The sequence below is a fragment of the Engraulis encrasicolus genome, chromosome 13 (assembly GCF_034702125.1).
Source record: "Engraulis encrasicolus isolate BLACKSEA-1 chromosome 13, IST_EnEncr_1.0, whole genome shotgun sequence".
Taxonomy (NCBI): Eukaryota; Metazoa; Chordata; class Actinopteri; order Clupeiformes; family Engraulidae; genus Engraulis; species Engraulis encrasicolus.
Genome location: NC_085869.1, coordinates 37,952,996 through 38,015,505, shown reverse-complemented (window position 1 = coordinate 38,015,505; position 62,510 = coordinate 37,952,996). Strand labels below are relative to the sequence as shown.

The following is a 62,510-nucleotide window of genomic DNA, read 5'->3' as shown; positions in this document are numbered from 1 at the left end:
CAAGATGGCCGCCATATGTCCCCTCTCATTCTAGAATCTCTCTGCTACTAGCCGAGTGATGATGAGCCTTGTCGCGTGTGCATGAATGATGGGGGCGGGGTCGGTCAAGTTCACGAGTCGGTGAACGCGCAGGGAGGAGGGGTGAGTGCTGGCGGTTGATGGACGTGTCAGAAACCAATAGAAGTGATGATGAGTATTACTTCTATTGGTTGCCGTTTTCTTCTGACTACGCCCTCTAGACTGGACCAAAAGATTTCGTTTTTTTTCCAAACACTCTATTTCAATGGGTGCTATGGCGTCATGAGGAGTTTTTCAGATGATATGGTAAAATATGTGCCAGAAAAACATCTCCTATCCCACCTTTAAGTGTTAAAACCGAGAAAAAATATTGTTGTGGGGGACATATGTACTCATTTCTAATTTGATAAATCCAACACATCTCAAAAGAGTTGGGACGGGGATCAGTGAAATTTAGTAAACATCCAAATAAGATAAAACAACAAAGAAGAACATTTCAAAATGAATTGTACTGACGGACAATATAGGTGTCCAGGTATAAGATCATCACAGAGAGGCTGAGTCACTCAGAATTAAAGATGCAAAGGGAATAATTACCATAGTTATTACATACATTTTTGAATTCCCTTTGATTTACCACGATTGAGTGTATATAAGACATATTTTTGTTATTAAAATCATTGTATAGGTTCATGACATCATGAAATATGTATTGGCTGTAGTCTCACTCTAATTCCTGGAGTGCTAGAGCTATTGAAAATTTACCATATTAAGAATGCTTAATGCATGAAAATGATACAGGGGTGTAACATTCTCCTAAGCACCTGAGCTCACTTGAAATAGACCCAAAAGACATGGGAAACTGTCCTTTGCTTACAGAAGTCAGCAGAAGTTGTAGAAGTCCATTCTTTTTGACAATAATAGAACATTGCACATCCTGTGCTACAGTAAAAATGGACCATCCAACTTGTGTTAGTGCTAGCTTCAAAAGTCAGCCTCCATGATGGCATGCGGGTGCAGTAGTGCATTGGTTAAGATGTTCTCACTCATCTGTAGAGTTAAATACAGTGCTGAATGGTATGAATGGGTTTTAAACAGCATGAAAAGCCACTCATGCATTATATTTTGAAGGGAGATCTTCGATTACTGCCACATAGTAAGGTCAAATTGCATTCTCTACTATGTTTTAACAGTTTGGCTCCATCATAAGGACCAGCAGGTGATAAAATGGTGGGTTTTTGGTCAAGACCTGTCACACTGTAAGCACTACAGTACAGAAAGGAAAACATTGCAAAACATGACAAGGAATACACCCACCATTTAAGCTGGTGAAATCATGTCCAAGATAGGAATTAACACTGTTTTTTATATAAAATCATCTCATCGGTTAATGTATTTAACTGTTAAGTGTTGTCTTTTGTTTTGTTTTTAGTCTTCCTCGACATTTGCTGCCATTTATTGTCCCCGTCCCAACTCTTTTGAGACGTGTTGGATTTATCAAATTAGAAATGAGTACATATGTCCCCCAAAACAATATTTTTTCTCAGTTTTAACACTTAATATGTTGTCTTTTCACTATTCTCCATCTAATGAATAGATTGAATGTTTTGAAAATGATAGCATTTTGATTTTATTCACTGTTTACCAAACGTCCCAACTTCATCGGAGTTGGGGTTTGTAGTAACTGGTTAGCTGCTGTAGTATTCAACATTTGTCTCGTACCTGTGCTGGAAGATACAGTAGTCTCTGCAGTTGGTTTCTTCGCCTGTTTTATAGATTTGGACGTTTCTGAAAATCATTAGTAGAGATGTTTGTTTTCTGTTTGTTTTTCTTGTAATGTAAGACATAATGTCTAATTGCGTAAATGTCAACTTAATGAAAAATGGGTAATACTGTAAAATGGGTTAAAGCCAGTTACTAAAGGGCAATAAGTAATAAAACGGCTGAATGTATTTCATGTGTATTTTCTTACTGCGTTGAAGAGGACCAGCCAGCATTGTTCAAATTCTACAATTTCTGTAGCTATGTCAATGTCATGAATGAATAGCTTTGAGTCTTAGTTTTGATGAATCATATCATGCATGATTTGCATGTCATTTTACAGACTAGAGGGGTCACTTGTCCCTCACTACATTGCTTGTATACTGGTTTTTGAGGCAGTTTCAGATGACTTTGTCCCTGGACCCAGCCAAAGCTGTCTGCGGCCCTGACATATGCTGTGTCAGTCCTCAAAAGGGTGTTAATTTGGGTCTCCTACCTGTGTTGGCATGCTCAGTAGTCTCTTCATTTAGTGCCTTCTTCAACACCTCAGCTCTCTGATTAAGGCTCATCTTCTGTAAGATATTAACAACTACCTCTCCAGAATTATCTTCTGTGTGTGTTTCCACGATTAATTCTACCATTTCAAACTGCTCTGCGTTCTCAAGCTTTGACCAGGGGATTTTGCCTGTGTCTCTCATACAGATCTTGAACCGCTTGAAATCATCCTTCTCGAGGTTGTCCAGTGTTTTCCTCAGAGTGTCCTTGACTGACAGTCCTGTAGATTCCATATCTTCCCTACTGGAAAGCAGAGGATAATTCACGTTTCATAGACAGCACAGATTTAGCAGTGTGTTAGTCCAACTCTGAGGGTTGATTTAATACTGCAGCATCTGCTGACTGCTCTCCACTACACCGCACATTTACTGTGTGCTCTCCAATTATACTTATAAAATCAACCTCTGGTCAACTGCCCAAACAATGCAAAAAACAATTTGGGAATCATCCAAAACAAATCGAGCAACCTGCGTTAGTTCTGGCAGACCACGTAGTCAATGCCGACCTAACCCCTACAGCTGTCCACGAATCAGCTGCGCTTTAGTTAATCAGCTGCTGCTCGCAATTGGATGCTTTGGCCCGCTTTATTTAAACTACCAAATTTGTTCTCCTGTCATTGCTTTATGCTGCTTGTTTTGCACCCACCACCTCCCCTGCTCCACCAGACTTATCATTGCCAAACAATGTCATACTGTTGTCATTGTTGCTTGCTCTGTTCTAGGGGGTATGTTGCCTTTCCAGCTAAATGGAAGCCACCCCTCCTGAGGATGCTGCTGTTCCCTATCTTGGCTTCCATGGAGCTCATGGAGAAGCCAGGGAGCTTCCTCCTAACAGAGCCATACCGCCAAACACAAAATGTGCAATCAGAAATAAAGCTTCTGAACTGTATCTCTGTTTCTCGTCTCATTTTTGACTAAAGTGGATCTGACAGAAATAATTTAAGCTACACTAACAAACTAATTGCACTTTCAGAAGTTACAATAAATAACAATGGATTCATTTTGAAATCTGTATTGTATGGTTGAAAACACCTCTTCATTTTGATTGAAATAAAGCACTGATCGCCCAGTGAGCTCAAACTGTTACCTGCCTACCATTAACAAATGTAATCTTTTCATGGATGTTTGCTAAATACATTTACTGTGCAATACGTTGGGATTTAACTGGGATTAAAAAAATGGCAGACACGGAGAAGATCGACCTTTTACATACATTACTATATGAAAAGTGTACATTATCATAATGAATACATCTAAATTGATGGTTTTGGAAAATATTTATGAAAAATATAATATTTGTGAATGGGCAGCATACATTCTGAAAGTAAACTACTGGCAATTACATACATTATTTATAACAAATTTGATCTTGATTGTCTACTAAGTGAAAAAACTAATATTTCCTGGTCTGACCAACATACAATAAGTTTTGCTGCCAAAGATGTCTAGGACAATTAAAGTGGAAATGAAGCACTGACAACTATTTCTATCATTTTTTGGCGTCTTATTTATTTTCATAAACGAATGGATGTTCGTTGGACTGTACTTTTCAGTAGTTTTGCTGAAAAATGACATGTTATTACCGAGTTTCGCCACAAGGACGCAGCCGTGTTCACCGCCTACGTAACGCGAATGGTAGAAGTTGGTGGCTAATGTAACCTTCCATTCACTTAACGTTAGCGTGTGCTAACTACAGCGCGAACTGACTCTTATCGTTGCAGTAAAATTGAAGAAGGACGAGGGGTTCATTTTACATTGCCCCTGGGTCTTCTATGTTATAGACCTACTATCAGATGAAAGAGAAATGCCAAGTGTCATTATCACTTTGTGTCAAAAAGCCTTTGCTACGAGCATGGTGGGATAGCTGCAGCCATCCACCCATTGCATCCACCATAGGACAGGAGTCAGGACTGTGGGGCTGCTCGCTCTCATTGGTTTGTAGTGACAGACCGTCACCAATAACGTCTTTTTCCTGCATTGTTGGACGCTAATCTGAAAGCCCATGTCGTTAAGTTGGCTATGTGGTCCAATTCAGTAATAGAAAATAACTTGCAAAATTGGCGGAAGTTTGGAAAGCTTTGGGAAGGGAAGGGACGCAGCCTGTGTGTGTGTGGCTATCCCATCCCCTCTCTCGTCTCGCTCTCGGAGTCGGAGGAGCTTTGGGGATTTGAAGTTGATGCCACGGGAAATGAGTACACACATTAAACTATCATGTCCTGAACTAAGTTATGGCATGCTTATTAAAGTAGCTGCATCTATTGTAGGCCTATTAAACTATTTTGTTATAAAAGCCGCGAATGCATCCTCAAACTGGCTGGATTGGATTTGACTGGATAACACCGATAAGCGTGGGCACGTGAAGTAAAATTAATTCAGGTGCTTGGAACATGTTGGCGAAATCATCGGAAGATGAGGGTAGGGAACTGCAACATTGCACGATTTTGAAAGTGATCATGTTGGCTCATGCCAAAATTTGTTATTTGTAAGCAAAAAAGCTGCTTGTTTACCTGTGGTTCATGTGATGGGATGTCTTGTCTGCCTTCACGCCTCATATTTGTTCTGTCCCACCCAAACACCTATTCTTCCTTCATTTGGGTTAAGCAAATAAGCTCATAATCAGCCACGCAAGGCCCAAATGTTTAATTCACTACTATCATAACAGCATTGGAATAGGACACTACCATTCGCGTGACGTCACCTGCTGTTGGCTGGAAATGTTAACAGAAACGTTACGTGTTTGTGCTTTATTTTTTATTAACGGCTTAAATTTCAGACTTCAAAAAATATATATTTGCTGGCTTATCACACTGGTGTTATAGACCCCTATATTGGGTCACTGCTTCATTTCGTCTTTAATTCAAAATGGCAGAGGATCCACCTATGTCATGTATGAGAAGTGTATTTCCAGGTCATAAAGAATACTTTAAAATTGATGGAGGTGGTAAATATACATGAAAAAGTATGTTTGAACAGGCAGCATTCCATCCTGAAAACAAACTACTAAAATAATAATTACATACTCCACCTTTAACTTTAACTGGAAATAAACTACTCATTAATGTGTCTGCTCCGCACATGCCATTGTCTTCAACAATGATAATAAATCACTTGAATCTCGCAGGCATGTTTATGGGCATGTGGTTGTGTCTGTGAGAGAGAGGTTCCAGTGAACCTATCGTCACTGTCACCAGTGACACTCAAGCGTGAAGACTAGATGCAAGCTTGTGAGCTTTCTCACACAATGCACTAGTATTCTGTAATCTGATCTGGTTTGTTATCCGCCCACTTCAAATTTACTGTGAATTTCCGTGGAAGTCTGCATTCTCCAAATAACACCCCCTTACACACCCATAGGATGTTTTTTTTCATTGTGTATTGGCTGACAGTGCAACAGAGCAACCACATCTTGTTTATTCGCCCCAAACTATATCAAAAGATACAACAGGCAGTAAAGGCAAATGGGTTAAGAGTAAATTTGGCTTTCCTTGTACTGTATATGTATAGCCCATATTTTCTAGGTGCATATGTGGTTTTCACCACAGACAATATATACAAGAATCCTATACAAGAAATCACAGTAGATATTTGATGTTTCAGAACATACATTAACATGGCAACACAATACAATTCACACTGCAGATACGTAGCTCAATGTTTATCTGCTGACATGTATTAATTAAAACATTATCTAATTGCGATTGAAGATGAAGTGAAGTGGAGATTCCCTTGGCTTGTGTAACAAGTGGGCACCAGTGAAAGTAACATACATCATCATCATGACGGTAACTACCATAGAGGACACAGAGGTCATGTCCTCGGTATTCTTTTTTAGAAATGTAAAATTGATCTATGATGAAAATCAATCTGTGATCAACAATGATAAATTCAGTCTGTATACGCCACCCCCATTTATCCTCAAGACATTGATTCATGAAAACAAACTCGAGAGTTTGACTGAAGACTTTGAAGTGTTCTAAATGTACAGTATGCAGTACAGCACGCAGTATTTGACCTCGGTATTTGAAAATGCCTCGTTACGACCCTGATCATCACGACTTACTTTATCTTTTGCACTTGGCGTTGTCCTGTTGTTGTGACTCAGAGAGCCTGAAGACTGACGTGCGTGTTCCACTCAGGTGTACAGGTACTTCCTCATTCAGGTGAGGAATGCAGTGATTCCTTTATTCAGGTAAGGTGGAGGGGGAGGGATGGAGGGAGGGAGGGGCTTTACTGATTCAAAAACTCATTCCTATAAAGTAGGGATGGGTGGTATGCACGGTATGATACTTCATGCTGTATTGTGCCATACCGTTTACAATCAGTGGCTCAATTTATACCGGGGTATTATGTTTTGGCCATATCGCCCACCCCTACTTTAAAGGGGCACTAGGTAGGATGACGTCATTTGCGCGGTGCCTGTGGCATGTCTGTCTCAAAAGTTACACCGTAATGAAAAAATGTTGTTCAAACAAACTCCCTAGGTAAAGTGATTGTAACTCCACCAATGGCCACTAGTGGGTACTCAACAGGTCAAGGGTATTCAATTGAATGAATTAATAAAAGGAGGAGGCTGATGTGCAAAAATAATATCAATTTTATTAACAAACAAGAAAAAAAGAATAAACAGAAAACTAAACAACTAAACAGAAAATAACTAAGTCAGCTGTGGCAAATCACGAGGGCAAGTAGACTCTACTGTGCTCACCCGACTAATGAATAAATACACCCACCCGTTACCTACACGGCAAGCTGGGCCAACTCTGGGCCGTACACTACACACTACAAGGGTTAACACCAGGGTTACCCTGTTTACACAGCACAGCAAGCTGGGCCAACTCAGGGCTGTGCACTACACACTACAAGGGTTAACACAAGGGTTAACTTGTTTACACCGCACTCAGGGAAGGAATCCCATACACTACACTCGTGAGGGGTGTACTACTAAGCCCCCTTTTCCAGCGACCCAGCCACAGCCTGACTAAAATAAATGATTATAACAAAACATAAAGAAAAGACAGACATAAACACAAAGACTGGAGGTGGTTGAGGCGGTAGACTACTAAAATCAAGCGAGCCTGATATTCACGTTCTGATTATTGAGCTTCTTACTAATCAAGTCTCACAATAATAACATTTAAAAAAACAGTGGTTGCAAGAACAGTCTTGTTACTTTGTGGTTTGTACTCGCTTTCTGTCCGGTCAGCACAAGGAAATGGTAGGCAACCTCTGTGTAAAGTTCAGTCCACAGACATGAGTCTCCAAAGTACAATTCTGTTCCGTAGGCTACTGATTATAAGCCGTTTAAAACTTGCAGCGGTACCCACGTAGATGGAAAAGGGGTTTTCTTTCACCGCCGGCAGCTAAAGTGTACCGGGTGCTTCTCTCCTCGCGTTTGCCGCGAGAGTGTGGTTTAAAAGAACAAAGAGAAAATTGGAGCTAGGTCATGTGACCAGTGCAGGGCTGCCAACCAATCGGGACCTAACTAAAATTTAAAGGGCCAGGGCAAGTGCCCGTCACATAGTGATGTTTTCAAATGAAAAGTGTTTCCCACAATACTACTTCGGACTACGCTGTCAAAGGTTGCATGTGGGGTTTTCTGACAGCGGACCTTGGAAGTGGTTGCGAGAGCTATCGCCCGTTCACTCACTCGCACATGCATCGGCTGAACCTTTACATCAACATGCTCAGTGGCTAGGCAGACAGACAGACAGACAGACAGACAGACAGACAGACAGACAGACAGACAGACAGACAGACAGACAGACACACACACACACACACACACACACACACACACACACACACACACACACACACACACACACACACACACCTACCAAACAGAGCTCGCTTTCTCTGTCCTTTTTATATTTTTATATTTCCATCACTCCATGTACATCATCTAATAGAAGGGCCTAGAGCACTCATATCCTTCACGAAATGACACCTGGCCCATCTATTAGCCGGTTTACCACTTCCTGTAGGTTAACTTAGTATCACTTAACCATGTTCGGAACACCCAGAGAATGTGCACACATTAGTAACACAGGTTCTGTACTAGATAACTGAAAGAAAATCATGAAGGTCCACAACACTGTTATATGCTCTTTGGGAGTAGCATAGGTGTCTTTTTCTTTTTAGCTCTATTTTGTTATTATTACAGGTGAATGACAGTCAGAGTTTCTAACATTTAGATGCAGAACACCTCCCTCAGAGTTCCGAGATGACCGAGATGCCATTGCACACAGATGACCAATAAGGGAATCTGTGCGTGACGTCACTGTGTAGATTTCTCAGCTTCCGTGTGGCAAGACAGAGCTTGGTCACTTCGCCCTGTGTTGGGAATACACTACAAACACACCCAGAAGGTAACCCTCATGACATATTAAAGAACTGTGCAATGTAATCTAGTTCCACATCACACCCAGTATAATTATTATCTCCATCCCATTTTTAAAAAGTTTGAAATATCATGGGGAAAGACTCGTAGCCATCAGAAACCTACGTAGTTGGCTCTGAGTTGCATACACACTCACGGTACATCACGTCAACACTACAAGGTAAAGATCCTTATTAGGAAACGACAACTCCATCGTAGGTAGTTGCGAGGACCTCGCAAATATCAGACGACTTATGACAGCAGGGCTTACTGACTTCGGTTTTGACAGACAGCTGTCCTGTTCCTCGACTCATGCCGTTTTCGCTCCACCACCACCACTACAGTTCAGCGTCACTACAATTGCAAGTTGCATTCACCGACACATAACCTTGCTTTAACCACTACCACATTCTTTTTCACCCGACCAAAACCTACAAAACCGAAGTAATCCGCGCTAGTCCACTCATTGAAAATATTTTATCAACACTAGTTCCAGCGCGGGCATCAAACACACAGCCAATGGATGTGAAGCTGCATTATTGTGATTAACGCCCTGCCAATGGGTGTGGGCTACATCATGACTGTAGGTCTAATGTTCATGGGTAGGCCTAATGTAGGCGCCGTTTAAACGTTCATCAGACAGCAGTCAGCCACAGATCTGTGCTGGCAGCTGTTTGACGTTGGGGCGCGCGCTAGAGTCTACCGGCCAATTTGGCTAGTGGATGATTTTTTCTACTAGCCAAAATTGATTTTCACCCGCATTTGGCGTGTTGGCGTGTGTTAATTTAGAGCCCTGGTTACAGTAATCAACCTTACTAGAAATGAAGGCATGTATTAGCTTCTCCAGATCATATTTAGACATAAGCCCCCTAAATTTAGAGACGTTTTTATGTGATAAAATGCAGACTTAGTAATAGCTTTCATGTGACTGTTGAAGTTTAGGTCACTGTCAATGAGGTCCCCAAGATTTTTAACCCCTTGCTTTCAGTCCCTTCGTTTCAAGGATAGTAAAAGTAAAAGACAATGTTGCTTGGACATTACATAGATATTGACATCACATTACAGTAATACAATCTTTCCAATTCATGGGGAGTCACAAGGATATTCACAAGTACTGAAAGTATTCATCACCCAAAAAAGAAAATACATTTTCATTACTATTTATATATGTATTTGAAGAGTTCAGATGCAAAACCCCCTAACTCCATTTCTGAAGAGCTGCACTTGTTGTTGGTTTGGTTTACATTCATGTACTTGATAATACATATAAATAGTTATATTACATAAATAAAATAAAAAAAATATGCAATTTTGATAGCTTTGTATTAAATAAAAATAAATTAAGATTATTTTCTGAAATGGCACTTAGGGAGTTTTGCATCTGAACTGTTCACACACACGCACACGCACACACACACACACACACACACACACACACACACACACACACACACACACACACACACACACACACACACACACACACACACACACACACACACACACAATCTCTCATATGGAGTACATTACGAGGTATGAGGGGTCAATGTGTGTTTATGTCACATGTGTGCAAGGCCAGTCATGGTGAGGTTACGGACTGTGCTGTTCCACTCTTACTGAGGCCCTCACTGGTAGGATCCTCAGAGGAGCAACCCTAGCACCATTAAAGTATGGAAACACTCTCTCAGTGAAAGTCTGTGTGAAGGTGTGTAGATGTGTGTTAGTATCAGGGTCAGTGAATGTCAGCTCTCCTCTGTCCCAGTCCAGCTGCACTCTGACACTCTGGAGTTTCTGGTTCACTGTGAGGAGAGTGGAGGGCTGTGGTGAGGCACGTGCTCCATATTCACCATCTTTATACCGCACAATCCACCGCCCACTCATGGAGGTGCAATCTCCCTTCCTCTGGAGAGACTCTGTCATCACACCCACATTCCACCATGGGTTCTCCCCAATCTCCACATCCCAACAGTGTGTCCCTGAGTTAAAGCCCTCAGAGCCCAGCACACTGGCAAAATGATTAAATCTCTCTGGGTTATCAGGAAGCTGCTGTTGTTCTTGACAAAGTCTCACACTGGTCAGATCCTCAGACAGGATAAGACCATCAGCTGCAGTGTTGGGATCCAGAGTGACAGGAGCTGCAGAGAGGAAGAACACACACAATAGCTGAAAACTGAGTGGTGTAGGCTTATGTTAGGGATGTGAATGGCGTTTGTGAACGGACGCACAAGTGTGTGTGTGTGTGTGTGTGTGTGTGTGTGTGTGTGTGTGTGTGTGTGTGTGTGTGTGTGTGTGTGTGTGTGTGTGTGTGTGTGTGTACTCACTGTATTGAACAATCTCCTGCATCTTCTCCCAGACTCTGAACTTCAGGTTGCCCAGGTGCTTTGCCACATTGATCAGAGCTCCTGAAAGCTTCTCTAGATCCTGCAGTGTGCACTGTGCTCTGGAATAATATTCTGGAGTCAGTGCTGCTGTTGGTTTGGGTTCAGAACCACAGACAAGAGAGAGACAGGAGGCACATCACTCACCTGGCCACTGTGCTCTTGTAGTTCTGGAAGAGACAAAATAAGTGACAGTTTTTCTTTATTGTTTGCACAATTTCTGGTACTTGACACACAATTTTGAAAATATCTCACCCATTTACCAAACCCATTAACCAATGTCACATTTCAGTACTTTTCCCCAAAATACTACAAAACATTCTCTGGATTTGACACAATTTTCATGAAGAGAACCTCTGGTTTTCTCATGGAACAAACTGTCATTCAGAATGCTGAGATAAACTTCCCTACTACGTGCACTTCCTCTTCACATGGGCAAACTCCTTTTATAAGTTTTTTACAATCTGCAATCATTACTCCACCACTCCGAGGACACACGTGGTGTGGATGAACTGATGCACGAATGCAGTGACTGCACATATTGTTTGAGTTTTTGAATGCTTAAATAATGTGTAATACGATAAAACGTGTAATACGATAAAACACCTTCATGTGGTTATCCAATAATTTGCAGTAAATCATTCAATCTTTTTCATTGTCGGAAGAATATGTAAAATATGTTTGCTGCCATATATCTCTCTGCTCTGAGGCTAAAAATATTGAACTATTTTACAACAGAAAAATACCCTCTAAATGCAACACTGATCCATATACATTGTTGTCATGCTGATAGTGTCTTACCATTATGCATTAATGTTCAAATTAAAATGAGTAAGAGTTGAAATGATGGTTTGCCTTTGTCATTTGAGAACAAAATTGCCTTTTTAGAAGAGAGTATATTGTTTTGAGACAAGACGTTCATTTTGCAGGAGAATTGAGGGGTTTTGTCCGTTGTGTGTGAATTTTTGGATACGTGTGTAGACTTTCGAGAATTCAAAACATGATTCCAGAAATTGTGTATAAACAGCAGAGAAAAACTGTAATGTATTTCAGCAATACTAAATGGGGGATACTGCTTTGACCAAACCAGCCTTCAGTGATGATGTCTATATGAGCCATATAGGCCTATGTTTTTATGGCGCAGCGCACTAAGCCTAATCTGGCCTGGGTCATTTCCCATCCCTACCCTGTATCTCTCCACATTCGGTTCCTGTCATCTGTCCTATCAAGAAATAAAGGCAAAAAGCCCCCCAAAAATATCTTAACAAAATGTTTTGTTCACTCAAAAAAATATGAATACAGCCATTAATGTTTGAACATGTACCCACAAAAGTGATACACGCCAGATTGATATCTGTTAGAGAAGAGGCAGTGTTGGCCCGAATTGTCTCAAAATGAAAATGGATTTTTTTACATGGAACTTTTACATTTTGAGTCTGCACCTGGCTTTAATACATTGGTGTGAGATTTCAAGGAAATCCCATGGAGAGTATCATGATCTGCTTCAGTAGTCACAGTGCATGTTGACATGCATGTTTATTTTAGCTGTAATTCGATTTCCAGTGTTGACGGCATTCATGCATCCCCAAACCATGTCAGTCCCACTACTATGGTTGACTAACCAGATTATCCACTTTTTTGTAAAACTCACTTGTTTACCACCACACATTCTTGACAACATCTAAAGCAGATTTGTTTATCTTGGTCTAATGAGAGATGAGCAGACCAAGGATATGGATCACTGGAACCATGTCGTGTGGTCTGATGAGACCAAGATTATATTTGCTTTAGATGGTCAAGCATGTGTGGTGGTAAACAAGTGAGTTCAAAAGTGGATCATCTGGCTAGTTCCATCCCTGAGGCATGCACGCTCGCACATGCATGCACGCGCGCACGCACACACACACACAGACTTCATGAAGAAGTGAAACCATTTACAAAGTAAACAAATAATGATGTCCCCACCAGTAAAAATGTGACATCATCAGCTTTCATCTCCTTCTCTATGGCTCTGATTGTGTCTGAAAGAAATGAGATCTCCCTGCTCATCTCCTCAATCTTCTCCTTCACCATCTGACTCTTCTGCTCCTCTTCCTCCCTCAGTGCAGCTATCCTGGCTGCCTCTTCATCTCGTAGAAACTGGTGAAGCTTCTTAAACTCCCGTTTGATCTGCTTCTCTGTGTGTTGAGCTTGGCTCTAGATTTACATGAAGAAGAAGACACAGGATAGGATTCCTAAAATAACTAATAAAATAAAATAACTAATGATCTACAGGAATACTAACATATTAATCATTTTTCCATATTTTACCGTAATATGTGCTGCTGTTTGGTAACAGATACGTCGTTTCTCTTTTTCAAATGTCTTCTGTTTCATTTTCAGGGGCGTCAGATTGATCTTGAGTTCCTCCTGAAATACAAACAGATTCGATAGCTGGATGTGGATTTATTGGATTTACTTACACCACTGGACCATTGTGTCCTAGCCTTACTCGCCATCCGTACGCCCGCCAAGAGACTTGGCTCTGTACTGGTCTCGGGGTTGTTTTCTGGGGAGCGATTTCAGCAGCAGGATCTTGCCGGCCAATCTTCCCCAGAAAACAGCAAGCGAATAAGCGCCCCACGTGGGGGCAAAAGGGGGGAGGACGCTCGTGACGATGACATAAAGTTCTGCGCCAAAGTCATTGGTCTGAGTTATGTTGTTGTTGAGTAACTGTCGGTGATTGGGTGAGAGCTGTCCAATAACTTCAAACCATAACTGAGAGCAAACGTCCTGCTTACTGTATCGCGTCAGATCAAACAACCTCCAGACCATGACTACGAAATGAAATGGTAGTATTATGGGATGGCCAGGACCAGGCTAATTGTGTCCTGCATTGTGATCCATTCTTTCCTGCAGCTGTCAGCAACAAGCAGCATATTCCTGATCCATTTGTCATGGCTTCTCTCCCTGCCTATTCTCCTGGAGCTCTCTCCCTGCCTGGCTATTTTCACTTGCCACTCTGCTCATTGCTCTCTCTACTCTGTCTGATTTGCTGCACCCTCTGCTCTCATTAATGTAGCTGCTCTACATTTCCTGTTCTCATCATCCCAGTAAAGCGCTGTACTTCTCTGCTGTCCTGCCCCGGTAAATCTGACCTGCCTTCTGCCTTGCTACTACGATTCCTGCTTTGCCGTGGATTGTAGGCCTACTACTGCCTTGGATCATCTTCCCTGCGTGTGTGTTTGCACCCACTGGCCCCCAGGACTCAATTCCAGCTCCTTTGTGAGCAGTGTTGTATAGTAACTAAGTAAAAATACTTCACTACTGTATTTAAGTACTTTGTACTTTTCTCAAGTACAATTTTTTTGGATGACTTTCACATTTAGCTCACTACATTTCCAAACATAACTGCATACTCCACTAATCCACTAAATTTTCAATGTTCAGTTTAGTTACTAGCTACAAAAAAAGAGAGAGAAAAGAGAAATAAACAGTGTTTTGATCCCACCCACTGCAACAAAGTTAGGACATGATGCCTGGGCCCTGGGCGTCGTCACACGTAGGTAGTAAAGTTTATTTTCTGTCTAAATCTGGTCTAAATTCAGACTGAAATTGGTTGTGTGTACATTTTCTTGTGTTTTGATTTTTAGAAAGTTTACCAAAATACAACAAATGTCTTTCAAACTGCATTTACCTTGTTTACTTTTTACTTGTACTTTACATTACTTGATTACATTATTTTTTTTACAGTACTTGGCATACTTACAAGAATTTTCAGATACTTTAAGACTTTTACTCAAGTAACATCTCAGTCAGTGACTTTTACTTTCACCAAAGTCATATTTTGGAGGGGTAGGCCTACCCATACTTTGATTTGAGTATGAGATCTCAGTACTTTATACAACACTGTTCGTGAATCGTGAGTGAGCTTAGACCCTCCACCACCTTCACTAGACGTATCTCAGCCACTGGGGAACATGCACACAGACTCACATACCCAACTCCCTTTCCCCTGGAGTACTTCTTTGGCTGACTCGGAACAGATACCGGTAGGGCTCTCAAGTTTTGACGTTTGTATTGGGTATTTTAGAATTAATTCTAGTGAAACTGCAGCGTAACTGTATTGAGCTTCTCTAGTCCTTGTGGGTCTTTATCTGACATAGTGGTGTGTGTGTGTGTGTGTGTGTGTGTGTGTGTGTGTGTGTGTGTGTGTGTGTGTGTGTGTGTGTGTTCCTGCTAGTGTCGCCATGGCTTAGTGTACAGTATACAGTATGTCAGAGCTGTATTAAGATATTGTACGCAATGTGTTCAGTCCTGTTTCTCAAGCCGTCTTTCCTTTTCATATTTTTTGAACAGGTGTGGTTGGGCCTAGGCCAGGGGTTCCCAAACTCTACCATGACGAGGCCCCCCATATACCGGTAGATTTCAGCCAAGGCCGCCTTGATAGGAGCCATGCCACACTTTTTTTGTGCACACGGTTTCACAACAAAATTGTTGCATTCCTAAAACCAAGTAGGCCTACTACAGAAAGCATAGGCCTAATGAACATTGTAAAGAGGGAAATGATTTCACTGGGATTGCTTAGCTTATTTTTGGCTAATAAGTTATTTAATTTATTAAATTATTCAGTTTATTTCGCAATATTTTCCCTGCCAACCTGCCGCGGCCCCCCTAGCATCACCTCATGGCACCCCAGTGTTCCCCGGCCCCCACTTTGAAAACCACTGGCCTAGGCAACCACCAGCAGGCAGACCTTTTCTTGCTGTGCCGCACGACAGGTGTTTACTTTTTATTAATTTGTGTGTTTTGTTGTGTGCTACCTATCTTTTTTCATGAGCAGTGTAGCCAGAGAGAGTAGAGAGAGAGAGGTTCGATTGGCCCATTGTTTCCGGGTTCTATTATTGAAAAGGGGAGGGGGGGGGAATCCCCCTTTAGGCACACCTAAGGACTGTTCTATTCAATGCTAGGAGTATTATGACACGCCCCTTTAGGCAGACCGGAACCTGGTCATGTTAGGTGCCCATAGCAACCTATTACATTGGTATATCTCTATATAGAATCTCTGGTGCCGGTGTGTATGCTGGCACTTCCTCTTCTCTCACTCTGCTTGCCGTGATTAGCCTCAGCCCTGCCCTTTATTAATAATCACACAGGTTTTCAGTAAACAATGTAGCTAGGCCTACCTGTTTTGCATGTATGTGGGGGTTGCAGCCGCCCTGAGAAACATTTCCCTTTCTTTGTGTACTGCACTTTGAGTACTGTGTCTCTCTTTTATTAAGTCAAAGCTGATTGAAAAGAATTAATAAGCTAGTATAACTCATGCCTCGTCCTTGATGTGTGTACAGACCTGGGTGTTTATTGAGTAAAAAAGGCTTAAGTAGTTGGCCCGAGGTGAAACCTGGGCATCTATATGTCTTATTATATGGCCTGAGGTGAACCACCTTGAGGTCGTATTCGACTATTATAAATTACCTGGCCTCTGCTACATAATGTTATCATAGTGTTGTTTGATCACTCTTACTTTCATGTCTGTTGCAGCTTCATCAACAGGACTGAGATTGTGGCCTCTGTGTAGTTTTGAGGTCTGGCATACGACACACACAGGCTGTTTATCCTCCAGGCAGAAGAGCTTGAGTTTCTCACTGTGCAGACTGCAGAGCAACTCAGATACTACTGACGTCCTCTGCTGTGCTATGAAGTTGTCACACAGATTCCGTAAAGCTATATTAGACTGTAGTTTGCTATTGAAGAACCTTTTGCGACATACAGGGCACTCCTGGTGCCCTTTGGTTTCCCAGTATTTCTCTACGCAGGCTTTACACACACTGTGGCTACACTCCATGATGACAGGGTCTTTAAAAACCTCCAGGCAATATGGGCAGGAAAAAGCGGATTCACGGAATGGACGCTTGGCAGCCATTACGTATTTATGATAAAGAAAGTCCCAAATCTCCTTAAGATGAGTGGTGGATGTTTAATATCCAGAAGCAAGAAAGCAAGAACACAGCCAATTAAGCAAGTATACCTGAGTGTGTTTCTTAGGTTTCGTTACAGCAGAATTTCATGATGTAGGATTTCCCAGATGGCCACACCTCCTCTGTGCAGGTGAAGAGGCGTCAGGTTGCATTCCAGGTGTGGGTGAGACTGCACCTAAGTGAAAACAGAAGTCTGCGACACTGCTTGTCTACTGTGTATTTAATAGAGCAACGTTTCGACCTTCAGGTCTTCATTCATTCATTGCCTGATGAAGACCTGAAAGTCGAAACGTTGCTCTATTAAATACACAGTAGACAAGCAGTGTCGCAGACTTCTGTTTTCACTTGGATTTACTCTCATTGTCCTGCACCTGGCCCATCGGGTGGGATGTGCACACATCTACTCCTCTGAACTTGAGACTGCACCTGCCACACAGCATCACACTGTACACCAGTAGTACCTCTCTCCAATGACAGGGCCTGCACCAGTGAAAATAAAACAGACTTTTGTTATTTACAAAGACATCTCACAGATGTGGACAGTGAAGTCCATTGCTAAGCTGACACTACCATAACTACAAAGCATCCTTTCCCAGGTTTAATGTTTCCCCCAATTCCAATGCACAATAGTGTCTGGATTTAAGTCTTATCCAAAAAGAATGCACACACACATAAGTGACACAGGTGCTGGACTTGACAGAAGACATCTGGAAGGAAATGATTAAGGTCCACAACACTGTTCTATGCTCTTTGGGGGCATTTATTTCCTTCAAATTTCAGTCTTAAACATTATATTTAGTCACAAACTATCTAAAAAAGGACTAGCATAGGTGTCTTTTTCTATTTTTCGCTCTATTTTGTTATTAATACAGGTGAATCACAGTCAGAGTTTCTAACATTTAGATGCGGAGCACCTCCCTCAGAGTTCTAGGGGGAAGGAAAGATCAAGACCAAGACCAAGATGCCATTGCACACAGGTGACCAATAGGTAACACTGTTAACCAGCTGGGAGCAAATTCATTGATCCATGATAACTGCAAGTGCAGATATGACGTTGCATAACCATTTATTTAAAACTTTTGTAATGCAACGGTGGAGTGCTAGTATTGCCTGCACATGCAGAGATTAAAAAAATATTTTAATCACTAATTTTTGAGGTTGCTCATTTAAGAATATATAACGTCTTTAATATGTAAAAATAATTTCAGGGGCTTGTAATTACACATACCTGACCATTTGGTGGCACTGCTGACCTGTCCATCTGTCAGTAAGACAAGAGATAATGTATGCTTGCTGCAGGTGACTTAACTTATGTGCCTTACCATGAGCAAACAAGAGCACATACTTACTTTTGAAAGATCAGATCACTTCGCACAATACTGGACGTTTCATCTAGCGGGTTGAGTAATTGATTATTGTTTTTTTTTCCAACATTGTTTGACTCAACCTCAACCACAACCACAACTTCAACATGGAAGTTCGGAAGATAGCCCTTCACAGTTGTTGCAATATGGCACCATGCAAACATGACAGCATACCTTGTGTCTGGTACCTGTTGTCTGGTTTATTACAAAAGCAATACAAAATAAAATATGTATCACAAGGTGTTTGTCCACTGCACACAGTTTTGTCCAAGTGCACGTGCACACGTATCCTACTGCCTCCATACCCTGGCCCTAAGGCCGTAAGTCCATTGATAAAAGAATACTCGACTCTACTCTACTCTACTCTACTGACCCTGAGCGGACTCGGTGTCCTCATGGGTATGCAAACCCATCCATTCAGATTCCCCATCAGCATGTTGCTCCAAAGCACCCTGAACACAACAGTCCCGTATGGAACCATGTGATGCCGATATCAAACAATGTGATATTGTGATCTGAGTATGGCTGTATTCCTAACATAGAGAGAGTAGTACTAACATGGATGTCATTAGAGAACCTTTTATAGTAGGCCTACCTCATGGAACTGGTATGGCAACAATTCTTTAGCCCCTTCTCTACCGGGTTTTAATCTGGGGTGTACTCACCTTTGTGGGTACATGTTCAAACATGAAGGGCTGTATTTTTTTTTTCTGAGTGAACAAGACATTTAAGCGGTTAAATATGTTGTTAAAAGGTCACTAATCATTGTGTCAAAGTGAAATTTCTGTAATGCTTTCCTATGAAAAGATATACTCACAAATCTGCAAAAACTGTGAGGAGTGTACTCACTTTCGTGATATACTGTAAACCCAGTGCTTAATTTGAGGGGGAGTAAGGGGGAGCTAGCTCCGGAACCTCAGACGAGAGCTCCGGAACCTTGCATGGAACCTCAGGGAAAGACATCACCGACTCCCCCTCGGGGGGGAGTCACCCATCCTCTGCGCTCCGGGACCTCCCGCTTGACAAATTAAGCACTGTGTAAACCTAATCAATTCATAGATATTCACATACCCACAAGCCCTATACCAAAACATTAAAATAAAAAGCATTAATAAACAAAATAAAGAAAAAATCAGGTAAAATTCAAATATAGTCATTTATGAATATTCTTTTCCCATGAAAAAACTAAAAATAAGATTTTGTTTTACATTTTACAGTGTTAAACATGTACAGTACAAAATCAGAATTAAATGAAATCTTACCGGAAGTGCAGATTGATAGCTAACAAACAGACAAAACTCTCAAAAGCTTTTGCTAAGTGATTTGAAACTCTGTCTGTCTGTCTGTCTGTCTGTCTGTCTCTGCCTTGTTCTGTCTCTGATGAGTGTCACACAAGTTAAGAGTCAGTATGAAGGGACACAGACACAGACACACACACACATACATTCACACACAGACACACTCACACACACACACACACACACACACACACACACACACACACACACACACACACACACACACACACACACACACACACACACACACACACACACACACACACACACACACACACACTGCTGCTGGTGTACTTCATAGACCTTTCTAATATTTATTTTTCTTCAAAATGCTACTATTACTATGTCAGAACTCTATAAAGGACTTTTAGAAAAAGCACAACAAATACAACAACAAATACCTCCTCTTAATGTATGTTCTCTACAAGTCTTCTGTTGTCCAGTCTTGCACTTTAAATGTCTGTATGAGCACTGTCTATGTCCATACTGTCTTATGTCCATGTATGAGTACTGTCTATGTCTATACTGTCTATGTCCTTACCTAGATTAGTCTATGTCTGCATGGGAAAGCAAGAAATGTAATTTCAAATTCTTTGTATGACCAGTGCATGTAAAGAAATTGACAATAAAACCAACTTGACTTGACTTGAGACGTGCCCTCACCGGCCGCCTATCAGTCAGTGACTGGGCTGCGTTCTTGGGATTGAGACCGGTGAAGTTAAACGTTGATTAAACTTCCCAATGAAGTTGTTACAATGCAGCGCAGGAGGGGTTAACACGAGCGCCCGTGCTTCTGTAGGAAGGATTAAATGCGCGTGTCGGCAGCTCAGTGCAGTATATCAGCTGCGATCCAGACACTTCCCGTGTTACTCAGGGTTCACCCAGCAAACTCCCAAAAGACAACGTAGGCACCTTGCATGTGGCTTAATGATCGATAAGCCCCAAATTGCTCACGTTTTTCGCACTACCGACACAAACTTCCAACTTCACGGGCCACACAGCAAACAACCTCCTGGCTCAACTGCACCACCAACAAAAGCAATATTTGGCAAGCTCCCGCCATCATTTGAAATGACATGCCACCTGTGCCACCTAATTACGCTCGGCACGCAATTGGCTTGCGTCGCCACCCGAAGTGGCACCTCCTACACAGCACTACGCTCTGCCCGCTACATTCACCCCCCCTTAATTGCTGCCGTCCCGGCAACAAGGCAACCCACTATGTCCATGGCCTGAACACAGCGGTGATGGTACTGGCTCTGGAGTGTGCCACTAGCCCCTCATCACAACCCACCTGCGTGATGGTAGTACGTGGGAGGTTATGGGGATTAGGGTGGTGGCCTGCAGTCGTCCTAGTGGTCCTCCTCAACACTGGCATATCGCCCGGAGCCGTTGCAGTTTTATCGTCCCCCTGTACACTTCCAACACCCTCCTCACTAGCAGAATCAATCGTGTCCGGTTGTCCTGAAACAGGAGACTGGGGCTCAGCAGCAACAGACGAAGCAGGTCTAGGTGGCGTGTCTACATGGGGCGGATCAACTGCAGCTAACTGTACAAGGTCACCTTCCTCCTCCACACTGCTCTGTGAAGCACTGGTCTGTGAATCCTCTATTCCAAGGTCACGCATCCCAGATGTAGAGGGCAAGTCCTCTGCTAAAGCAGGCATTGAGGATAGTTCACTCGGAAGAGGGCGCAGCTCTTGGCGGTGTATGTTCCGCTCTGGCCCCTGTTCACCCCTCGGCCTGATCTTGTACAACGTGCCGACCTCATCTAAGCACCGTACCACCTCATAGAGTGTACTGTCCCAGTGGTCTTGGATCTTATGACAACCAGGTAAGTGTGATCGTCTGTACACTAATGTACCTGGTGGCAAGAGGGGCAAGGGAGTTGTCCTGTGTCTGGCTCTAGCTGCAGCCGATGCCTCCAGGCGAGTCCATGCTTGGCGATAGACTTCGGAAAGATGTTCACGATGTTGAGCAACCCATTGCTCAGTCGTCAGCTCATGCCATGGGTCTATGTTACTAAGAAGTAAGTCCACGGGAAGGGTGGGCTTGCGACCGAACATCAGTTCATATGGTGAAAGTCCTGTGGACTGATGTACTGTGGTGTTGTAGGCGAACAACAGTTGGGGCAGATGGATCGGCCACCTTCTCTTCTTCTCAGGAGGCAAAGTGCGAAGCAGATCGTGTAATGTTCGGTTGAACATTTCGCACTGCCCATTCCCCTGCGGATGATATGGGCTTGTGCGAGACATCTGTATACCATAAAGTTGGCATAGACGGTGAAACAGCTCTCCTTCAAAGTTTCGGCCTTGGTCAGTGTGAATGCGTTGTGGGACGCCATATATGTAAAACCATTGTTCTGTCAAGACCTTAGCCACAGTGGATGCTTTCTGGTTACGACCAGTAGATTTTCCCTTCCATCACTGGACTTTTCCAGCAGGGTAAAGTCAATGGCCAGGATTTCAAGAGGCCGAGATGCCAACAGACTACCCTTAAATGTCCGGAACTTGGGTTGCACAGCCTTTGAAGCCAAACAACGTAGACATTTCTGGCACCACCGCTCGATGTCCCTAGGCATGAATGGCCAGTAACAGCGCTCGCGGACAAGTTCTGTAGTGCGTCCCGCCCCCTGGTGGCCATGATTGTCATGCAAGGCAGTCAACACCTCTGTTTGGAGCTGCTGAGGCAACAACACCTGCAGAATCTCTTCCGAACTACCTGGCACATGACTCCTCCGATACAGGACACCCTCTTGCTCTTGTATGCTGGACCACTCACGAACCATTTCAGTAACCTCAGGTGAATTATTGGCCCTCTCTTCTGCCATAGGGGGCTTACCCCGCCTCCAGTACTTCAGGAAAGTCCCAATAACTGGATCGCTGGACTGAAGGACCTTAAGATCTGCCCTTGTACGCACCGGAGAAGCGTCAATGGCATTAAGACCGGCCAAACTTACAGGGCAGACGTCTGAAGTGATGGCTCTAACTTCAATCGGAACGGTGATCCCTGGGGCTATTGCTGACTCTTGATCCAGTACTGGAGGTGAAGGCAAGCGAGACAAGGCATCGGCGTTCCCATTGCTCGCACCTGGACGGTACTCAATTTTGAAGTCAAAAAGGGCTAGCTGCGCAGCCCACCGCTGCTCAACCGCACCCATTTTGTTTGAAGGTAACAGAGAGGGTTGTCAGTCAAGATGGTATATTTTGCTCCTAGGAGGTAATCTCTGTTCTTCTCTGTTACTGCCCATTTTAAGGCCAGCAGCTCGAGTTTCATCGCGGAGTAGTTCGACATGTTGCGTTCTGGTGGCCTGAGTCCCCTACTCGCGTAGGCAATAGGTCGCCGAGGCCCCCCTTCCTGTTCCTGGGATAAGACTGCACCTAGTCCCAGCCCACTGGCGTCAATCTCAAGCACAAAGGGTTTGCTGAAATCCGCATAACCAAGGACCGGTGCACCAATCAGCATTTGCTTCAATGTGTTGAAAGCCTGCGCACAGCCCCAGTCCCAATGATCTCGTAGGGAAATGCCCGGACCTCCTCTTTTCTTCTTTGGGGCTGGCTGCAGCTTTGCCACCATGTTATGCAGAGGGGCTGCATACCTAACGAATCCCTCGACAAAGCGTCGATAGTATGACGCAAACCCAAGAAAGGATCTGAGCTCTGTCACCGTCGAAGGAGTCTTCCAATCCCTTACAGCACTGATCTTATCAGGGTCAGTCGCCACACCGGAGGCAGAGATGACGTGCCCCAAGAATTTGACCTTTGGCTGAAAGAAGTGACATTTCTCCAGTTTTAATTTCAGGCCCTGTTGGACCAACCTGCCCAGCACCAACTCGAGGCGTTCGAGATGTTGCTCAAAAGTACAGGAAAACACCACCACATCGTCTAGGTAAAGGAGAAGAGAGTGGAAACGCTGGTCACCAAAGATTCTTTCCATCAGTCGTTGGAAGGTCCCTGGGGCATTGCACAACCCAAATGGCATGAGTTGGAATTCAAAGAGGCCAAATGGGGTGCAAAACGCTGTCTTTGCCTGGTCTTTCTCCATCACAGACACCTGGTTGTACCCGTTTGCCAGGTCAAGAGTGTGCTCAGGTGGAGGCTGAGAGCACTGAAATTCAGGACTGACAGACTGGGGAAATCATTTGTCCCTAGAGCCATGCAACTCTACAATTTGTCCATTAAGGACAAAGAGAAACTCCTGGACTTTTCTGCATGATCACCTTATTTATTTTTATCTACCTTTTTATTTTTATATTATTTTTGCTTCTCTTTTTAATCTACAGAGCAAACTGGAAAAAAAAATCCCCTTGGGGATGAATAAAGTTTAATCTAATCTAATCTAATCTAATCTAAGAGTGGAAAATAAACTCGCACCGGTGAGCGCGTCCAAGGACTCCTCTATTCGAGGTAAGGGAAAAGCATCCTTGCGAGTCTTCGCGTTTAACTGCCTGTAGTCAACGCAAAGACGTATAGACCCATCCTTCTTCTGCACAACTACAATGGGTGAAGAATAAGGACTACTACTCTGTTTGACTACACCTTGATCCAATAGCCCTTGAATGTGTGCCTTAACGGATTCGTATTGGGAGGGCGGAAGCTGGCGGTACCGCTGCCGTACGGGGGCCTCATCCAATAAATGGATCTCATGTTCAATCAGCGATGTACAGCCCAAGTCTCCTTCCCCGGAACTAAATGCGGTGCTATACTTTTAAAGCAAGGACTTAGCCTGTTGCTGTTGGAAGTCAGGCAAGATCAGCAAGTCCAGGTAGCGGAGAAGTGGTGGCTTCCATTGCACGAATCAGCACAGAGGTGCCCTGTATATCTTCTTCCTCTTGGAAGTGAAGTGAAGTGGTTACTGGTTGTACACCAACCATATGCAGTTGCCCCAGGGTGGTACGTGGTCTTAGCCAGCGGTCTTGATTCCCCACATTGACCACTGGAACTTGCACGGTGCCGTTACCAAGGGGAAGTAAAGAGGTTGGAATGATCAAGTCCGGCGGCAACTGCCACTATCTCTCTCTCCAGGTTCAAGAAATGCTGATGCCACAAGGGGGCCCAGCCCCTGTCGACATGTTGCAGACACGAACTTCAAGGACCCAGCTGGAACATGAACGGATGGCCCCGGTGGAATTGGTTTGCGTTGCCACCCGAAGTGGCACCTCCTCCTACACAGCACTACGCTCTGCCCGCTACAGTAACATGAAAGATAACAAGTTAAAGATGCAAATTAGCCCAAAATCTCAAATTTGACCAGGGCATGAAAAATCGATATTTCACCTGCCATGTCTCCCCTTAATCCCGAAGGAAATGAAGGTGTCTGTCAGCTTACATAAATACACAAATCCAAACATACACAAAGAACTTATACACATAATTGAACATTACAGTAAAGTGTACCGCCACACACACTCTCTCTCTATCACACCCACGCCCCCCCCCCCCCCCCCACACACACACCCTTAATTGTGCTGCTCTACTCTTACTGAGGTCTTCACTGGCAACATCTTCAGAGGAGAGACTGTAGGGCCAATACCAAAGTATGGAAACACTCTGTCCGTGAAAGTGTGTGTGAATGTGTGTAGGTGTGTGTCATTATCAGGGTCAGTGAATGACAGCTTTCCTCTGTCCCAGTCCAGCTGCACTCTGATCCTCTGGAGTTTCTGCTGCACTGTGAGGAGAGTGCCGTGATGTGGTGTGGCACGTCCATATTTATCATCTTTATACCACACATACCACTGCCCACTCATGGAGGAGTAGTCTCCCTTCCTCTGGGGAGACTCTGTTATCACACCCACAATCCACCATGGGTTCTCCCCAACCTCCACATCCCAGCAGTGTGTCCCTGAGTTAAAGCCCTCAGAGCCCAGAACACTGGCAAATTTATCAAATCTCTCTGGATTATCAGGAAGCTGCTGTTTCACACCACGTCTCACACTGGTCAGATCCTCAGACAGGATGAGTCGTGGGTTTGCAGTGTTGGGATCCAGAGTGACAGGAGCTGCAGAGAGGAAGAACAGACATATGACATGAGTGTGTGTATAGGGGATGTGCATACAGTAAATGCAGTGTGTGTGTGTGTGTGTGTGTGTGTGTGTGTGTGTGTGTGTGTGTGTGTGTGTGTGTGTGTGTGTGTGTGTGTGTGTGTGTGTGTGTGTGTGTGTGTGTGTGTGTGTGTGTGTGTGTGCGTGCACTCACTGTATTGGACAATCTCCTGCATCTTCTCCCAGACTCTGAACTTCAGGTTGCCCAGGTGCTTTGCTACATTGATCAGAGCTCCTGAAAGCCTCTCTGGATCCTGCAGTGTGCACTGGACTCTGGAATAACATTCAGGAGTCAGTGCTGCTGTGGGTTTGGGTTCAGAACCACAGACAAGAGAGAGACAGGAGACACACCACTCACCTTTCTACTGTGCTCTTGTAGTTCTGGGGGAGATAAAAGGGAATACACAGTGCAATGAATATATTGAATGCACAAATAATTCAGATTAACTTTTACAAACTTAATGTCTATTCGTAGGTTTATTTGAAAGTTACAAAGTTTTTTGTGTTGTTGTGTATGTGAATGTGTGTGTGTGTGTGTGTGTGTGTGTGTGTGTGTGTGTGTGTGTGTGTGTGTGTGTGTGTGTGTGTGTGTGTGTGTGTGTGTGTGTGCGTGTGTGAGTGTGTTTTTATTATTATTATTATTTTTACCTTATGTTTTATCTTAATGTTTTAAATGTTTTTTGACTCTAATTTATTTCCTTCTTTCTTCCCTGTTTCCTTTCATTTACTTTTTGTTAACTTTGTGAAGCACATTGAGTTGCACCTGTGTATGAAATGCGCTATATAAATAAACTTGCCTTGCCTTGCCTTGCCTTGCCTTGTGTGTGTGTGTGTGTGTGTGTGTGTGTGTGTGTGTGTGTGTGTGTGTGTGTGTGTGTGTGTGTGTGTGTGTGTGTGTGTGTGTGTGTGTGTGCATGTGTGTGTGTGAATGTGTCTGTATTGTGTACGCACGTGAAAGTGTACGTGAATTAGAGCATGGCAACCCGACCGAAGCCCGACGGGCCTGGTCGGAACCCGACGGGCCGGGCCGGACTCGGACAAAAAAAAAAGAATATCTGTCGGACTCGGGTCGGACTCGGGCTTGAAGCAAACAGACATTGTGAAAATTGTAAGCAACCAGAGGAAACGTTTCAGTTCATGCAAACGGCAGTTTTGGGATTAAAAATTGAATATGCATAAATTAAATTGTTGGTAGGCTACTCGTGCGAGTGATTATTATCACTGTATGCACGCGCCAGTTACCAGTGGCAACATGGACGCTCACCCCGAGTCAGCCGAGCAGGGATGCCGAGTCAACTTGCTTTCTTAATAAGCGTCAAATCAACAGTTGTCAGTGAACACGTGGTCTTTTGTTGTTGGTCTAGTGTAGGCCATGTTTTAGCATGCCTTCGAGGCTGTCTTGAATGTTGAACATAAAATGACGAAGTTTGTCACTGCATTGTTCGCCAAGGATTACATTTCCAGCATGGGCTAGCAAGGAGCATAATATGGATAACTAAGAAGACGCACATGCTACGTGGAGTAGCCTAAGGTAGGGGTGGAGAGGTTTCCTGTTACTATTTTGTTCGCTGTGACATGTCATGTCCTTCACGTAGGTTCTTAATTGTTGTCACTTTTACTGTAGCCTACAGTTGTAACTACGCGCGTGCAACCTTTCCTGATTTTATATTGACCGCATGGACATCAGGGGAAATTACATTCTCTTGGAGGGCCGAAAAAGGCTACTGTTCTTCGAGGTTAACTTATAGCCCCCTTCTTAACGACAAGGAGCGGCAGCTTCACGGGGCTCGCGGGGATTTATTTGCACTAACAGTAACGGCAGGGCTGCATCCTCTCCCCCTTTCTGTTCCTAGTTTCCCTCGACTGGATCATGCGTAACACTACATCGGACATGCGCAGAGGAATTCAGTGGACGCCTTTCTCCCACTTAGAGGATCTTGACTTTGCGGACGACCTAGCAGTCTTGTCCTCAAAGAGAGATCACCTGCAAGAGAAAACGGATAGGCTGAGTAAATATGCAAAACAGACAGGTCTGAACATTAACACCACAAAGACACAAGTCATGTGCATAAACACCACCAACCCTACACCTATCACCATCAATGGCGTGCCACTCGAGTTTGCAGAGGACTTCACATACCTGGGGAGCCTCATCAGCAAGGACAATGGAGCGAAAAAAGACGTTCAAGCAAGGCTCTCAAAAGCTCGTGGGGCATTCGCAAGACTACAGCCAATCTGGAAGTCCCGACAGTACCACCTCAGGACCAAGATTCAGCTCTACAACAGCTGCGTGAAATCTGTCCTTATGTACGGTTCTGAATGCTGGCGAGTGGTTAAAGGGGACATGAATAAAATCAGTGCCTTCCACAATGGGTGCCTTAGAAAAATCTGCCGAATCTTCTGGCCCAACAAAATAACAAACAAGGAGCTGTACACCAAAACAGGATGCAGAGATGTGGTCCTTGAAATAAAACTCCGGCGACTCAGATGGCTAGGCCATGTTCTAAGAATGGAAAACGAGAGGATACCAAAGGCAGCGTTAAGATGGACACCACCGGGAAAACGTAAGCCTGGGCGGCCAAAGAACACCTGGCGGAGAACAGTTGAAGGGGAGCTGAAGGAGATGAAGCTTACATGGGGCGAGGCACAGAGACTAGCACAACAGCGAGATGAATGGCGTCGAGTCGTCGAAGCCTTATTTCCCATCCGGGAAGAAGAGGATTAAGTAAGTAAGTAACAGTAACGTAACAAATGTTTCGATAGCCGCGCTGACTGCATCCAAAACGCATTCGTTAGTTTTCACCTTTCTTATCCTCTCACGCATTTGATCACCGCACCCAACATCTCTGGTTAGTCTAGACGAAAGAAACATAAGGTGCGCTGTCACATGTGTGTGCGTGTGTGTGTGTGTGTTTATACAACTATGCGTGCGTAACTAAACGAGGCTACTGCACATTGCCTCATCCTAACGTCTTTGCCTATCCTGGCTATTTATCACGTGCTATTTCGAGTATGGAGGAGCCCACATAGAAATTCTTGCTTGCGCACAGGTTCTGTTGTTATTACAGTGGTCTCGGGCTTCGGACGGGTTCGGACACAAACATTTTAATTAGTCTCGGGCTCGGGTCGGGGTCGATCACTTTTCTGTCGGCTGAGGGCCGGGCTCGGACAGAAAAAAACGGCCCGAGCCACACTCTAACGTGAATGCGAGCCTATAACTTGACTTGTGTTGTGCTCACCTGCAGGAATGTGACATCATCAGCCTCCATTTCCTCCTCTATGGCTCTGATTGTGTCTGAAAGAGATGAGATCTCTCTGCTCATCTTCTCAATCTTCTCCTTCATCATCTGACTCTTCTGCTCCTCTTCCTCCCTCAGTGCAGCTATCCTGGCTGCCTCTTCATCTCGTAGAAACTGGTGAAGCTTCTCAAACTCCTCCTTGATCTGCTTCTCTGTGTGTTGAGCTTGACTCTAGATTAAAATGCCGAACAGGACACAGAATAGAATTCTTGTAATAAAATTCCTTAATGATCTAATACGAACATTCATATTCAATGATTTTCCTCATTTTACCGTGATATGTGCTGCTGTTTGGTCACGGATACGTTTTACTTCTTCAAATGTCTTCCGTTTCTTTTTCAGGGGCTCCAGTTTCCTCTTGAGTTCCTCCTGAAATACAAACGGATTTGATAATACTACAGGAAGTTGCAGAAAGCACTAACCATTATTGCATAAGCAGTTCTGAGGTTAGGGCATCTAACTTGTAGCTAGAGTGTTGCTGGCATTATTTTTTACACTGTGTGAGTGTGCATTGTGAATGAGCACTGCTTTTCCCCATCGTCTTCTGTGACTGACGTAGCATGTGTATGTTACCACCCCTATGCACTGTTCCCTTGGAGTGCCAGTTGGGCTGCATGGATGCAACATAATTACAATTCATTTTCAATTTCATTGTTTGCACTAAGAAGTGCCGTGTTAAAATGACAGTGTGAGTTTTCAAATTAGTCTTTCACTTTCACATAACTGTCTAGTAATAGTCATGATGGGAGGTGTTGATTGATATGTTTGGATTTGCTGACTATCATATTCCTTGTGATACATGCATCTGCAACTTAACACCACAAAACCAAGTAAAACGTGGTTGACTTTAGGAGAGCAGCCCCGCCTTTGGTGCCTGTCTCTATTGATTGGGAGAATACGGAATACGGAGATAGCCTGCACTTACAAGTACTCACTGTACTGTAACTGTTTGTCTGTCTGCATTGTTTGGTGCATTGTTGTGTGTGTGTGTGCATGTGTGTGTCTGTGTGTGTGTGTGTGTGTGTGTGTGTGTGTGTGTGTGTGTGTGTGTGTGTGTGTGTGTGTGTGTGTGTGTGTGTGTGTGTGTGTGTGTGATTAACTGACAGTCGTACATGCCATTCCTTCAGGCACTGCACTCTAACAGCGAGCTGGACTGTTTCCCCCAGCAGCGTCGCAATGTATTAGATAAGTAGTTTCTACTTTGCCAATATTGTTGTATTGACATGTCCTAGGCACTGAGTTCAGTCCTGTCACTCAAGCCATCTTTTCCTATTATATCTCTGAACAGGTGGGTTTTTACCCAAGCGGCATACAGAGCTTGCGGTGGTTCAGCCCTCTTCACTCTTCTTGCTGTGCCACATGACAGGTGTTTATTTTATTGTTTTTGTGTGTTCTGATTTTTATTTCCTTACGAGTGGTGTATATTCCAGGACTTCCTCCTCTCACACTCACTTGCTAAGGCTCAGCCCTGCCCCCAATGACAATTGCCGAAGTGACCCATACACAGTGTAGCAGCCTATTTTGCATGTATGTGCCCTTTTCCTTTCTTTTTTTTAGGCACCTACTATACTTTGACAACTGTCTCTCTTATATCAAAAAGCTGATTGAACAGACTAAATAAATTGGACTTTGTGGACCTCATGTGTCGTCCTTGAAGTGTGCATGAACCTGGTTTCTGCTGAGTAAAAAGAGGTAAGTAGTTGGCCCTCGGGTGACGTTCTTCCTCTCTCACTCTGCTTGCCGTGATAAGGCTCAAGCCCTGCCCCATTTACCATTCACATTTGGTAAACAGCGTAGCTACATATTTTATGTTTTGCAGCATGTAGAAACACACTACATGTTTCAAAATGTTGTATATGGATGGGTGGTGCAGGCGTCCTGAGTATCTCTTCCCTTTATATGATAAAGAAGAAAATCTGGTGCCACACAGATGTCTATTTTCTGTTTTGTTATTTATTTTTAGTGCATTAACCTTCAAGCAACCGGCCTGTTTTTGCGACTAATCTGACTGAACGGGGTCATTTATGACCCCAAGGAGTAAATATAGAAATACCACTAAATTATTTTTTGGGGTTCATTCAAATTTATTTACATCTTGCACATACTTGTCCCTCATCTAAAGCAAAAAAAATGTGAATTTGAACATTTTATTGTTTTGCTAAAAAATAGTCAAACTTACACGTTGATATGCTAAATATGATGTATACCCTCATTTGCATATGTAAACATAAAAATACAAAAAACATCCAGTACATTTTTCTTCTTCTCTCATCATCAGTAATCAACTGAGAAAGTTTCATGGTGATATCTATCATTTACATTTTTTAGCCTATTCACTTGTAGTAGTCTTACCATAATAATACAGTATATTTATGCTAATTATGGAAATTGCTCAAAGTGAAACTTTGGGAAACCAAGCTAAATTCTATCCATTAGGCCCATAGATTATATTTCTGCAATAAAACTTTAGGGTACTGAACATTTCTGGGTTCATGAAATCATAAGATCAGAGAATATGGTAATTTACATAGACAAAACCATGTCTCAAACATATAAGCTTATGCACACTCAAAATTTCTCTGAAACTTTTTCTGGACACACCATGTAGCTGTGACAAGGTGTCATCCATATGTATTAGAGCAAAGAAATGACTCAACTGATGCTTGAGCCTTTGTACAGCCATATAATAAGGACAATTCTAAAAACGTCATTGATTTCTACACTGATGACTTATTTCCTCCCTTTTTGTTCATCAGGATGACTTCCATTTCATATTCTCATCATGTGTCTAGGACCACTGTGCCATGATATCAACAAATATGGATCGATAACAGAGGAAATGCTACCTGGGTGCCCTCACAATATGCTTGGTTGGCTATCGCAGAGGTGCCCTATTTATTTATATAATATATTATATTTTAATACTATAAATGTTTATATCATGAATATTTTAGGTCTGCTGACCATGGCCTGCCCCAAGACACAAAATACAAAAACCAGAGTTTGAAAATTACAACAACAATGGACATTATAATCATAAATGACCCCAGAGGTGTTTTGATTATAAATCCCATATAGATGGTCCGAATATCACAAAAATCATTCACAACATGCACAACATATGTATTGACAAACTCCTAGAAACTCCCTCGCTTTAGGGTTAAGAGGGGCTCCTCCAGAGGACTCTGATGAAGACGCTTGTCGAAAAGTTATTGAAAAGATGACACCAGATTTTCTTCTTTTTTTATCCTTATTTTTATCCTATATTAGTTTGGCTCCTGCACTGTTTTCACCAGATTTTTACTTTAGAAGCGCAGAGTACGTACAGTATTTCCCTTATTCTATCATTTCCCTTTCTTTGTGTCCTACATTTGGTGAACTGTCTTTTTGCGGATTTCCGATCTGTGGTGTGTTTCAAGGAATTTGAAAATAGATGTTTGAAAAGAATTTCCTTGCGGAACTAATGTCTCATCCTTTGAAGTGTGCACGAACTAGGGTGTCTCTTGATTAAAAAGGGGTTAGTAGTTGTGAGGTGAACCCCCCTCAGGTGTTGTTCCTCTTCTCTTACTCTGCTTGCCGTGCTAAGCCACAGTCCTGCCCCATCTACCTGTAATATTTGCAGAAGGATCTGAAAACCCGTTTAACTACCTGTTTTCCTAAATATGAGTTCCCTTTCACGCGTACTGCACTTGCTGAACTGTGTCTTTGTTTGGCTTACCACAGGCTTCAGAGATCTGTGCATGACTTAAAGAAAAGCTGACATAAAACAATGAATGAATTGGTCTTAGTTGAACTCATATTTCATCCTTGGTGTGCAAGGACCGTGGGTGTCTATTGGGTGAAAAGTGGGTAGTGGGCTGAGGGGAACCACCCTAAGTTAGTGTAATTGACTATCCAGACGCCTTTGCATTACATAATGTTATCATACAGTAGTGTTGTTTGATCACTCTTACCTTCATGTCCGTTGCAGCTTCATCAATAGGACTGAGATTGTGGCCTCTGTGTAGTTTTGAGGTCTGGCACACCACACACACAGGCTGTTTATCCTCCAGACAGAAGAGTTTGAGTTTCTCACCATGTAGACTGCAGCAGAGCTCCTCAGCCCCTGCTGAAGCTCTCTGCCGTTTTAAAAAAGTCTCACACAGATTCCTTAAAACCAGGTTACATTGTGGCTTACTTTTGGAGAACCTTTTGCAACAGACAGGACACTCCTGGTGCACTTTTGTTTCCCAGTATTTCTCTGCACAGGCTTTACACACACTGTGACCACACTTCAGGATGACAGGGTCTTTAAAGATATCCAGACAATATGGACAGGCCAAATCCGGCTCACAGAATGGGCGCTTGGCAGCCATTTCGTATGTCTGATGAAGAAAGTCCCCAATTCCCTGAAGTTTTCTTTCTTATGATGGTGGTGGTGGATGTTTAATATCCAGAAAGAAAAAAGCAAGGACACACAGTTGTTGAAGTGTTACATGTAGCTGTTGTGTCAGCCTCAGCAAGTACCCGAGTGTTGCTTAGGTTCCGTTACAGCAGAATTACATGATGTAGAATTATTTCCAGGAAGGCCACACCTTTTCTGTGCAGGTGGAGAGCCCTCAGGTTACATTTCAGGTGCGGCAGGTCATGTGTTGGTAATTGTCACATGGGGTATCACATATCACATGGGGTCCTGTGGAAATTCTGTGGGATGAGCGTGGAAACAGTATGAATCCACAGGAGCTGACAGGATTAGGAATATTTTTGTCTAAAATGAACAGGAGCGTCAATGTACAACAACTACAGTGAATGGAATCTGGATGGAATTGGGAGGCATTCTACAATAGTGGGATGACATATGATTTTTTTGTTGCTGTTTTAATTAATTTCATCCTTTCCCATGGCTGGGGTGGGATGGAATGTTCTTGATTTTTTTTTGGGATGGGAAGGTGTCAAAATGCATTCCTTTGGGATGGTGTAATACAAATTCTGGTGAAGAACAACTGGATCAGTAGCCTACATTTCATAGTCACTACATTGTTATCACTAAAATACTCGTATTTATAACATAGAGCCAGATGTTTCAGCCATCTTGAGGCAGAAACAAAATAAACACTGATACTAAATAAATACCAAATTGTGGTTTGTGATGCAACTGGTCTCTCGTCTGTCGGTTCAGAAACACGCCCATGACTTTTTCAAGTACAGTAGAGATGGGCTGTCTTTGCCGTGTGTGTGTGTGTGTGTGTGTGTGTGTGTGTGTGTGTGTGCGTGTGCTTGTGCGTGTGCGTGTGTGTGTGTGTGTGCGTGTGCGTGTGTGTCACCAGGTCTTCCTATCTCTGTGTGCAGGGGGGTTCTTAAGTCCTCGAATGTCTCCTTATCAGACTGCTGTCACCATGCAGGACAGTGTCACACAGCCTACATGCCTCATGCACACACACACACCTTGCCCTCTAGGGGTGCAGCCATGCAGTATATCCTGCTAAGCCAATCGTGTGAATAAGTAGTATCCTTTGCATGGCATGCAGTTGCATCATAAAGACAACAGAAAAGAATAGAATAGAATAGAATAGAATAGAATAGAATAGAATAGAATAGAATAGAATAGAATAGAATAGAATGCCGTTCAATAGACCAGAATGCATTCAGAATAGAATAGAGTACAACATAATAGAATAGAAAGGAATAGAGTTGAGTAGAGTAGAGCAGAATAAAGTAGAGTAGAGTTGAGTTGGTTTGGGATCTTAGATAATGAACAACAATATACACATACTCAGGGGTGTAGCAGTTAATTGTGGGCCCTAAGTACAATCAGCTCCAATAGAGCCCCCAGCAATATACCACAGAGTGTGAGTGGGCCCCCTATATACATGGGGCCCTGGTGACTCAGTCACACTTTACCCCCCTGACCGACACTCCTGCACATACTTATATAATAACAACAACCATGACAGCAACGCTGCTGATCATTTGATTTGATTGTGTTGTCTTGCCATGTCGGCATATCAGGTATTTCACACACAGCAGTCTGTGCGCTCATGGTTGTGCTAGTTATTTAAATGGATACATAGACCACTCAACATTGTACAGAAAGGCTGCGTGTGTGTGTGCGTGCGTGCGTGCGTGCGTGTGCGCGTGTGTGTGTGCGTGCGTGTGTGTGTGTGTGAGGGCAATGAAGTAGATGATACATCTACGTCTCACTATGTGAAGTGATGTGTCATGACCTGAAGAGGGCGATAAGAGTTTTGCCCAAGTTGAAACACATAGCAAATACAGAACATGGGAATATGGCCCTACTGTTTGCTGAAGATAGCCATTGCTTGGTCTAGTCACTGTAAATGTGTTGTATGTACTCCTACACTAGGGTTGCCACCTATGTCTGACAAAAACACCTGGACTGAAAACTTAAACCCAATAAACCTTTTGGTTTGTATGCAGTGTTATATCTCATTTGATGCACAGGAACGTTTTTTCGAACCAGATAAAAAACTGGGGCAATCGAGAAAAGCATGACTACAGGTGGAAACACTATCAGTCTATCACGCATGCACGGACACACGGACGCACGCATGCACACGCACGCACACACATACACACAGGGACAGACAACAGTGTCAGTTCAGTCTCAGGGAGAGGGGCATCCCCAAACCGGGTCCTTATTACATTGTATGTAGCCTATTGGATGAGTGAGCCTTCAGATGCCTTTGTCCCAGTATCAACACAGTTTCACTCATGGGATCTTCACTTGTAAATGACAAGCATCCCTCTCTCTCACACACACACTCTGTGTGTGTGTGTGTGTGTGTGTGTGTGTGTGTGTGTGTGTGTGTGTGTGTGTGTGTGTGTGTGTGTGTGTGTGTGTGTGTGTGTGTGTGTATGTGTGAGAGAGAGAGAGAGAGAGAGAGAGAGAGAGAGAGAGAGAGAGAGAGAGAGAGAGAGAGAGAGAGAGAGAGAGAGAGAGAGTCACTGTTGCATTACACCCTAGCCTCGCAAGCCATCCTACGTACTTCCGCCAAAGGATTGGCTCCACCACTGTAGTCTGACCGTGCTTCTCTATGGAGTGCCTGGAGCAGTAGAATTTTGATAGCAACGCCCCCCCAGAAAACAGCCAATAATCGAATACGCCCCCCACGTGGGGGCGAAAGGGGGAGGACGCTCGTGACAATGACGTACACATCTGCGCCAGAGCCATTGGTCTGCGCTATGTTGTTGTTGAGTAACTGCCAGCGATTGGGTGAAAGGTGTCCAATAATTTTAAACCATAACTGAATGCAAACTTCCTGCTTCCTACAATCGCTTCAGAGCAAAGAAATGCCAGACCATAAATACGAAATGAAATGGTAGTATTATGGGATGGTCAGGACCAGGCTAATTACACCCAGCTTTGATCAAACAAATGGAACGCCAACCGTGTCCATGTGTGTGTGTTAAACGAATTGCATGCTATTAAAGTTCACTGCTCTTGTTTGCAGGGGTCGTACACAACCGCTTATGTCTGAAGGAAGAGAGACCAGCAATTACTGAGCCTATTAAAGCTGTCCACAGCCACATGCGCACGCGCGCATACACACAGAAACACAGACACATGCTGGATCTCAAATGGCGCACTTGTGCACTTCGGGCACTGTGTGGCACTGACACATGAACACTAAAGTGCACACGTTCACCATTTGAGATTCATTTTTTTTATCCGTACTTTCGTTGTTGTTGTTGTTGTTTTAAATTGTAATAAAAGATTAGATACAAACATTGAAAAAGCGGGGTATAGTGCACATTAATCAATAGAGGAAAAAAAACATAAATAGCCAATAAGGCAATAGTTCTTTCAGCTTTTCGGCTGTTCAGTCCTTCAAGGGAGTTAAAATAAAATTGCAGTTCTTTCTTGAAAGTGACAAAGGATGGTTTTCTTCCTCCCCATTTGCATTTGTGTATATTGTATTTTCCCATGACTATAAACAAATTCAATATAAAAAACATATGGTTCACATAGATCCTCTCTTTCAAAGAAAAGTAAAATATCTTTCATACTTAAACACCATTTGAGATTCAGCAACACACTGCATGTCTTTTTTTTGGCGGGGGGGGGGGGGGGGGTTGGGTTGTTGGTAATTCGATGAACATACCTTGAAATCACTTTTCTTTCAAAAACATATATTATTGAAGGACATTGTTACAATGTGCAATACAGTTTATTTAGTTTTATTCATACTTTATCAGAAAAAGAGTCCTGGCCTAATTCAATGGGAGCCCATTGGAATGCATGTACAGAAGGAATGTCACTGTATGCATGTGGAAATTCATTTATTTGTTAATATTATACCATATAACTCATGAATTGAGGTATACAAATAACATAATGTTAAGAAAGTTCATGTTTTCAAGTTAAAATTATATAATAAGTGCAAATAGAGCACTATGTAACTCAATGGGAGCCCATTGGGATGCATGTATAGAAGCAGTGTTACTGTATGCATGCTGTTGCCATATGGCAACAAATTAAATTTTGCCTTTTACAGAGAAAGCATAACTTTATATTTGGATTAAATGATGAAAAATGAAAGCTTACTCATCCTAGATTGATGTTGAATTTTATTATGATGAAAATATGTCTTGAAGTTTGAAAACTAACTATGTATTCCCACTTTGGCGTGACCTTTAGTGTGGAGCATCCACATGAAAGGGGTGGGAAAACAGGATTTCCTAATTAGGTAATGTCATCAAACTGACAAATATTTCAAACTTAAAGTCGCATTTTCACCCACAATGGGGAAAGTGGTGGATATTTGTCATTCTCTATTTAAAAAAAACCCAAAAAGAATTTGTTGCCATATGGCAACGCCATAGGACATCACCACAAGATGTCAGGAGAGCTATTTTACTTTAGAAAATACATTCATATTTTATCCTTTAATCAGACTTACATTGCTATTTGCAAAGACTCCAACAAATCACTCACAAGAGAAAAACAAACTACATATTTCATGTATTTTTTTTTTTATTTTTTTTTTTTTTTTAAAGACAATGTTGCTCGGAAGTTACATAGATATTGACATTATAGTAATCGTCAGATATTCACAAGACGCATTCCAAAGTACTGAAAGTATTCATCACCCAAAAAAAGAAAAGACATTTTCAGTATTATTTACATTAACAAATTATTTTTTCCCATGACGAAAGCCAGGATGAAAGGGATGAAAGGGATGAAAGGGAAGCATATTTCTGTTGGTTGCATGTATAAACTTTAACTAGAAGTATTTTTTATCCCACTAATATTGTAAATAGATATAGATATGAAAATGGACCACACAGGTGGAAACATGTGGAAACATCTAGAATGTTAAAAGAGAAAGATTAGATAGAGCTGATTGTAGTCCCATTTCATGAGATGCAGACAACTGGTTCTAGAGTGCTGCTGTGATAGAGAAAGATTAGACAGCGCTGATTGTAGGCCTATTTCATGAGATGCAGACAACTGGTTCTAGAGTGCTGTTGTGATAGAGATAGATTAGATAGAGATTACTATGATTTCACAGACGGACAGTTCTAGTTCTAGTCTAAGACAGCAGGAGGAGTGCTGAGATGTGCACGCACACACACACACACTTCCATGAGATGGCACCGGAGAACAGGTGGAGCCGTATTGAAGTCGGTACCCAGTATCCAGCTCTCTCTCACTGCGGAACGGCACTCCAGGTGCTCATTTTGTTTAGCCTAATTGATTATGCAGCATGCAACACATACACATATCACCACCCTCAGCCAACAATCACCTTCATTGCACACTGATCTTCACCTTCATACAATTAACTCTAGTTCTGTTATCCACCTTAATGATTTGGAAATGAATACACAATAGATCTGGTTCCGCATGTCTCTCAGGGCTGTAGCAGCAAATTGTGGGCCCTGTGTACAATCAGCTCCAATGGGGAACCCCTCTGCCATATACCTAACTAAAACAGACACTGTGTGGGCCCCCTATAGCCTATACATGGGGCCCCGGTGACTTAGTCACATTTACCCCCCTGTATAACACCCCTGATGTCTCTGATCTTGACTTTTGTTCTGGACTTTCTAATCCACAACACACACACGCACACACGTCTCTCTCTCTCTCTCTCTCTCTCTCTCTCTCTCTCTCTCTCTCTCTCTCTCTCACACACACACACACACACACACACACACACACACACACACACACACACACACACACACACACACACACACACACACACACACACACACACACACACACACACACACACACACACAAGGAGTATACTACGAGGTATGAAGGGCCAATGTCTGTTGTCACATGTGTGCAAGGCCAGTCATGGTGAGGTTACGAACTGCTTAACTGATGTTCCACTCTTACTGAGGCCCTCACTGGTTCGATCCTCAGACGAGCACCCCTACCACCATTAAAGTATGGAAACACTCTCTCAGTAAAATTGTGTGTGAAGGTGTGTAGGTGTGTGTTATTATCAGGGTCAGTGAATGTCAGCTTTCCTCTGTCCCAGTCCAGCTGCACTCTGATCCTCTGGAATTTCTGCTTAACTGTGAGGAGAGGGCCAGGCTGTGATGTGGCACATTCTCCATATTTATCATCTTTATACCCCACAGTCCACTGTCCACTATTGTAGATGCAATCAGTATCCCTTCCTCTGGAGAGACTCTGCCATCACACCCACTTGCCACCATGTGTTCTCCCCAACCTCCACATCCCAGCAGTGTGTCCCTGAGTTAAAGCCCTCAGAGCCCAGCACACTGGCATACTTATCAAATCTCTCTGGGTTATCAGGAAGCTGCTGTATCACCACGTCTCACACTGGTCAGGTCCTCAGACAGGATGAGTACTGGGTGTGCAGTGTTGGGATCCAGAGTTACAGGAGCTGCAGAGAAGAACACAGACACATGACATGAGTGTGTGTATAGGGGATGTGCATACAGTAAATGCAATGTGTGTGTGTGTGTGTGTGTGTGTGTGTGTGTGTGTGTGTGTGTGTGTGTGTGTGTGTGTGTGTGTGTGTGTGTGTGTGTGTGTGTGTGTGTGTGTGTGTGTGTGTGTGTGTGTGTGTACTCACTGTATTGAACAATCTCCTGCATCTTCTCCCAGACTCTGAACTTCAGGTTTCCCAGGTGCTTTGCCACATAGATCAGAGCTCCTGAAAGCCTCTCTGGATCCTGCAGTGTGCACTGGGCTCTGGAATAACATTCAGGAGTCAGTGCTGCTGTGGGTTTGGGTTCAGAACCACAGACAAGAGAGAGACAGGAGGCACATCACTCACCTTTCCACTGTGCTCTTGTAATTCTGGAGGAGAAAAAAGTGACTACACAGTGAATATGTTGAATACACAAATAATTCACATTACATTTTACACACATAATGTCTATTCATAGGTTTGTTTGAAAGTTACAAAGTTTTTGTCTTGGTGTGTGTGTGTGTGTGTGTGTGTGTGTGTGTGTGTGTGTGTGTGTGTGTGTGTGTGTGTGTGTGTGTGTGTGTGTGTATGCGCGCGTGCTCGCGTGTATGTGAATGTGTCTGTATCGGCCTATGTGTATGCACGTGAATGTGTACGTGAATGCATGCATATAACTTGACTTAAAGGACGAGTTCAGTCAATTTCAACACGCAGTTGTAATGCTCACACTACCCTGGACTTGTCAGTACAGGATTTTTAAATTTTTTTCTTCTTCTGCCTTTTCCGAGATCCTGGTCATTGTAATGAGGGCAGCGCTTTGTTTACATTTCAAAAAAGCATTTTTATTTATTCTCAAAAACAGCCGAAAGGTTACACAACATCAGCAGACAACTAGCAAACAGCGGTACCTTTTGGGAAAACAAAGGAGTAGGCCTATGTTAATTTTGAAAAAAATGTAAACAAACGCTGCCTCCATTAGAATAGCTCATATCTCAGAAAGGGCTGAGCCGGAAAATGTGGCATCACCGGGTACTGACAAGTCAAGGGTAGCGTGAGCAATACAACAGCATGTAATTGACTGAACTGGTCCTTTGAGTTGTGCTCACCTGAAGGAATGTGACATCATCAGCTTTTATCTCCTCCTCTATGGCTCTGATTGTGTCTGAAAGAGATGAGATCACTCTGCTCATCTCCTCAATCTTCTCCTTCATCATCTGACTCTTCTGCTCCTCTTCCTCCCTCAGTGCAGCTATCCTGGCTGCCTCTTCATCTTGTAGAAACTGGTGAAGCTTCTTAAACTCCCGTTTGATCTGCTTCTCTGTGTGTTGAGCTTGGCTCTATATTAAAATGCAGAACAGGACACAGAATGGGATTCCTGTAATAAAAATGATCTAATACAAACATTCATATTAACTGATTTCCCTCATTTTACCGTGATATATACTGCTGTTTGGTCACAGATGCATTTTGCTTCTTCAAATGTCTTCATTTTCTTTTTCAGGGGCTCCAGTTTCCTCTCGAGTTCCTCCTGAAATACAAACAGATTTAATACTTCTACAGAAAGTTGCAGATAGCACTGAGCATTATTGTATACTATAGGCAGTGATGAGTAAGGAGGAGATCAGTGACGTGCGCTGGTGTTTATGGCTGGTGAGGCACTGACTTTTCCAATATCAGATTTTCAAATATACAGCTACAGTATTAGTAAATATTTGCCAAATAGGCCTACCGATAAGTTTCATATGTCATAGCTCTCTTACTATAAGGTAGGCCTACACATAGGCGGCGCTACAGCAAGACTGTTGGGGAAGCTTAAAAAAAAAACAAAAAAAAAACAAACAAACAAACAAAACAAAAAACGTCATCGGAGAAACGGAACATTTCCATGCGCAACTGCAACACATATCCATTCTGGCTATTATATGTTAAAACGGCTTGCCATATGCACGTGCCGTGCGCCAATGGAACTCTCAAACGCGACAGGTCCACACACACGCACACACACACACACACTGAAGGCAGGGGAGGAAGACGGCTAGTTGCCAGACCATGGACTATTATCTCCCAAAAATGTCTCGAGCAATCAAATCATACACCCGAATGTCCACACCTTTGTTTCTATTGACATTTTCATGCGCTATGTCACTCTACCTCCATCAGACCGGTATCAAAACTCGCAATCAAACTCGCAAAACTAATGACGAGGCAAAATGCGCACACACCGGGGGGAGACAGGAGAGCAAAGAAGCCAGCTGATTGACCATAGGTATATTACCATGGCCAAAAATATCATATTGGTCTATCATATCCAACAGACATATCAGATGTCAGTTTTGCAGCCCAAATAATACAAATATGCTGTGATTTTGAATTTCTAGTTGAAGTAGCTTGTAATGATGTAGTTCGCTACATTTTACAGATGGAGCTAGCTTAATATTTCTATTGGATGTAGCTTGTCTAGTGGAGCTAAATGTTAGCTTACTACTAGGTTCTACAAGTAGCTTGCGCAGCCAGACACTGTTCTCGCTGCCTCGCACTGTACACTGTTCACTCCACTCACACGCAGATGCCCAACAAACACAAGCGAATCTACACACATCACATTACATATGGTAACTAAACCACCCGGGCAGCCCACCATGAATTCAGGAAAGGTGTGCATTTTTGAAAGTGGTGCTTGGTGACAGGATAGCACAGGTGCTTTCCTTTTGAAGTGAGGGCTAGTTAGACGGAAGACAAGTAGACAACATCGATAACAACATTGCCACCAAATAGTAAACTTAGTGCTTCGGCGAGCACATCAGGGGGAAAACGGATTTCCTACCTTATTCTGTCCTGTTAATTCCTGTTACTTGAAGCTCTTAGTTTCGTTATGAAATCCACTTCCATGGTAGCAGTCAAAGTGAACAAGCTAGCCAACACTAATGACACGACCGACTGAACTTCAGATTCGCTATGACGTAACTGCCAGCAAGACTCTCAATGCCAGAATGAGATTGAGGCTAGACTGCTGCTGGCCTCACCACTGTATCTTTCAGTGGGCGTTATGCCAAAGCGTTCAGAGTAAAGAAATGATAATCACACGTAGAAAATAGTAAAAAATTATCAGGAAAATGAGGGCACACCATACATATTTCTATTAAGTGTATAAAAACGTTTAATACAATATTACCAGGTTGCATACACAGAACGAGCAAAATGGTGCATGCGCTCAAGCTTGTTAACGAGGGATTGCGCAATCCGGCTTGAGGCAAACTAGGAGTTGCTGCATCTCATCATTCTCATAGGGTTGGTGAGGCACTGCCTCCCCTGCCGTATTGGAGCGCACGTGCCTGGAGGAGATCCACTCCGCCTTTCGGGCCCGTTTCTATTGACGGGAGAATACGGAGACAGCCTGCATTTACAAGCAGTCTCTGTACTGTATGTCTGTCTGCATTGTTTGGTGTGTGCATTGGTGTGTGTGTGTGTGTGTGTGTGTGTGTGTGTGTGTGTGTGTGTGTGTGTGTGTGTGTGTGTGTGTGTGTGTGTGTGTGTGTGTGTGTGTGTCTGAGAGAGAGAGTGACTGACAGTCATTCATCCCATTCCTATTTCCAGGGTGACTGCACCCTTGTTCCTGCAAGCAGTGTCACAATGTCTTAGATAAGTAGTTTCTACTTTGCCAATGTTGTTGTATTGACATATTGAACTGCGTCTGTTGAGTTAAAAGGGATAAGTTGTTGGTCCTTGGGTGACATTCCTCCTCACTCCCTCTGCTTGCCGTGATAAGGCTTAAGCCCTGCCCCATTTACCATTCACATTTGGTAAACAGTAGCTACATGTTTTATGTGTTGCAACATGTAGAACCATGCCACATACTGTATATGTTGTGTATGGGTTTTGCAGCCACTGGCTGTTCTAGCTTTTTTTAGGAACAGGGGCCACCATGGGGCCAAATGTAACCTTCAGGGGCCAACAGGGTCACCAAAATCTGATATCCAGTGATGACGCGGCTTAGATAAACATCAATTCGCGACAAGGCAATACACACATTATCCAGCAAGTGGCAAGAAAACATCATAGTCTTAATAAATTAAATTACCCATCATAGCCTCATTGTTAATAGGCTACCAGCCTTGTTGGTTTTGTTTTGTGTATTGCATACTCTAATACATCATACCTACATATTGCTCATTTTTCAAACTTACTTTTCTACAGTATGCTGAGAGTAAAGTACTTCTACGCTACTATCCAAATACCAGTGGCGGTTTTGGGGGGTATGATGTTGGTAAGCACAAATTCTGTAACCAAGCCAAACTAGTGGGGTCTCCCCCAGATGAGATTTTTTTAAAATAAAAACGCTACTAAGTCATTCTACCACGTTGCATTTGACATCCTTCACTCCACGACTTGAAAATACAATCCAAATGTTCGCGTTGCATCTTACAGCAATGCATTGAACAGAAAAACACATCACTGACGGTCATCATTCCAGAAAGGGTTCTTATTCTTACTATGTAGAACTAATAGAAATGAAGTCAAGAGTGGCCACCAGCATGCCGTTGCGACCAGGGTACACTCACTGTAGCCTACACCAGAGCTGCTAAAAACTTGCGTAGGCCTGCCGTTAACTTGAAAACCGGCTACGGTAAAGACAGACACCAGCCCTTCTGAACAATTGTGAAGTGAACCCATGTATGGATGAGGGAGTGAACCCGTTCCTAAGCCGCAAGCTTCATCAACAACCAAACATGTTACCACGGACAAATATAACCTTACCTTAAAATGCTGTCTTGACCGCAGAAATCCCAAACTTTCACTTAATCCACACGTTTTCGAAATTATTATCCACGTTCCCGTTTGTAATCCATGTGATATCATAGCTAATCAAGAAAAGCATATTGTGCTGCCGTTTAGCTATTCTCTTCAACTAACTTATCTGCATATTATTCATTCGTTTCTTCTTGATATGTCCCAAAGTTCTACTCCATGATGTGTCCACATCCAAAACACAAACGTTTCTTTAAAACTTTGATTGCAGTTCAAATGTGTTGTCACTTCGAGATTATCATAAAAGCAACTGGCTTCAGTAAAAAATGTAAACATCACGTCTGCCTGAGCTCTACTTCCTGAATCCAATGTAAACGTAAGGTGTCAGATCGAGTTATGATTCATCAACTCATCTGTCAATCATATTTTCCGGTGCGCTATTGGTATGAGCACAATCAAAATGTGCTTCAAAACGTGGCGGGGCATCGGCGGAAAGCCAATTAAAAAACAGATTCTCTGCCATTGACTCCAAGTCATTTAGAATTTGTGCTTCATTTGCTGTAGTAACGTGTTTCACCATCGCTGTTAAACAGTGTTTCTCGATAGCCACTGTGGTGTCGCTGTTTAACCAGTTTTATAAGAACCGCCAGTAGCAGACAACACAGACAGCTGAATCACGTCAACAGGATGAAATTCGGATGTCGCGTTTGTCGCTTTTATATTGGTAAGCCGTGCTTCAAGTGCTTACATTAAGAACCGCCTCTGCCAAATACACAAATGAATAATTCAGTATTCCTTTTCAAACTTAAATAAAACATTATGAATCAGTAACATTTGCAATACTTATTATTTTATTCAATCTATGTGCATGAATGACACATCAAACATAGTCAACAACATATAAGATAGGAGCAGATAGCAGTGTTATCGTGGCTGAAACAAAAGACCTCCAAGACTTGCCACAGGTCTAAGTAGTTTGATCATAAAATGCTTTGAAAAGCATGGGCTGGAGTATCATAACAACTTAGTCGGTCATGGCTATGGCAGAAATGCTGTTATGACTGGAAAGCCCTCTTGCGTTTGCACACAAATTCAGGATGTGGCAAAATGTGCATATTATGTACATTATAAGGCTCATCGCTTATATCTTGTGATTGTGGATAGTGTAAAATCAGTGACTAAGGCCGGTTGTTTTTTAAACTCTTGCATAAGTTGCACAATTTCTTGTCAGGATCTTACGTGCATACAGAATGGCAGGATGCTCTGGACTTCAAAATGTCTGCAGAGAAGCAAATGGAAGAAATATGTTAACATATTAAACATTATGCAAAGATTTTTTTCCCTTTAAATTAAAGTATTGAACTGAACATACAGTGTGTGGTTACAACAGCAAGAGAAGAGAATCATCACCATTATGCCATCACTTATAATCATTTTTAATTGCTGAATTAATCTATGTATGCATGTCTGTCTACAGATGTGTGCATTGCAATATATCGGATCTGTGAAATGTAGGCCTATATTATATGTGGCAAGACCATCATTTTCTTTTGGAAATCTAGATCAATACTGTACTTCTACTCTTAATATTGTTAAGCAATGAATAGTTGTCAACTGACAAACTTCAACAGGATACTGGCTGGGCATAGGCCTACATACCATCAGGTCCAGGTGGTATAGCACAACTGGTCTTCACTGGCTCCTCTGCTGCACTGGGACAGGTCTACAGAGCAAATGGAAAAATAAAACAATCACAGTTAGTGCAATGAATTAGTTGTGGTCATCTCGATTTGTTGAACAAACAGGTCAAAGCTATTGCTATCCAACCAACAAAATAACAACTTGTGATTGTGATGACGCTAGCCTAACAAGTGCAGTGGATTACTTAGTTAGTTTACAGATGCTTACTAAGGTATTTTCTTTTTCAGGTTTTAGGTCAGGTAGACACTGTATTCAGGGGCAAGTTAAAGCAGACAGGCGAATTTAGACATTCTAACATCTTTCTCATAAAGGACTAAACACAGGTAGCCCACGTATAGGAAAGTGTGTTAAAAATTATAGTGGCTAAGAATGTTTACACGTGAAATACAAGGTAGCCTAACTTAACACAAACGAAGCTATACAAAAGGCTGAATGACCCAAGGCTAAAAGGCATTGCTAACGATGGTTGATTAGCATAATTCACACCTTTAATTTGCGATTTCTCTAGAACTTAAATGGACCGTTTTTATCATCACTTTCCACCTTCCACATTTGCAAACTGCTTTCAACAGGTCGATTGGAAACAGACAATGATTAGAAAGTATGGGTGCAGTATCTAAACCTAAACTTTACAACAAACAAGAAGATTTGACTCACCAAATAACAAAGTCAGCTTGTTAAACTTCCATCTCGTTGCTGGCTGGCATTAGGTTGACAGAATTGTTGCTCCTCTTTGATCGATCCACTTTCTTTGCTTTGATTCGCGTGGAAGGGGAGTGGTGGCCGTTCATCACAGAGTTTTTTAAGGAGGCAGGTACAATTAGTGCAGCGGCTAACCAAAACAATCGTTCAGTTTGTGATACAAGCATGAAAATTGATACACATGTAGCCAAAGGCATTCTAAAAAGAACTGGATATGGAGCCATCATGAATTTTCAACATGGCGGCCATATCAGCCATTTTTCAAAATGGCCGCCAGCAACAACAGTTTTCTTACGGGTAATGGATATAAGATGACATTTTAGACATATTTACCATTCATACTGCTTGGTAAATGTCTTAAAAGTTTGAAATTTAATTTAAAAGTTGCCATGAATATTCAAGATGGCCGCCATTTTCAAGAAAAAGGCCATTACCGTTACGGAGCTGAAAACAGTGTGAAATTTAGAACGTTGCTTCCTTACGACCAGGGCTGGACTGGCCATCTGGCGTACCGGGCAAATCCCGGTGGGCCCTCGCGTCTTTCGGGCCCTCGAGGCCCCGAAATAATAATAAAAAAATATATACATTATTTTTTTTGTCTGTGACGGTAAAAAAAAATGACACATCGGTGCTCATTGGATGCTTCTCTTGAGGCACATTGGCTTAGTCCAATGAAATGCACTGTTTATCCAAGGCCCGCCCCTCCCTGCAGGCCCTCGCTCGACCCAACTAGTCTGTGTCTGTCAGCAGCAGCATCATCCGAAGTTTCGTTGACTTGGATGGTGGCTATTCGGTTAATAAAAACTCTGGTGGTGGAGCGGAGGATACAGGACGCTATATGGAGAAAGAAAGGACTGGCTATGAAAATCGCATGGAAACGCGAAAGCAAAAACTAAATTAAAGAAAACTGAGCAAAATGTGCTAAATCACTGACTTGTTCAAAGCTTAAAGCACCACCAGCTCGAGCTCTGGACCGGTAGCTCTCGTGTGGCCGTGGGAGGTGGTGCATCACACAGCTCGACCTCAGTGGGGCCACCGGTGCATCAACGAGTGCAGGTGCAGAATGAGGCGGAGGAGAGGCGGCGGGGCTCGGGAGATGGTTCGAGCAGGGGAGATACAGACGGATACGAGACGTGACCCAGGGAGAGAGGTAGCACCCCCCTCAACACACTCAGCTAGCCAATGCATTGTAGCTATGCGCCGCTTCGGCGTTTCGTAATTCCCTATCCCCTTCATTAGCTGAGACCAAATTGTCATGCTGACCTTATCAAATCAGTCATGAATATTTGTATCCATTTGATAAATGTCCATGCACTTGTCTTGTAATGTTGTGCCAGCACATAGATATCTTCCATTTGCCTTGAGCTGTCACAAGATGCTGTGTTGAAGTGAAGCTAGTCTCTGCCCTCTACCCAATTCCTACCCTGGCTGGCCAGGCAGATTAGCTACACCGCCTCTGCGTTTTTCCCATGTAGCCTGAAACTAAAGAATGAAGATGTCGTCCCTCCCCTCTCGCTCAAATCAGTCACAAATATGTATTGATTTATTTTCTTAAACTTTTTTGTATTGCTGCGCGAGCATAGGCCTAATAGATCTTCTGTCTTTACGTGTCAGCTGTCTGTTAACTCTCCTTGGTCACAACACCTGTGCTACTGCGTCTTGTACAAGTTGTATTGCGTGTTAAACGGCGCTTTCCTGGTGAACCAGAAGCTATGTGTTGACGCCCAGGGGGCTGGGCTACACAAACCTTCTGGTGCACCTGTGATTCGCTCTCCTCCTCCGTTTACGAAATAAACGGGGCAGCTCGACGAATCAGGATCGTAGGGAGGGATTTCAGTGGGTATGACGTTTATCGAACACAACACCCTCCCCCAGGGTAGTTCGGCTGTGCCCGCCCCCTCCCTGAATCACAACAGTAATGGCGGCGTGCGAGGAGTTATCATGCGTCGGGATGGAAGCAGCAATTTCAGCGGTGTTATCCAAAATACCTCAAGTTGATTTTCTAAAGGACGTTAAACTGTTTTGGTTCCCGACCTGGCGGCTCTTACGTGACGACACGTCCTACGTCACAAAGCTTCAACGTGAGTGGTCGAAGTGTCATGTCATTCATATCAGGTTGCTCCAACCGCGTGCAAGCATCTTTTGACTAAACCCCGCCTGCGGAGACGCGTGAAAGGGCAGTGTGCCAGTAGCCTGTTACTTACAGGCTACTGGTTCACCAGGAAAAAACGGCGCAGCCCCACTTTCACTTTCTCAAATCCAACAAATATCTTGTTTTAGTCTATTGCTTGTCGTGTCTTTTGCAACTATGGTTTTAAACTAAATTTATTTTTAAGACTTTTATCCTGAGCTGCCTCTTTGTATAGATGGCTAAGAAAGAAACCGTCTTTCCGTGCTGTTTGTGAATCGCTTGGTAGATACGCGCTCCCTTTATTGTAATAGCTATGAAACATGGTAGCTTAACTTTGTTGTTGGAGTGTGTCTGATATTTTACAGGGCCTTCATGAGTTACATTTTCCTGTGGTGTTCACGGATAGGCTTTTGTATCCATGCAAACACGTTTTGTTCTGGAAAGCATTTAATCATTGGGATTTGGGATGGATGTTTTAATATCTTCATGGTTGAGGCGAAACGGTTTGGACGCTCCAAGGCGTAGGCTATTGTACGTAATGTAATGTCATCAACCTCTGTTGGAAACCTAAGCAATGAGCGGTCACTTGGTTTTGTTGTGGTGTGTTGCCATTTAGTAAGCTCACTGACAGTATCTGTGGATTGGAGCAATTTGAAGCTGAAACATTCACATTTTATTATTATTGTATATGGTGTCCATTTTACAGTGTGTGTGTGTGTGTGTGTGTGTGTGTGAGTGAAATATTGCTTTGCTTAACAAGGTGTTTGTGTCTGGGACATGTTTTCAGTTTTTGCTTAAGGGAAATGGTATGAATACTCACTGGCCAGGAAAATAATCAGGAAAATAGAGTTAGTTGTCCACCTCTCTATCTCCTACCCTCAAACATACTCAGAACTTCACATGCAGGATGAAGGGAACATGAGGGTACACTGCGACCATTTCCCTAAGAAGGTTATTGTGAGTAGTGATGAAGCATTTTTTTCGTGTGAGCTTTTTAATGTAGGCTATATTATATACGATGTCATATATACCGATAGGCGCCGCATCGGTGTCGGGCCCTCAGGCGTCAAAAAGTGCCCGGGCCCTTTTCAGATCCCAGTCCAGCCCTGTTACGACCCAGTACTGTACTGTACTGTACTATACTCTACTATACTGTACTGTAATGTGAAATACCGTACTGTACTGTACTGTACTGTACTGTACTATACTGTATGCTACTGTACTGTACTGTACTTTGCTATACTGCACCGTACTGTATGCTACTGTACTGTACTATACTGTACTGCACCGTACTGTATGCTACTGTACTCTACTGTACTTTTCTATACTGTACCATACTGTATACTACTGTACTGCACCGTACTGTATGCTACTGTACTGTACTATACTCTACTGTACTTTTCTATACTGCACCGTACTGTATGCTACTGTACTGTACTGCACTATACTCTACTGTACTTTTCTATACTGTACCGTATTGTATGCTACTGTACTGTACCGTACTGTATGCTACTGTACTGCACTGAACTGTACTGTACTGTAGTGTACTGTACAGTACAATTATAGAACTGAAACATGTAGAGCATTCTGAGGTCATGTACAATAGAAAGCAAAAAAGTGTAGTGGGAATGAGTTATGTTACTGTTGCCACTCAAAATCTTGAAGGTTATGTCATGTGGCATTCATGTCAAGTTCATGTTAAGTCATGTGGCATTTTGTTTGGGGGGGGGGGGGTATGGTAGATATCCTTCCTCCCAGACTATTTGTGTGCGTTGCATATCAAGAAAATGAATACCGGTAATGTATATACCATATACCATATGAGAATTGTTGTTTTATATAGATATTTCTCCTGTGGGTAAGGGTGGCACATGTTGTCCATCAGCTGTCAGTGTTGAAGTAGCAATTGAAGTACTCACTGACTAACTGTAATGCAACTTGTGACACACTTAGTAGGTGAGGACTTGTTTGCAAATTCAGGAAAAAACAATTGACATCTGTCTACTTACTCAACACCTACTTATAAAACATTTCCATTTAATTTGAACTGAACTGACATACCTTAGCCTACATGTATATTGAGTAATCTCTCTGTAATGCCATTCTAAAGATGGCTGAAATTCACTCAATATATGCACTATGCTACCTGTGAGAATGTAGAATTAGGTGATCTTATGGGTTCTTCATACATATGGAGAGGTCCTGTCTTTTACCCTCTCTCATACAAATAAAAAATATCTGTTATGGAAAATAGAGGATGGAAAACCTGTTACCTTGGACATCATCCTGCACTGACACTTCCCCATTCAGATGCTGAGCAAGCATTAGCAGCAGTCGTCTATTCTCACCATAGTTTTAGTGTGGGAAATGTTAATTGGAATTCAGACCAAGAATCTTCTCAAATCATTCACAGTGGTACATTTGCTGTCAAGCATGTCAGCACAGACTTATACTTTCACACTATGTACTACAATAATCTATTCGGTAATGCAATTCAATTCAATGCAGCAAGTTCCAGAATCGATGCAGCAATTTTTTAAAGTTTCAATTACTTCCATGGATATTTCAGGAGCAAATGAATGTTATATTAAATAAAAGCACTTCAAAGCATTGAAAACTGCAAGATTGATACAGAAAAAATGTTGCTCAGTATCTGACTACTTGTATTGCCTCATCATGACTGATGAAACATTTACTTTGCTTTCAATAGAAATGTAATGCATTGCAATGCATTGTAGAATGGAATGGAATCGCTACCTCCCAAATCGTAATCGAATTGTGAGGGCAGTGCCAATGCACACCACTACTATGTACATTTTTGTACTTTTCATCAATCTGGTCAAGCAGACTACCACTGCCCTTTCATCTCTGCTGAGTTCGGGACTATATTAACATTGTCAGCTAAGTATAATGTCATGTAATAACAATATGACATAGTAGAAAGTTTTTTTTTTTTCTGAGGGCTCCTAGGCTAGAGTTACAGCATATAGGAAACACCATGCAAAGTGCTTTTGTCAGTTCTGTAATGGTAAAAACCCTTAACAGACTCCACTATTGTATGACTATCTGACATGGGCTGCCATTTTGAAAGAAACAGTGATACTATACTGTATATCAAGTATAGAATGAGATAAAAGGAAGCTTCTGGTTAATTCCAAAGTTCCAAATTAGAATTCTGCATCATGAAAAATGACTGATTTGACACCGATATCACCTATATCAGATAAATCATACAAGTGACAGCGGCCATCTTGAAAATGGCAGCCATCTTGAATATTCATGACAACTTTTCAATTATCAATATTACATTTACCAAGTGGTATGAATGGTAAATATGTCTAAAATATGTTATATCCAAGAAAACTATTGTTGCTGGCGGCCATTTTGAAAAATGGCTGCCATGGCCACCATGTTGAAAATTCACGATGGCTCCATATCCAGTTCTTTTTGGAATGCCTTTGGCTATATGTGTACCAATTTTCATGCTTGTATCACAAACTGAACGATTCCTTTATATTTTGGAGCTAAGCTATTAGACTAAATTAGCTTTTTAAGGAGGCACTAGATTTTTTCAAGGAAAACTGTTAATAGTCCGGCAGCCAAAAGCCAAATATCAGCCGAACCCAGTTTCGTCTGATAAAGTTTTTTTCTTTGCAGTTTGTGGTTGCTTAAGGTGTACCTATTAAGATTCCAGACGATGCCCGGTGATATCCCTTGAGCATTTTCAGATATTGAGCCTTTTATGCTTGATGTGCTGCAGCCATAGATTACAACAGTGTTTGGCTCCCAATTCATGTTATGCTGACCAAATACCCTATACCATACTTATTTTGTGTTTGTTTACATGGTAGGATGTGTATAAGAACAGGTGGTGAGGTATGGACATCAGTGGGGGTGGGGTCATGCATGTTTGGGGGCGGGGCATTCACCCAAAAAGCCTGATTTTCCAAGTCGGAGACACAAAGGCCAACATTTCGCCAAACGTGGCTTTATATCTCATAGTGGGTTGTTTGGTTTTGCTGTTTGTAGTTGTCCAACACTTACCCATCAGGATAAGAGTGGGTGATGTGCCAATTTCTGATATTAACCCTTTCATGTTGATTTCGCTGCAGCCATAGCCCGCAAGCTTTTGACAGCTTCATAACTGCACTATGATTAACCATAGAGCATTCTGGGTGGTAGGCCTGCCGCATCAAAGTGGAGAAAGTGTCCTCGTACCAAATACATTTTAGACAATTACATAACTAGCAGTTTTTCAAGCAGAAATATGTAACATTTAGGCGAATATTGGTGGTGTCAGCTCAGACATACCCAGAAAGGATTACTAATTCAACACAGAATTTCACCATTTCATACATTGCTATTTACTCTGCCTGTGCTGTTGTAACACAAAATAAAAATTGTAAGTAATAATTACAGAATTTTTGGCTGATTATTTGTTTGCCTACAAAGTACATAATTTCAGTGGTGGTCGTATTAACATGGAAAGAGATAAAATTAAAAATGTAAATCCACAAAATGACATTGTAATTGACCTTTTACCAGCCCATGCCATATCAGGGTGTGACACTGCGGCATCCTATTTTGGTATTGGTAAAGGCTTTGTTATCAAGACCCTAAAAGCTGGATATCCCTTGACATCAATTGGTAATGTGCTGGCACCATTCCAACAACTTTCCAGTGAGGCCACTAACTTTGAGTCGGCATGTTATGGCATTCCAGACAGTATCAGCATGTCACATACAAGGTTGGTGGTATGGGGGAAAAAGAATGGGAAAGGTCATTTTTCTTCACCTAACCTGGCTGCTCTTCCACCAACAACAGAGGCATTTCTTGAGAATGTGAAAAGGGCTCATATTCAAGCAATATTGTGGAGGACATTGGTTCACACTCCACCTGAACTATCTCCTGAAGCATTTGGATGGAAGAAAGACCCATGCAACAAAGCACTGATACCAATAAGTGTTCCAGAAAATGTCAAAGTGGCACCAGACTACATTTTACAGATGATCAGATGTGGTTGCAAGAGTAAAAGCCCCTGCAATTGTGAGAAATGTAGCTGTGCTGTAAACAGTGTGCCTTGCACCATTTTCTGTGCATGTTTTCGGCTGGGATGCTGCCGAACCAATGTTGTGTGAGCTTTACTGTGTGTGTGTGTGTGTGTGTGTGTGTATGTGTGTGTGTGTGTGTGTGTGTGTGTGTGTGTGTGCGCGCGCGCGCGTGTGCGTGCGTGTAGTGTATATAATGTAGGCTATAGGTGTTTTAGGTGTTAAGGACTCTATATGTTGTATAGGTGTAGACAGGTCTTTCTGTGCGAATTTAAATGCATGTACATGTCTTATTTGATGGCTTTATGGACTTTTAAGTGATCATTTAATACCAGTCAGGATACACTGGATTGACTTAATTTTTTTGACTCAACAGTATATATAGTGTATAGCTGTTTTCCTATGTTTAGACCTCTCTCTCTCTCTCTCTCTCTCTCTCTATCTCTCTCTCTGAGCGTGCGGTACTGTATGTTGCAGTGTATATAGGTCTTTCTGTGTAAATTTAAATGCATGTACAGATCTTATTTGATGGCTTTATGGATTTAAGTGATTATTCAGTACCAGTCTGGATACACTGGATGTATGTCATTTCTTTACTCATCTTTTGGAACAGCCAACGACTGCTCACCAGTTACCCCCACACTCTGTTGTCTTTTTTTTTTTTGGGGGTGGGGGGTGTTCTTTTATGTTGGCTATTTGTGGTAGGCTACCTACCGGCGATGTTGTCATGTATGTTGTCATGATGTCACAATCCATTCCATACTTTACAGTCTTATTCTAAGCAATGTTGTGAATGTTTTTACTGAGGTATCTCTTGATTTATCATTCATGACCTGATTTATATAACTAAATGGATAAAAATAGGCTGAAATCGCATTTTTTAAGGTTATTAGCAGTATTTTCTCTGTACCTGGATAACAAAAGGAGATAGCCACAATTAACCACAGTAAATATTCTTGTATGTACAATATTAACAAAATAAAAAAGGAATTTTGAAGCTGGCATTTTCAGGTGGTCAGATTCATTGCATCAAGATATATGCAAATTAGTGCATATTTAATTAGATAATCGCCTAATTAGCATATTTAAACATAAAATATAGAAAACTTGTAATACATTTTTTTCTCCAATTCATACGAGTAATCATCTGATAAAGTTTCATATTGATATCTGCAAGTTAAAAAAATTACCCTATTCACCTACAGTGTCTCGCCTTATTTGTGGGATTGCTGTTATGAAAGGGTTAATTATTACCCCATATTGGGTTTGTTTCAATTAGGGCAGTGTTAAGGCAGTCCAATGTGAATGTTTTTCAGGTAATAGTAGCAATTTGGTACATTGTGTAACATTATTCACAGTAATATTAGGTGTCTTTAGTTTTTTGTCATAATTTGCATTTATGGGACAATAAAGGCTCAAAATCTGGAAATGCTCAAGGGATATCACCGGGCATCGTCTGAAATCTTGAAGACTTGCCTAAAATCTATCAGATAAAGCAAAAAAAAAAAACTTTATCAAAGAAATCTGGGTTCAACCCCACGGCTCCCGGACTATCAGTTGTATTGACGCAATCGGCGCACTGCCACCAACAGTTTGGAGGTGGAACTGCAGTGACCATTTAATTCCCCACTTTTGGTTTTCTCGCCAGGTGATTGTCAGAACAGGGGCCGTTCAGGGGCCAATCAAATTGGAGGAGGGGCCTCGGCCCCTGTGGCCCCGCCCCTAGATCCGCCCCTGCCCCAAATTCAATACATACAATGTAATGGGGATCCAATTCTGGGCCCCGTCTCTCCCTGGGCCCGGGACAAGACATCCTTTCACCCCTTCACCCCCCCCCTGTCGGCTTCCCTGACGATATATAACAAGCTATGATAACCAACTGCACAATGTCTCAAAAAGGCCTTGCCTCTTGACTATACGAGACATTACCACACAAAGAAATAGCAACAAAAAAGTGGCATGCCTGATACAAGACTGAAAATTACCCCCTAAAAATGGGATAACATAGTGAAAGGATACATTTTCAGATTCCTGATACTCGAGACAGTATTTTAGAGTTTAAAATAGGTCTCTCTGATGCTCCCTGATGCCACAGTATGAAAAGACGAGATGACATCGGCGAAAATGAAAAAAAAAATGTGTCTGAGTAAATGTTTGAAGAGCTGCAGGGAGGGTTATACTTAACCAAAATGTTCTCGAAAGGTGTCGGATGAAAGCTCAGAGTCTCCCCTTCGCAATTAACCATCCCTATATGTCTTATACAAGGGCCAGTAGAAAGACAGGCACCCATCTTAAAAACCTTAATTTTTGATGGGGGGGTGTTACTTTAACGGCTGATAACCCTAACTTGGCTGTACTTCCAGAAGGGTTATCATACAAAAATGTTAACTTCAGACATGTATCTTTTCAAAAAATATAAGCAACCTTTGCCCCTCTGAGTGGTACCGACATCTAACCTGGCCCGTGGGCTACCTCAGGTGCGCATGTTCCCTCCTCTGCAGACCGGGGAAACATGCCTGTTGCGTCGTACAGTGGAAGCATTTCGCTCGCATTCCGACTGTCGGCTCGTGTAGTGTAGGGACGTGAGTCGTGAGCTGTGAACTTTTAAACAGTGAAATTCCATCGTGCAGTGTGAACAGAAGCTTAAGACCCACGAGTGAAAATATCGCACAGTGTAAGCCCGGCTTAGTGTAGTTGACTATCCAGATGCCTTTGCATTACATAATGTTATCATAGTGTTGTTTGATCACTCTTACTTTCATGTCTGTTGCAGCTTCATCAACAGGACTGAGATTGTGGCCTCTGTGTAGTTTTGAGGTCTGGCATACGACACACACAGGCTGTTTATCCTCCAGACAGAAGAGCTTGAGTTTCTCACCATGTAGACTGCAGCAGAGCTCCTCAGCCCCTGCTGAAGCTCTCTGCTGTTCAAAAAAACTCTCACACAGATTCCTTAAAACCAGGTTACATTGTGGCTTACTTTTGGAGAACCTTTTGCGACAGACAGGACACTCCTGGTGCCCTTGTGTTTCCCAGTATTTCTCTGCACAGGCTTTACACACACTGTGACTGCACTCCAGGATGACAGGGTCTTTAAAGATATCCAGACAGTATGGACAGGACAAATCCGGCTCACAGAATGGACGCTTGGCAGCCATTCCGTATGTCTGATGAAGAAATTCTCAAATTCCCTAAAGTCTTCTTTCTTATGATAGTGGTGGTGGATGAAAGAGACACTCAGTTGTTGAAGTATTAGCTGTGGTGTCAGCCTCAGCAAGTACCTGGATGTTGCTTAGGTTTCGTTACAGCATAATCTCATGAAGTAGAATTTCCAGAAAGGCCACACCTCTTCTGTACAGGTGTTCTGAACATGTGTTGTAATGATCTGAGTCACAGAGGAAATTCTGTAGGATGACAGTAACATTATGAATCAACAGGAGCTGGCAGGACTATAGGAATATATATATTTCTAAAATGAACAGGAGCGTCAATGTACAACAACTACAGTGAAAATACTCGTATTTATAACATAGAGCCAGATGTTTCAGCCATCTTGAGGCTGAAACAAAATAAACACATAAACACTGATACTAAATAAATATCAAACTGTGGTTTGTGATGCAACTGGACTCTCGTCTGTCGGTTCTGAAACACGCTCATGACTTTTTCAAGTACAGTAGAGATGGGCTGTCTTTGGTGTGTGTGTGTGTGTGTGTGTGTGTGTGTGTGTGTGTGTGTGTGTGTGTGTGTGTGTGTGTGTGTGTGTGTGTGTGTGTGTGTGTGTGTGTGTGTGTGTGTGTGTGACCAGGTCTTCCTATCTCTGTGAACAGGGGGGTTCTTAAGTCCTCGAATGTCTCTTTATCAGACTGCTGTCACCATGCAGGACACACACCTTGCCCTCTAGGGGTGCGGCAATGCAGCAATACAGTATGTCTTGCTAAGCCTATCGTGTGAACAAGTAGTTGTATCCTTTGCATGTGCAGCAAAGTGGAAAATAGCGACTACGCCACCTGGTGGTAGTAAGTGGTATCACCAGGAATTAATTTATTCAAGGCTAAACAGGTTTGTCGTACAGAGACAGAAACGAGGGTCCCAAATACATCTGTTTTATTTTTCTTTTCAACTGTGCAAACTTGGTTTCAATAAATAAAACACATACAATTAAACATACATTTTTCGCACACATGCACTGAAGCAACGCAGTCAAGTCACAGAAGAGGGGTTAATAGGATGAGGTGGAACCACGAATGACGCCCGACATACCAGCAGCAGAGAAAATGTATCTCAAATCCCAGCAATCAAAGCACACAAAAACATCAATAAAATAACAAAAGCACTGCAACATAAGCATGCAAAACTCAAAAGGAAATGTAAATAAGTCACTGCACACACTAGGCTACTGGATATGAAGGCATGGACGCAGCCATCAGAGCCGTTTTCCCTAGAATGGGTGACTGATGCGCACACAGCCCAATAGGCGCGGTGCAGATGGATGAAGGCGGGTGACACAGCCAAAGAGCTCGACGAGCTCAAACAAACCACGCCACAAGATACAAACAAAATAAAACACAAACAGAAAATAACGAAAATCAAACTCTTCTCCAGACAAAACAGCAGTTGGAGCGGCGTATACGGGCATCCCACATTGAGTCCTCGTCCTGGAGACGGCTGGTGCGCACTACGAACACAAAGGCTTCAATTACCAACGCGAGAGGAAGTTAACACATTGAATGATGAACGCGCGGCCACAATACCCACCTTTGCGCACTGGGATCTCACACACACCTGCCGCGGAGCCTGCCCTTTCCCACGCGTAATTCCAGGCTAAGGAAAGTACAAATACGGCTCACGTTAGAAACCGGGAATAACTATAAAAGTTAAATAGATGTGTGTGGAGATCCACAACTTACCCTGGCCTATTGTAACAGTTGCACGTAAACGGTTAATTAAACGTCAACTCAGCTCGACTACGCCACCTAGGGTGGGGGAAGACAACCTAGGAGTGAAATTACCCCCCAAATTAGTAAACCAGGACACAGGTTCGGAGCACTCCTAGGCAGGAGTCAAGTTCAAGTGTTTATTCTCTTTTCACAATGCATAAGATGTAGGGCAATGTACAAAATGTGGATGTGGCTGATCAGGCCGAAATCAAGAACAATCACATGGATTCACACAAGCATACAATAGTCCCTATTCCGTAGAGAGTTCTTCAGTCCATACACATCACAAATACAATAGTCAGACTGGTCAATAATCAGGTGAATACAAATGTGCAAATATGCAGTGGTGATGCAAAGGGACAAATACTAATACATTACAAAATACAATATGGATGAATTGTATTAAAGACAATATTGCACTGATCCCTATTAGACACCCACAGACGGGTCGTTATGTGGAGCAATATGGCCAATGGCCACACACACACACACACACACACACACACACACACACACCACACACACGCGCACGGCACCTGCGAAAGAGGAGGGAGGCTACACTCAATCGTACGAACCGCCCCCAATACGAGATACAGGGCAATGGTGTCACTCTTAAATGGGGAGGGGGCTAGGCTTAGGCTAACCAATAGCAGCACGGTTGAAAAGGGATAGTTAAAGACTAGGGAAAAGGCCACACAAAATAAACACACACAATAAAGTACTCACACAAAATAAAAAGAAAACACACATCTACTACTGCTACTAAGCACAGCAAAATAGTAATAGTCACCCAAGTGCACACAGCAATGGAAAAGTGAGGGAATCCACCACCCGAAGACCGGCGCGCTATGGCAACTCCATACCTATCCAGGGAGGAGAGAAGAGAGAGACACTCAATAGCGAGAATGACACGTGCTAATGTATTACACAATTTGCATACACAGTGATGACTAGATGCAACTTAACTTTCGTGTAGCAAGAGAGAGGGGAGAACTACACCGCCGTAGGTTGACTGAAGGGGGTGTACACTTGCCTCCTGGTGCCGTGCCTAGAGGATGATAACCACACACGCACACAGACGCACAGACACACACGCACTCACAACACACACAGGTAACCAGACCTGCGCAGTGCGCAGCGAGGAGGCTGGCGTCCCAAGAAATGGGCCAGAAAACAACAAACCAACAGAAATAAAAATAATTAAACCAAACAAAAGTCAGGTCACAGGAAAACTAAAATAAACAGTGGGCCCAGCAGGACGAGCAGGTGGAGCCAGTTCGGAACCGGCGCAGAGTGTGACGGCAACAAAACAGCAACCTCCGAGGAGTGTAGCTAGCAATCCCACGGCGTCAGAGAGGCACCGCTAACCCGATCATAGATCCGTGGTTCGGAACAATCGCAATTTGGACCACACACTGAGGAAAGTGAGGGTAGATTTAGTGACTAAGGTCATCGTTACCATCGGAGCAACAACATCAACGTAGCATAGGCCAGCTTACCATCCACTGACTGCAGTCAGGTACCCAGGGGCCAACCCCTGTGGCCACTCCAAAGCCGGCGTAAGCACCACAAATCAGGCCTGCCACAGGGCACAGATGATGGGGCAACACACCAACCAAAGAGGTACACACCGGTGCAGTATAGGCAGCGCGAAGTGAACGCCAGTTCACAGCAGAGTGCAGTTCCACGCAAGAATGGCTAGAAGTGGAATACAGTCACAGAATCAGGTCCGTAATTCAGATAATACGGCGATCGGACACATCATAAAGTACCTGAAGGTACCGAATCTACCGGATAATGATCACGGCTAGCAGCAGCTCACACGCCAGCCAGCGTCCTTTGCCGGCAAAACAACAGCGGGGCGGAAAGAGAGACCCACGTCTTCTTCTTCTTCTTCTTCTTCTTCAGTCTGGTTTTATGACAAACGTAGTGCATTGCCGCCATCTACTGGAGTGGGGTGTGAACACTTGGACTTAGTTCTATAGCCTATCTACCACTATTGAACGTAGGTAGAAAGATAGAAGGAAAGAATGAAAGAAAGAGGGAAGGAAATAAAGAAAGAGAAAACAAAAACAAGAAGGAAAAGAGAATACCTATCCAGTTGGTAAACCAAAGAAATTACTCATGAACGTGGGCAACTGATTGGCAATAAAGAAACAAAGAAATCAAATAAATCAAAAAATAAAAAACAAAAGTCCTAAATGCGCCCAGCCAAGTTAGTGTCTCTGAGGAACGCTATAACTGCATCAGTGATGTGACGCGACCTGGGTTCACCCAGCAAAGATGAGGAAGTCAAAGTCAGTTTAGATGTTTCGACCGCTTTTTTCAGGTGTTGTCTTTGTGTAGTGTAGTGTATGCAGTGTAATAAAACATGTTCTACATCTTCTTTCAACCCGCAGTGTTCACACAGACCAGTAGAATGCTTATTAATGACTAACAGCCTGCTATTAAGCCCTGTGTGGCCTATCCTCAGTCTTGTGAACCACACTTCTATTCGTCTGCAAGTATACCCCGCCAGTAATGAGCCAGCCAATCACAGACAAAGGACCAAAATCAGTCAGATTGAGGGGTGTAGACCAATCTGTCACATATAGCTCACTAGGCGGGGATTACCAGCGCAATACGGGCAATGACAAAGGGCCAATCGAGCTCGGACGGCAACGTCTCCAACGAACGCAGCGTGCCCACGCCAACAATGCGGTCTGGCCGCAGCGGAAGATGCCAGCCCAGGAAGCAGTAGCCTTGCCAGGTAAATAGCCTAACTCCCGCCCACTGCTGTCAGTCAATCAGACGCGCTGTATGCAGGTGCGCCCTGCTACACATGGCATGCAGTTGCATCATAGACAATAGAATAGAATAGAATAGGATAGGATAGGATAGAATAGAATAGAATAAAATGCAGTTCAATAAACCAGAATACATGCAAAATGGAATAATGTAGAACTTAATAGAATAGAAAGGAATAGAGTTGAGTAGTGTAGGAGAGAATAAAGTAGAGTAGAGTTGAGTTGGTTTGGGATCTTAGATAATGAACAACAATATACTTATACTCAGGGGTGTAGCAGTTAATTGTGAGCCCTAAGTACAATCAGCTCCAATAAACTCCCCCAAACATATATCTACATGAATCAGATTGTGTGTGGGCTCCCTATATACATGGGGCCCTGGTGACTCGGTCACACTTTACCCCCCGGACCGACACTCCTGCACATACTTATATAATACCAACAACCATGACAGCAACGCTGCTGATCATTTGATTTGATTGTGTTTTCTTGCCATGTAGGCATGTCGGGT

General features: G+C 42.8%; 1 protein-coding gene, 1 long non-coding RNA gene and 1 pseudogene across 2 annotated transcripts; all 3 read right to left on the bottom strand.

Annotated features, from left to right (window-relative positions):
* Window positions 1-10,302: 10,302 nt before the first annotated feature.
* On the bottom strand, window positions 10,303-33,402 carry LOC134460518 (E3 ubiquitin-protein ligase TRIM35-like). The gene is made up of 8 exons (XM_063212902.1): window positions 33,001-33,402; window positions 29,321-29,416; window positions 29,027-29,218; window positions 28,988-28,996; window positions 26,107-26,129; window positions 25,903-26,021; window positions 25,527-25,705; window positions 10,303-10,665 (listed from the first exon to the last, which is right to left on the bottom strand). The coding sequence occupies exons 1-8, from the start codon at window positions 33,400-33,402 to the stop codon at window positions 10,303-10,305; spliced, it is 1,383 nt and encodes a 460-aa protein (XP_063068972.1).
* A 5,963-nt stretch (window positions 33,403-39,365) lies between these two features.
* Window positions 39,366-43,518, bottom strand: LOC134460517 (zinc-binding protein A33-like; annotated as a pseudogene).
* A 2,073-nt stretch (window positions 43,519-45,591) lies between these two features.
* LOC134461109 (uncharacterized) lies at window positions 45,592-47,190 on the bottom strand. Its single transcript, XR_010037225.1, has 3 exons — window positions 47,050-47,190; window positions 46,351-46,414; window positions 45,592-45,970 (listed from the first exon to the last, which is right to left on the bottom strand). It is a non-coding gene; the product is annotated as an uncharacterized LOC134461109 (long non-coding RNA).
* Window positions 47,191-62,510: the final 15,320 nt, after the last annotated feature.

What these genes read in the sequence shown, in the direction of transcription:
- LOC134460518 (XM_063212902.1), bottom strand. Translation starts at nt 33,402, where the DNA reads ATGGCTGCCAAGCGCCCATTCTGTGAGCCGGATTTGGCCTGTCCATAT. An exon ending in AAACAGCAGCACATATCACG is followed by an intron (nt 29,219 to 29,320) that starts GTAAAATGAGGA and finishes ATTTTAATCTAG; the next exon opens with AGTCAAGCTCAACACACAGA. An exon ending in CACACTGCTGGGATGTGGAG is followed by an intron (nt 10,666 to 25,526) that starts GTTGGGGAGAAC and finishes TGGGATGTGGAG; the next exon opens with ATTGGGGAGAACCCATGGTG.